General features: G+C 40.1%; 1 protein-coding gene and 1 pseudogene across 1 annotated transcript; both read right to left on the reverse strand.

Annotated features, from left to right (window-relative positions):
• Positions 1-14,224: 14,224 nt before the first annotated feature.
• On the reverse strand, positions 14,225-18,428 carry LOC131323861 (uncharacterized). Its single transcript, XM_058355703.1, has 3 exons — positions 17,403-18,428; positions 14,938-17,320; positions 14,225-14,403 (listed from the first exon to the last, which is right to left on the reverse strand). The coding sequence occupies exons 1-3, from the start codon at positions 18,426-18,428 to the stop codon at positions 14,225-14,227; spliced, it is 3,588 nt and encodes a 1,195-aa protein (XP_058211686.1).
• Positions 18,429-24,268: 5,840 nt separating this feature from the next.
• On the reverse strand, positions 24,269-60,681 carry LOC131323862 (V-type proton ATPase subunit H-like; annotated as a pseudogene).
• Positions 60,682-60,948: the final 267 nt, after the last annotated feature.

The raw sequence follows: 60,948 nt of genomic DNA on the forward strand, positions 1-60,948 counted from the left end.
TTTACTAAAAAAATCTTGCGGTATTATTTTGCATGGTAAACAACAATTCAAAGTCATTGAAACAAAAGCAAACTCATTCACCAGAGTCATCACTTTACGCTTACAAAACAACATTGCCTTGTGCAAAGACGTCATTAAGCTCTACTTCTCTTGCCAATTATTTGAGTCTGCTAAACTAGTTTTCCAATCAGTTCAGAACCCTTTGGACATACCTCTGTGGAATGGCCTTATTTGGGCTAGCGAGCCAAAAAAATAGATTCCAAAAACAAAGACTGACATAATATATATATACCGAAATGCTAGAAAAATAACCTTGTCAAAATATTTCGGGAAATCGGTGACAGGACGGATTTCGGGGAACGAAGTTGGGTTGGAATATGTTTGTTCCCGACTCCTACCCGATCCCCAAAAATTTAAAAAAAAAAAAATCTCATCCTACCCAACCTCCAAACGGATCTCTAAATTGCCGCTCCATTCAAGGCAGAAATTGAATCGCATATGGATGGGTCAGACGAAATTGTCATCCCTACTCATTCCCAAAATTCTAAAATAGATAATGGATGTGACATATGAGGGAAGATTTTGTACTTTATTTTTTCTTTTTCTTCAATTTGTTGTACTTTATGGGAGAATTTTGAAGGTACTTATCGTCCTTTTGAAAGATTTATCTCTTAATATACTTTTGGGTCTTCAAAACAAATTATTTAAACTGGACATATTTCAATGAGACCCCTGAAGTTTTTATGGATGAAAAATACCCCTTCACACATGAGAAATGATAATAAACCCCTTTGTGGTTTCAATTTTCAGATAATCGACACCCCAATCTACAATAGTTTGACTAAAATCGTAATGGAATCATCGAACGTAACTCAGACAAATTCACCCTTTTTGATAAATACAATTAATAAAAAAGCCTATCAACTTAGGGATGGCAATTTGAACCGAACCGATGGGTACCCGAACCGTAACCGAAGAATTTCCCCGAACCATAACCGAAATATTCCCCGCGGGTACGGGTATGGTTGAGGCCTTGGATACCCGAACGGGTATCGGTTCGGTTATGGTTTGTCTGGTACCCGAACCGATACCCGAACCGAACCGTAACCGAACCGAACCGAAACAAGTAAATTACAAAAATACCCCTGTATATATATATATATATATACACACATACACTTGAGGTAGGGTTTGGGCTCTAGTTCATTTCTCACTTCTCAGAGCCAAGAAAGGGGCGAAAATCAATCTCAGGTGCCGAGCAAAAAAATCAATCTGGGGTCTCTCTCTCTTCTCTCCTCTCCTCTCTCTTTCTCTCTCTCTCTCTCTCTCTCTCTCTCTCTACGATTCCTAATTTCCTACCAGTCATCCTCACAGGTCCTACGCTGCCAATCGATCAGCCTCACCCCTCTCGCCTCATGCCGTCGATCAGCCTCACCTCTCTCGCCGAGTCGCTGTCGATCTTCATCACTTCAGGCACTCATCTCGCCGTCCATCATCATCACTACGAAGAGGTGAAGAAGGAGCTGATGTCGTCTCGTCGATCGTCTCTCAGACTGAGCCCGAGAACCGAGGTCCACCGCAACAAACCACAAGTTCCATTTCTGTTCCATATACGTTTATTTAATCGATTGAAGTTGGTGTTTGTGTTGGTCAATGAGTTGTGTTGCTTGATTAGTTTACAGAGATTCTAGATCTGCATTCTCTCTCTCTCTCTCTCGTAATAATCGGTTACCCATTCGGTTCGGGGATTACCCGAACCCCGTTTGGTTTGGTTACGGCTCATTCCTCCCCTCCCCGTTCGGGTATCGGGGCGGATTTGGTTCGGCTTTCGGTTTCGGGGATCGGGTACGGATATGCCAATATCCGCCCCGAATACCCCGAATGCCATCCCTATATCAACTCACTTATTTTGAATCAAAATGACTTTATTTACGCATTGGAATAACAGTTTTGATCAAAACAGATAGTAGTTATTAGTAGCCATTTATTTTTTACTCGAAATAACCGTTGAATCCCACCTTATTCTCAAACCTGGTGGCTTTATTTTAAAAATGAGAAGTGAGAGTTTTTTTTACTATTATTTACCTTATTATTAAAAAACACGAGTTTGTCAATGTAAGTCACTTTTGACTAAGGGGAGTGTCATATGGAATTGATTTTGGCGCTCCCCTGAGGAGTGTGGTTATCATTTTGGGGAGTGCCAAAATCAATTCCCTTGACTAATACCATCATGTGTTTGGGCGAACAATATGTGTTTGGGGTTAAAGGTGGAATGAGCATTGAAACCGATTTACCACTTTTTTTCTCCCAACCCACGTATTCTTCATGCACCCCAGTATTTACTTTTTACCATCCATAAGATTACTTTTATACCCTTACCTTGTTCGGCTAAATTATTTTTTGTCCTTATTCTATCCTGAATTATTTTTTTGTCCTTATTCAATTTGTTTTTTTGCATTTGTTAGTTTTTTGTCATTTTTTTGAGAATTATTACTTCATGTTGACAAAAGGAATCTAAAAAGTAAAAAAATTACGATCAAAATCTATTTTTTAATAAAGACAACAAATTTAGCTTATTGACTTATTTTTGTTTTTATTCAAAAAAAAAGAGTTTTGGTTATAATTTTTTACTTTATAGATTCCTTTCGTCATGTCGAAGCAATAATCCTAAAAAAAAATTGACGAAAACTACCAAATGTGAGAAATTTTTGAATAAGAACAAAAAATAATCCAAGGTGAATTATTTAGCCGAACAACCCTAGTAACCACACTCACTAGCCCAACTTTAGAGCATCTCCAATGAGATGAATCAAATCTAATTGGATAAAAATTGACATTATGGCAACATTTGTTTCGATGTAAAATATTTTTCCAGAAAACAAATTTCAAACTTGTATTTTCCTGTGTTTGGTTGGCACATGAAAAATATTTTTAGAAAATGACAAAATAGTATATAGAGAGAGAAATTTGGAGTGTTAGAAATTAGAACAGTTCATAGGCAATTGGAAATTGAACCCCTCTCCCCTCTCGTGTTGGGATTTGAGGAAACGGGGAAGACTGGAGCCCATTGCCATAAAACAACTTACCGAAAATTTGGGAGGAAATCATTTGTGCCGGTATGATGGAAAATGGTTTACTTTGAAAAATGTTTTACTTTCTTTTGTGTAACCAAACAATGGAATGTGAGGAAAATATTTTGCATCGAAACAAACATAGCCTATAGATCTTTCGCTCAAAATACTTGATACAAGACAGATAGAGGCAACACATCACCTGAGTCCCAACTAATAGAAAAACATTGAGGCTCTGTTTGGTAAAGTTGCCAGTTAATATTTTTCGTTTATGGAAAACAAGAATTGAATTTTTGTTTCTTTATTAAAAAATAAAATAAAAAATATGTTTGGTTACCATAATAGTTTTTGTTTATCTATTTTTTGGACTGCCGAAAGTGTTTTTAAAACAAATGAAAACGCAATTTTTCGTTTCTAGAATTTTCATAAACTAGTGTAAGAACATCCATAGTGGAATAATCAAAACTTGTCACATCACCTTTTTAACCTATAAAAATTTAAAAATTGTCACCATATAAAATAATTTTTTAAAAATAGTTTTCAAACTAATAAAAATAGGTTATTAGAAATAGAAAATATTTTTTTTAAAAAAATAAACACTTTTCGGAAAAAGTTTAAAAAAAGTTTTTGAAAAAAAATACATATTTTTAAAATAACAGTTTTGGAAGAAAAAAAAAACGACAGTTTAAAAAAAAAATTTAATAAAAAATTGTTTTATTGTTTTTCAAAAAAAAAAAAACTTCTTTTAAAAATAAGAGAGAGAGAGAGAGAGAGAGAGAGAGAGAGAGAGAGAGAGAGAGAGAGAGAGAGAGAGTGTGTGTGTGTGTGTGTGTGTGTGTAACGCTCCTAATTTTTGGATCGTTAAATAAACATTTTTCATTGAAAACTAAATAGAGTCTAGCTCATTATTACATCATGACTCTCACAAAGAGTACTTTTATTAAATACAAAAGGGGAAATTAGGGTTCCTATTTACTGCTCCGCCTGCTCCTCCATCCATCTCCCCGGCTCTGAAAGTCTCCAAGGTGTAGAGTTCACCGTGTTCATCTACAAGGTCGGACACATTATACCAGCGTCGTCACCAATATAATATGTCAGGGTCACCAAAGGTAACACCATGAACTACAAAAAGCTCAATAGAATAATCTCACACTTGTTGACCCATAACTTACAACAACAGGGCATAGAAGTAGTATACTAACTCATGTAAAATCAATGATTTCAATTAATACATGTATACTCAATATCACGATCAACAATGACACATTCACATTCATTATTCAACTAACGTTGGTGTCGATGATATCTGAATTTCTCCAACGCGACATTCGTAGAACGTGTCATCATTTTCACCTTTCCTTTACCAAATCAGCATTTCCAAAAAAAATCATTTCCACACACCCAACCTCGGTTCCGCCGCTCCGAGTTCCCGAATATCCTCATAATGGTTTCGCCGCTCCGGGTTCCCATTAGCACAAACTTTGCTTTGGCTCCTCTCCGCGGATAACCAAGCTACATACTCAACCTCGGTTTCGCCGCTTCAGTTTCCCAAGTCTCCTCACAATGGCTCTGCCGCTTCGGGTTCACATTGGCACACACACCTACACCTCACAATTGGCTACCAAGTCCGGCCATATTGCGGTTTTCAAAAAAACATTTCCTTTTCCGAAACATGTCTTTTCATTATCCACACCCTAGGTGTCATGTTTCTAACTTTCTAAATTTATGTGTCTCGTTCTCATGCATAGACTCCGCGGCATGATTTTTTCATGTAGGTACACTATATACAATGTCTTATAAACATAAATCATTTATTGTAATCTTGAAACTAAACTAGTAAGATCATCCAACTCTATATTACTTATCTTGCTCATATTATCCTTAAGCCCATGAAATCATGCTCAAACATTTAGCACACAACTTAAAGCATAGTGTCACATGGACGGACACCTTTGGAGTGGAAACCACTTATGCTTTATCACACATCAAAACAAGAAATCCTAGTAAACATGTACACATGCTCATAACCATTCAAAGATTAAAATACGAATACTTTCAATTAAGCGATACATTCTTATCTTTTAAAATATGTTCTTTCTTCCTTTTTGGAAAGTTCAAAATAACACATGTTTATTTGGATTAAAAGTCGAGTTATTCAACATGATCATATTTCATTTCAAAATTTTAGTAATCAATGCTGCCTCAGGTTCAACTCCTTATGAGTGACAAGATATTTGAGGCTCTTGTGGTCAGTAAAGACCTCAAATTGCTCTCCCCACAGATAGTAATGCTAGGACTTGAGGACAAATACTACTGCAGCCAATTTTAAGTCGTGAGTGGGGTAATTCTTCTCGTGTGGTCGAAGTTGCCGAGATCCATGGGCTACAACTTTTCCATTCTGCATTAGCATGCATCCCAAGTCGTCTCTTGACGCGTCGCAGTAAACCGTATAATCTACATCCCGCTCGGGAATGATGAGTATCGGTGCACTGGTCAGCCTCCTTTTTAGTTCCTTAAAAAGATATCTCGAATGCTTCATTCCAATCTAGCTTCACTCCTTTCTGAGTTGGTCTTGTCATTGGCTTGGCGAGGATTGAGAAGTCTTGTATGAATTTTCGGTAATACCCAGCCAATCCCAGAAAACTCCTAATTTCAAATACTGAGGTCGGCTATTTCCAATTCTGCACTGCTTCGACCTTACTTTCGTCCACCAAGATTCCGTCTTTGGATACTACGTGCCGCAAGAACTTAACCACTTTCAGCCAAAACTCACATTTACTTACTTTGGCATAGAGTTGGCTATCTCAAAGTACTTGTAGTACTATCCGAAGGTGTCTTTCATACTCCTCCTTATTGGTGGAGTATATCAAGATGTCATTAATGAACACCACTACAAATTTGTCTAAGTAGGGTTGAAAGATTTTATTCATGAGACACATGAATACTTTCGAAGCGTTGGTCAGTTCGAATGGCATCACCACTAGTGTCCGTATCTGGTGCGAAAGGCTGTCTTGGCGATATCTTCATCTCGGATTCTTAGCTGATGATAGCCTGATCGGAGATCAATTTTAGAGAAGCAAGTTGCTCCTCTCAATTGATCAAATCGGTCATCGATCCTTGACAATAGGTACTGGTTTTTTATTGTGACTTGATTTAGCCTCATGTAGTCAATGCACAGTCGAAGTGTCCCTTCTTTCTTCTTTACGAACAGTGCAGGCACTGCCCATGGTGACATACTTGGCCTGATAAACCCTTTGTCCAACAGCTTTTGCAATTGGGTCTTGAGCTCCTTTAGCTCTGCAGGGGCCATTTGGTACGTCATCATAGAGATTGGTGCTGTCCCTAGTTGGAGTTCTATTGAGAAGTCTATATCTCTTTGAGGTGGTAAGCTAGGAAGTTCTTCAGGAAAAACATCGGCGTACTCGCAAACGATGTGTGGTAGTCCCAATTTCATCATGTCGGCTTCTTCCATTTGGAGACTAGCTAGCCATCCAAACAGTTGATTCTGCCACTTCGATCTTCTAGTCGTCGAATTCGTCGCCTGTCAATCCCCTTTAAATCGAAAACGAGTCCCATCAGAGGTATAAGCCGTCACCATTTTCTGATGGCAGTCAATGATTGTTTGATGTGCTGATAGCCAGTCCATCCCTAGGATTATGTCGAAATCTGCCATGTCGATTACTCTGAGATCGTAGGTTAGGCGCAGGTTAGCTACTTCTAGTTTGCACCCTATACACACTAGGCTAATAGCTATACTTCCCTTCCAACGGTGATGTTACTTCATACACGTACTTAGAGATTCTGTTTCTAGTGCTCGAGTAGTTATGCAGGCAGAGGATATAAATGAATGTGATACTCCAGAATCAAACAAAACTTGTGCGCAGGTACTATAGAACAATAGCATACCTTGGATCACAGAGGGATCCTGCTCTTACTCTTCGGTCCGCAGCACAAATATATGCCCTCTGGTGCCTTGCTGGGTTCCCATGGGCTGTTTTCCCTTGTTTTGCCCATTCTGTTGCTGCGGTGGGCCTCCAAAGTTTTGCTTCACAAAATCGGTCTGTCCAGGCTGAGCTCTCTGATTTCCAAAGCTCACATTCCTCTCTCTTTGAGGTTGGGGGCAATCTTTCTTATAGTGGCCCATAATCTGACAGTTGTAGCACTGAACTGTTGCTATGTCTCAACCACCTCTCTGCTGTCCACCATGTCCGGGGTTAGCAATCCTCTAGGGTTGGTTGCCTTGAGGCGGGTTAGAAGGTTTGGTGGGGTAGGGTCCATGGTTGTTGTTGGGTGGTTAGGTTTGGATTGGTCCACCGGTGCTGCCAATCACCTTCCTCCATCGGGTTTTAAAGTCCATCTCCTCACTTTTTAGCCGGAGTGCGCACTTTACCACTTCAGCATAGGTGGTAAAAACTTGAGCCACCACAGCCCTTCAAGTAGTCGTTAGTCCCCACTCAAATCTCCTTGCCTTCTTGTCTTTAGTCGATATAGAGTTTGGGGCGTAACGGGACAATTCCTCATATTTGGCCGCGTACTGGGTGACAGTCAGCATTCCTTGCTTCAAATTCAGGAACTCCTGTTCTTTGGCCAAACGAAGAGGCGTGGGAAAGTACTTGTCGAGGAACAGAGTTTCAAACTCAGCAAAAGTCATGGTGGCTATGGTATGGGTTGCCTCCATCAGGTCCCACCAATAGCGGGTTTCTCCCTTCAATTGGTAAGTGGCCAAGGCCACACGATCTCCGTCCCTGGGTAATCCTTAAGGTTTTGAGGATCATTTTGACTTCGTTCAGCCATGTCTTGGTCATGACGGGGTTGGTGTCTCCATGAAAGGTCGGGGGTCGACGTTTGCAGAACTCGTTCATTGCTTGGGTTCGGGTCATGGGTCCGTCGTTATGGTTTTGGTTTTGGCGGTTGGCGTTCAAGGCGGTTATGAATGCTTGCGTGATTTGGGCTAGGTCGGGGTTTGCGTTTGAGGTTCCTCCGTTATCATGTCCTACTCCGTTGTGTCGATTCACCATCTACGAGAAGAAGTTAAAAAGGGGGTTTTAGTCTACGTAAAAATTTCCTTTTGCAAATGGTGTTTCCTTATATAGTCGAAAGCAATATGTCAAGTAGTATGCAATAGTACTCTTTTAATAAAAGTAAGCTTTTCATAAATAAGCAAGAAATTACAATCATAAGCATAGAGTTCTATTACAAGGCAAGTAGGGACAAAAGATAGGGTTTTCCTAATACAAGTTGAAACGATCCTACATACTTCTATTACATGGTCCTATGGTTGTTAGACTTTATTTTACGTTGTTGCTACTCCATCCTAGGGTAGGACAATTTCATAAATCTCTCTCAGCCACATTTTGTAGTTCTTTTCGGCAATGGTCTCGGCCTTCTCAAAGAGTTCACGCTCCTGCATAAGCAGCTCCCCTTTAGTTAGGATGTGCGGCTCCTCCAATTGTTCTGGGTAATACTGGGAGAGGTTCAGCATAGCAGCTTCCAATTCTAGGTTAGTCTCCATGTCAAATATAGGAAAGCCGAATGGTGGTTCGAGGTCCTCAACAGGTGGTGCCAGGACTTCGGTAGGTGGAAGGTACTCGGGGGTTATAGCTGGTAGGGGCATCTCGTAGGTAATTGGGACTTCGTATAATTCCATGTCATCCTCAGGTGGGGGTGTTGGTCCGTGTACTCAGGTGCCAGCAATGACCGGTAGTCGGCCAGGGCTCGTGGGGTGAAGAGTGGGTATCCTCCTTGTTGTACGCTGGACATCTATAACAATAATGAGAGTTATATATTAGACTTAATGGTGTAAGGAGAAAAATCGCGTATGAATAGGTATAAGATACAAGTACACATGTGAACAGTAATCATATACAAAAAAAGAAATACAAGTCTTCATTCCTTAAATGGAAGGGGAGTACATCATAGATGGTTTTACTACCCTAAGCTTTATTCCTATTTCAATAAAAGTCTAACCACTGCTAAGCCTTTCTAACTAGTCTAGAAGACGTCCGGATATCGGACCGTATATGCGCCTATATCGGTCTCGAAGGGTGGTGGTGGTACATCACCGGAGTCGAAGAGTATATCTACGATGTCAGGCTCAATCCACTCCGGCTCCATTTCCTCCTCTTCTATCTCCCAATCCTCTTCCTCCATTGGTTCTTCCGTCGGGAAACTCCTCCGGTTCTTCCTCGAGATCCTCCTCGGGTTCCTCCTCAACTTCCTTAATTACATTTTCCGCAACAACAGAGGGTGCTATTTGGACTAGGACAGGTGCTGCTTCGACATCCTTCTCCTCCTCCTCATTTTCAGGAAGTAGGATGGCGCCATGCTCTTGGTAAAAGTCATAAGTGTAGGGAAAGGCGTGGGGAAAGTAAGGATCTCCCACTAGTTGGTTCGTCATTGACCTTATAGTGCTTCCAAGTTGGCGAGCTTCAGCTAGTAGGTTGATTTGGTAAGGATTCAAGGGGTTCATCTACAAGGAAGAGTTTTAACCTCAATTATTAGTAATGTTTTAAGACAGAATTTTAATAACTACTAGAGAAAATTTTCAAGTTTCTAAGTTCCACATTTGATCCTTGATTTAAGTCATCATCCAATTTGTCACGCTCTCGATTTTCAACATAAATAAATAATACATTTCAATAATGACCCTTACGTATCATACATATTACCCAAAAGAATTTCCCACCTGCTTAATTTACCAAGAAGTCCCCATTTCTTAAACAATAGCAACCTTGACACTACGGCCCAATTTTGCTTAGATACAAGTACAACGTGTTTTGAACATTACAAACTTTAGTCAAAAGATAACTCAAGAACTAATTAGTTACAAAGTCATCTTTAACCAAAAGTAAGTTTATTACAAAGATGAATAAGTAACTGAAAAAGGTTAGCTTCCAAAAAAATCTTCATGTCTAAGCACACCATAACATGCAGTCTATTACACCATAACATGCATTTGAACCTGAAAAGAATGATTTTGTTGAGCTACACTAGCCCAGTAGAAAAATCTTTACCAGTCTTATATGTAAATATGATGATAAGTGCATACAAAAAAAATGATAAGGAAACACAGAACGATAGGTGGTAATCAATCAACTTGTAAATGAGCCTCTTTCTAGATTGAATGCATAGGTCACATGACACAAACAATTCAACAATCCGAACTCGACTCGCTAAACCAAACTCCCACCATCGGTATTTCCACCCCTTGCGTTACCGTACAACGCCACAAGGATTATCGTGTTACCACCCCATGCGTCACGATGATCCTTAACGACCCGGGTTATCGTATTACCACCCCTTGCATTACGAGCCCCTCTAAGTCTCTGTATTACCACCCCTTGCGTTACGGGACTCCCTAAACCAACTTTCGACCCATTCGACTATTTTCTCATACAATATGCAAGCTAAGACTCACCCATGACCACATTCATAGATGAAACATCATACGTTATGCCAACGTCATCACAAATGCACCATGAACAATCACAAGTACCAATAATTTATAGAATACACTCTAACGACGTTTTAACTACATAATTTCTTATTCGGTTCTTGCTAAAGGATGACCAACGGAACGAGGATAGCATCGAATGGTCAAAAGAAGTCAATTAGACAAGCTTGAGATAGGTTAAGAGGTGTCCAAGAGGATTTAGAAGTGATCGAGGGTCAAAACAATCGACGGAGGGACAACAGGAGCAAAACTGGCGATAAGGCTGTGGTATCGATACGCACAAAAATTGTATCGATACAATATTAATTGTCCAAAAAGATAAGCTTATTGTATCGATACGCATAAAATCTGTATCGATACCACGGGGCTTCGGGTAGCGATTCCAGCAGATTTTCAAGGCATGTACAACAACCAAAATCCAACAATCAAAGGCACGATTCTACACCAAATCAACATATAAACATATAAAAGAGGTAAAGAAGTCCCTACCTCGCAACAATGGCCAAAATTCAAGCATTTTTGAATGAGCCCTAGTCTCTCGAACTCCGAAACTTTGATTCAAGCTCGACTCACGGATCTCCGAGCTCAAGAACGCGAATGGAAGGCTTGAGGGAGGTTGATTCTTGAAGATTTTAGGAGATGAGGTGGAGTTTTGAGTGAGAGGAGATGAGAGAGAGAGATAGCTAGATGATAGAGGGAGGGGACAGATGAGAGAGAGTGAGATATGGAGATATAATTATCTCCTACACTCACACACACACACACACACTATATATACTAACTTATATGTAAATCACACATTCACCCCCTCTAGTTTCTATTTTGCCACCTCAATCCTCAATTTAATCAACCACTAATAAACCACTCTTTCTCATTTTGACATTAATTAATCATTTTTAGTAATTAAATAAATTACGGGTCTCTACAGTCTATCATCCTTAAAGAAATTTTGTCCCGAAATTTACAACACAAGCCAACTAAGGTCATGCATCAAGTAATCATGCTCATGCAACAACACATATTACCAAACAATAAGCTAACAATCATAAGGTTGAAATCTCGAGACTCACATTGATTAACTCGAAAACAAATGCGGGTACTTCTCCCTCGCTTCGTTTTCCCTTTCCTAAGTTGACTCCTCTTTCCTGAGATGACTCCATAAGACTCGCACTAACGGAATGGTTTTACCCTGTGGGCAGCATGCCCTTCGGAAATTTTTGGATTTCCAAACGCGAGAACCCGGAATCGAGGGAGCGTGAGCGCGGATGACGAGCGCTCGCAAAATACAGAGTCGCCACTCGGGTTTTGAAGGTCCGACACCTAAGGAACCGTATTTTGAAGCACCTACCATGCTATTTGATTTGAAAAAGTTAAGGAACCAGTCCGTCATAACCATATCTGGGTTCGAGAGCCAGGTTACGAGAGGGGAAGGGTTTTAAGGCACCCTTCTCACCCAATCCGGAGATCGGTCTCTACTTAGGCATTTTGTGAAAATATTTGCGATTCTTCTTTTATTTAACCAATTTTTAGCCGATTAGGGCGGAGAAACAGTTAATCGAGGATTAAAACCATAACACTTTGCAGGATGTGATCGAAATATGGCATGGATGGAAGATGTGCTAGAAAATAAATGAGATAAAACCCCATACTGTGACTGGATATCAAACAGTGCGTTGGTGTGAGTTTGACACGAGCAGTGGCCAACTTGCATGCATGAAACTTTCAGCATGCAAATAAGCCATCGCGCGTCGAACCCACTCCATCGCGTGAGGGTTGACATCCTTCAAACAGGTTGAATTTTATCTCCTTTTGGGCTCTGGAAGGACCAATGCACACCCAGGGGGCAAACCAAGCAGTTTATATATACTGAAAATAAATAATTATTACAAAGAGGGATAACAGGAATAAAACACGACCCTTAAACAGTGGGGGTACCAAAGTAGAGGCTTTAGACCAAGTTGCCCATGCAAGGGCAATTGCTGGAACCAGGCTGACCATCGCGCGATGAAGCCAGTTCATCGCGCGAGTGTCATGACTGGACTTCCAGGAATTGCTTTGCATGCCTGGGCTCTAAGACATGTTCAGAAGCAACCCAGGGGCATTCCCAAGTGAGAAAGTAAATAATCTAAGCTAACCTACAAATTTTAACATGCGAGGCAGTGGACAGTGATTTATAATACTATAAAACAGGAAAAAACCAGCATCCCATCCCCATGAGGACCATCGCGTGCTAACTGGGATAGTCGCGCGTGAGAGTGGGTCCATCGCGCGTGGGAGTGCCAGTGGACGGTTCTTGTAACCCTGCTAACTTGGGGACTAGGACTGGTATTGATTACTAGCCTTGATCCTGCAAGCCCCTCTCAGGGACCAAAACAGTAAACAGGTAGTAAAGTTATACCTTTGCTTGAGTAATATGGAAATAGCTTGAAGAAGGTGACAAAGCTTGTGAAATAAGTGTATGAAGATAGGTTTAGTGAGGAAATATTAAGAGTATTTGGGTTTATGTAGCCTTTCTTACTTGATTTCTTGTAACCCTTTGGAAGAAGAACCATGGGGGGTACTTATAGGGCAAGAGGAGGTGTATGGTGGGTGGAGGACTTAGCCTAGCAACCAGCGAACAAGGCTGGCCAGCTTCCCTTGGTGGAGAAAGAGGCCAACAAGGTGATGGGAGTGGTTGTGAGGGTGGTGCAACCCATGCACCTGCAAAACGTTGTTTAGTCGGCGAAAACGGGGTTCTACAGATCAGTAGCCCCCTGATCATCGTAAAATCCAGTTGGAAAAAGGTAAAAGTGACAGGTGTTGACCATCGCTCGACACAGTGACTCCATCGCGCGATGGTCAAACCAAACCCCGCGATGGTCAACAGTCAAGGCTTTGACTTTGACCAATACCTGGCAAGCAAAGCATCGCACGGGAGATTCAATTAATCGCGCGACGATCAAAACCTGAGGTCAGGGTTTTGACTTGGGGTTTTGGGTTTAGAATAGGTTCCACTCACTCCAAGCTCAAACCATTTCACTCTCAAGACTGTTTTTTATTTGATTCATCATCGGGAAAACAAGAAACTGAAAAACAAAGTAAAACAATTGGGAAACCAGATTGAGGTGTCTATATACCCCTCAAAACTTGCTCACGCGAATCTAGGATACGTATCGGCTCCTCCCCATAAGATGCATCAGCTTCCAACTCTAGTTCGGACCACTTTAGAACGTGTGACGGATCCGGTTCATACTTTCGCAACATCGATACATGGAACACATTATGAACGTTCGATAATCTCGGTGGTAAAGCCAATCGATATGCAACTTCCCCAATCTTCTCAATAATATCAAACGGCCCGATATAACGCGGTGAAAGTTTTTCCTTTTGACCAAAATGAGATAGGTCCCGACACGGCGACACCTTAAGAAACACGTGATCCCCCACTTCAAATGATAACGGTTGGTGACGACGATCGGCATAACTCTTTTGTCTACTTTGTGCGATTATCAACCATTGGCGAATCAATTTAACTTGCTCGGTGGTTCTCCTTTGTGCTTCTAGGAGACGTTGGTGTATCGCTCTCATACTTTCGGAAGTTTCTTGGATCAATTCCGGCCCTACTAACGTAGCCTCGCCTAACTCAGTCCAACAACTGGGTGATCAGCACGGTCTCCCTTACAAGGCTTCATATGGTGCCATCTCGATACTAGATTGTTAACTATTGTTGTACGTGAATTCGACTAACGGTAGGTGATTTTCCCAATTTCCCCGAAAATCCATAACGCAAGCCAGAAGCATGTCTTCTAGAATTTGGATCGTTCCCTCTGATTGCCCATCTGTTTGAGGGTGTTATGCGGTGCTTAACAAGAGATTGGTGCCAAGAGCGGCCTGCAGACTCTGCCAAAAGCACGGGGTAAACCTTGGATCTCGATTCGACACGATAGAAATGGGTATCCCATGAAGACGGATAATCTCACGGATGTACAAACGGCTAAGGGTATCTATCGAATCCGAAACTTGAATCAGTAATAAATGCGCTGACTTGGTCAATCGATCGACTATCACCCAAATGGTATCATGCCCCCTCGGCGATCTCGGTAAACCGGTAACGAAATCCATAGTCACATTCTCCCATTTGCAATCTCGGTAAACCGGTAACGAAATCCATAGTCACATTCTCCCATTTCCATTCGGCCACTGGTAATGGTTGTAACTCCCCTGCGGGTCGTTGATGCTTGACTTTGACTTGTTGGCACGTGAGACATTTGGACACGAAGACGACGACATCTCTTTTCATTCCCGGCGTCTATGCAAGTCATGGTACATTTTCGTCCCTCCCCTGATGCACGGCTAACGGTGAATGGTGAAATTCCCTCAAAATTTCCTCTCGACACGAAATGGGTACGAACAATTTTCCTTGGTATCGTAAACCTTGATCGGCGTGTATCATCCAACCTTTTCGAGTGTTGCCGCTAAGGAACTTGGTACGAAACTCCCTCGCTTCTTCATCTTGCCATTGAGCCTCAATTACCCGATTTGACAAAGTCGATTGAACAGTCAAGTTACACAAAGTGACTCCATCCCGAACTTCCTCAAAATGCAACGCATATGAGCCTAAGGCATTCATCGTCTTCCACTCATGGATGGCCAAATTCACAAGTTGTGTCGACTTTCTACTTAACGCGTCCGCTACCACGTTCGCCTTACCCAGATGATATTGCAACTCAAAGTCGTAGTCCTCTAAATGTTCCATCCATCGACATTGTCGCAAGTTAAGCTCCTTTTGAGAGAATAAGTACTTTAGACTCTTATGATCGGAAAAGACTTCGAACCTCTCATCGTAAAGATAGTGACGCCAACTCTTTAATGCAAAGACGATGGCCGCAAGTTCTAAGTCATGGGTAGGGTAGTTCCGCTTATGAGTCTTTAATTGTCGCGATCCATACGCTACCACTCGCCCTAACTGCATCAAAACACACCCTAACCCCTCTTTCGAAGCATCACAATACACGGAGTAGCCAACTCCCTGTTCGGGTACAATCAAAACCGGCGCGGTAGTCAATCTTCTCTTCAATTCTTCAAAGGCTTTCTCACACACGTCACTCCAAACGAAACGAGTCCCCTTTCGAGTCAATTTAGTCAACGGAGCCGCTAGGCGAGAGAAATCAATTACGAAACGACGATAGTACCCAGCTAAGCCCAAGAAACTAAGAATCTCGAACACATTCTTCAGTCGCTGCGAATTTATTACGGACTCTATCTTTCCCGGATCATCGGACACCCCATCTTTCGAAATAACGTGACCCAAAAACTTAACTTCGGACAACCAAAACTTGCACTTGCTAAGCTTGGCATACAAACGATGCTTTCTCAAGAGTTCAAGAATGATGGAAAGGTGAGATTGGTGCTCTTCCTCCGAAAGCGAGTAGATAAGGATATCATCCACGAAAACAACTACGAAACGATCAAAATAGGCACGAAAGATGTGGTTCATCAAATCCATGAAAGTTGCTGGCACATTTGTCAATCCAAAGGGCATAACAACGAACTCGTAGTGGCCATATCGGGTACGAAAAGCGGTCTTAGGAATGTCTTCCCTCCGAACCCTCAACTGGTGGTAACCAGACCTCAAGTCGATCTTAGAGAAACAAGTTGCGCCTCGAAGTTGATCAAACAAGTCATCGATTCTAGGCATTGGATACTTGTTCTTAATGGTGACGTGGTTTAACTTACGATAATCAATACATAGACGAAGCGACCCATCTTTCTTTTGGGCGAACAAGGCCGGTGCTCCCCACGGTGACGTACTCGGACGAATAAACCCCAAATCCTCTAATTCTTGCAACTGAACCTTCAATTCCCTCAATTCGGCGGGTGCGAAGCGATAAGGAGGTATGGAGATAGGAGCGATACCAGGAAGTAAATCGATAGTGAATTCAATCTCTCTCTCGGGTGGTAAATCGGGTAACTCCTTTAGAAACACGCCTGGAAAATCACAAACAACAAAAGGTAGCTCCCCACGCGCGGACACATCCTCATCTAACGCCAAACTCGCTAATAAGGCATACATTGACTCACGCTCCCGAGACTCACACAGATATGGTTCTATCGGTTCCCGGTGCTCCCCGAAGAACTCGAAACAAGAACCCCCAGGCGGACAAATACGGACCCGACGCTTGAAGCAATCTATAGTAGCATGGAACGTCGATAGCCAATCCATTCCCAAAATAAGGTCGAACCCTGACATATTCAGCACGATAAAGTCAAAAGTAAAACAACGATCTTGAATAATAAGCTCACGATCCCGACAAATGCAATCTAACGGCAACCTACCTCCTATAGGTGTGTCAACAAACAATGGAGGACTAATACTCTTGATTTCCAATTCCAAGGCACAAGCAAAAGATGCAACAATAAAAGAATGCGATGTTCTAGAATCGAATAATACTCTAGCGAAAGAGTTAAACAAGAGAAATGTACCCCTCACAACTGATGTTTTCGGGGCTAGAGAAGTGACAGGGGGTGGTGGAGGTGGAATAGCAGAAGTGATAGCAAATGCCCTCCCCCGAATGGTCTGACCTTGAACATGTCCACCTCGATGACCGGAACCCTGAATAGGTGTCGAAGAACTCGCTCCTCTCTCAACTTGAGATCCCTGAATCGAAAGTGGTCTGACGAAAGTGAGACTGCTGCTATCTCTGAGTGGGCCGAAACGACTATCGGTCAGAGCCCTGTCCACCCCTCGGCTGCTGCACCGATCCTGACTCGCTGCGAGCCCCATCCCCACGCAGACAATTTCTAGCAAAGTGACCACCTTTTCCACAAGTGAAGCATGTCCCCACAAGAAGCGGACACCGAGCACGAATGTGCCCCGCTTGACCACATTCATGGCATACGATCAGTGGTCTATTAGATATCCCTCGAGTTCCAAACGAAGAAGAAGGCGGAGGCCTAAAGTTTGACGAACCCTGTGAAGTCGACATTTGATCTCGTTGTCTCTTCCTCCCTTGACTACAGAAACTTCCCGATGAAGAACTCATACCTCCCACTGGTTGTCTCGGTTCCCAAACCTTAGGATTTTTGGGTGCCTCCTTCGGTATCTCAATGCTCCTTGCACATTCAACAACATCGACAAATCTCCCTTTGCGTTGTGCCATCACCATCCTCTTCACGGTTTCACGTAAACCCTTCTCGAACCGCCTACATTTCCTTTCTTCAGTAGCCACTAACTTCGACGCGAAACGGGACAAGGATTGAAATTTTAAAGCATACTCTGACCTTGTCATATCTCCTTGCTCGAGCTTATCAAATTCATCTCTCAAATGATCGTGCCTAGTTTTCGAAAAGTATTGCTCCTCGAAGAGCACCTCGAACTCGGCCCAAGTTAAGTTCTCAACATCTGGCTCATTTGCTTGAGCCGCGGTCTTTGCCGCTCTCCTAGCATCCTTCCTTGATTCCAACATGGACTCCCACCATTCATTAGCCTCCCCGGTAAGTTGAATGGCCACAATATTGACTCGCAAGTTATCTTCTGTGATTTTAAGAGCCCTAAAGAGTTTTCGGATTTGGGCTAGCCAATGATCGGCCACGAGAGGGTCACTGCTCGACCCGTCGAAGGTTGGTGGATTCCTACGGCTGAACTCCCTCATTGCTGATAAGGCACGACTGTCTGCACTCTCTTTAGGAGCTGGGTTTAGAAGGTTTGCAGCCGCAAAAGCCGCAACCAAATCCTTAGCAAAAGGATTTTGAACGATTGGTACCTCCTCTCCCTGACCGTGTCCGGTCCTTTCCCCCGGATTCCCACTCGGATTTTCCTCATGATGGCTAACCTCATCCTCAATCGACGCTTTTCGACCACGACCACGACCACGGCCACCCCGACTTTCGACCTCACTTGCTCTAGCACGCGTTCTCGGAGGCATCTTACTACAAGTTATAAGAAAGAGAAGGTTCATCAACAACATTATTTCATGAGGTCAAAGCCCCGAACTATCCCAACACGAGTCAAAGCAACTCTACTTATTAAAACGACATGCCACATAAGCCAAATGATATCAATGCACACATATGTTATGAAAATGGCGTGACATTTTGAATCCATGAGACTAGAAGTCTCCCCCCCCCCTCTCAAAGTATTCAAACCTAGATGCTCTGATACCAATTTGTCACGCCCTTAATTTTCAACATAAATAAATAATACATTTCAATAATGAGCCTTGCGTATCATACATATTACCCAAAAGAGTTTCCAACCTGCTTAATTTACCAACAAGTCCCCATTTCTTAAACAATAGCAACCTTGGCACTACGACCCAATTTAGCTTAGATACAAGTACAACGTGTTTTGAACATTACAAACTTTAGTCAAAAGATAATTCTAGAACTAATTAGCTACAAAGCCATATTTAACCAAAAGTAAGTCTATTACAAAGATGAATAAGTAACTAAAAGAGGTTAGCTTCCAAAAAAATCTTCATGTCCAAGCACACCATAGCATGCAGTTTATTACCGGGCATTTGAACCTGAAAAGAATGATTTTGTTGACCTACACTAGCCCAGTAGGAAAATCTTTACCAGTCTTATATGTAAACATGATGATAAGTGCAAAAAAAAAAAAAATGATACGGAAACATAGCACGATAGGTGGTAATCAATCAACTTGTAAATGAGCCTCTATCAAAATTGAATGCATAGGTCACATGACATAAACAATTCAACAATCCGAACTCGACTCGCTAAACCAAACTCCCACCATTGGTATTTCCACCCCTTGTGTTACCATACAAAGCCACAAGGATTACCGTGTTACCACCCCGTGTGTCACGGAGATCCTTAATGACCCGGGTTATCGTATTACCACCCCTTGCATTACAAGACCCCTCTAAGTCTCCGTATTATCACCCTTTGCGTTACAGGACTCCCTAAACCAACTTCCGACCCATTCGACTATTTTCTCATACAATATGCAAGCTAAGACTCACCCATGACCACATTCATAGATGAAACATCATATGTTATGTCAACGTCATCACAAATGCACCATGAACAATCACAAGTACCCATAATTTATAGAATACACTCTAACGATGTTTTAACTACGTAATTTCTTATTTGGTTCTTGCAAACGGAAGACCAATGGAACGAGGATAGCATCGAATGGTCAAAGGAAATCAATTAGACAAGCTTAAGATAGGTTAAGAGGTGTCCAAGAGTATTTAGAAGTGATCGGGGGTCAAAACAATCGACGGAGGGACAACAGGAGCAAAACTGGAGATAAGGCTGAGGTATCGATACGCACAAAAACCGTATCGTTACAATATTAATTGTCCAAAAAGATAAGCTTATTGTATCGATATGCATAAAATCTGTATCGATACCACGGGGCTTCGGGTAGCGATTCCAGCAGATTTTCAAGGCATGTTGGCACGATTCTACACCAAATCAACATATAAACATATAAAAGAGGTAAAGAAGTCCCTACCTCGCAACAATGGCCAAAATTCAAGCGTTTTTGAACGAGCCCTAGCCTCTCGAACTCTGAAACTTCGATTCAAGCTCGACTCACGGATCTCCGAGCTCAAGAACGCGAATGGAAATCTTGAGGGAGGTTGATTCTTGAAGATTTTGGGAGATGAGGTGGAGTTTTGAGTGAGAGAAGAAAAGAGAGAGATAGCCGGATGAGACAGGGAGTGGGACGGATGAGAGAGAGTGAGATATGGAGATATAATTATCACCTACACTCTCACACACACTATATATACTAACTTATTTGTAAATCACACATTCACCCCCTCTAGTTTCTATTTCACCACCTTAATCCTCAATCTAATCAACCACTAATAAACCACTCTTTCTCATTTCGACATTAATTAATCATTTTCAGTAATTAAATAAATTATGGGTCTCTACACAATTGTTCGAGAATCCCCAGGTTGGTGGTACTGCCAATTTCCATACCTTGCTTCAATCCGAAGATTCTTTTGTCAGAATTCCACCCAATTTGGGACGGTAAATTTAAACTCAATTCATGTTTGTGCAATGATCAAACTATCTTATGGTCTACCCATTCTACCCATGGCCGATGGTTGAACCTAGAGCTTTGATACCATGTTGTAACGCCCCTATAATTTTTGGAACGTTAAATAAACATTTTTCATTGAAAACTAAATAGAGTCTGGATCATTATTACATCATGACTCTCACAAGAGTACTTTTATTAAACACGGATGGGAAAACTAGGGTTCCTATCTACTGCTCCGCCTACTCCTACATTCTAGCCAACTCCTCAGCTCTGAAAGCCTCTAAGGTGTAGAGTTCACCCTGTTCATCTACAAGGTCTGACACATTATACTAGTGTTGCCACCAATATCATATGTCAAGGTCACCAAAGATAACACCATAAGCTACAAAAGCTCAATAGAATAATCTCACACTTCCTAACCCATAACTTACAACAACAGGGCATAGAAGTAGTATACTAACTCATGTAAAATCAGCGATTTCAATTAATACATGTATACTCAATATCATGATCAATAATGACACATCCACATTCACTATTCAACTAACGTTGGTGTCGGTGATATCTGAGTTTCTCCAACGCGACATTTCGTAGAACGTGTCACCATTTTCACCTTTCCTTTACCAAATCAGCATTTCCAAAAAAAAACGTTTTCACAAACCCAACCTCGGTTCTGCCACTCCGGGTTCCCGAGTATCCTCACAATGGTTCCGCCACTCTGGGTTCCCATTGACAGACACTTTGCATTGGCTCCTCTCAACGGATAACCAAGCTACACACTCAACCTCGGTTCTGCTGCTCTGATTTTTCGAGTATCCTCACAATGATTCTGCTGCTCCGGGTTCCCATTGGCACACACACCTACACCTCACAATGGGCTACCAAGTCCGGCCACATTGCGTTTTTCAAAAAAAATATTTTTTTTCCGAAGCACGTTTTTTCATTATCTACACCCTAGGAGTCATGTTTCTAACTTTTTAAATTTCTGTGTCTCGTTCTTATGCATAGACTCCGCGACATGACTTTTTCATGTATGTACACTATATACGATGTCTTATAAACATTAATCATTCATTGTAATCTTGAAATTAAACTAGCAAGATCATCAAACTCTATATTACTTATCTTGCTCATATTATCCTTAAGCTCATGAAATCATGCTCAAACATTTAGCACACAACTTAAAGCATAGTGTCACATGAACAGACACCTTTGGAGTGGAAATCACTTATGCTTTATCACACATCAAAACAAGAAATCCTAGTAAACATGTATACATGCTCATAGCCATTCAAAGATCAAAATATGAATACTTTCAATTAAGCGATACATTCTTATCTTTCAAAATCCGTTCTTTCTTCCTTTTTGGGAAGTTCAAAACAACATATGTTTATTTGGATTAAAAGTCGAGTTATTCAACATGATCATATTTCATTTCAAAATTTTAGTAAACAAGTTTGCTAAATATTTTTCTTTCATGCATTTCAAATAATATAAGAAATATACAATTTTACTTTTATACTTCGAGATAGTGAGTAGGATAATCTACATTATACTTAGAATTAGGGAGTAAGGACATTCTACTTATACTTAGAGATAGGGGGTAAGAATATTCTACCGTTCTTCTTGGCAGTAGGGCGGCTACGGAAAAAGTAAGTATGTCGGCTATCGAATGGAGTGACTTCCTACGATAAGCTTATGGCAACTTCGAATGAGAAAAGGTTTCTCTTGAAACTAGATCTTGACTAAACTACTAATTTTTTTGGATCGAAAGGGTGGTCGAGTGGTGGCTTAAGGGCGGTCTTGGATGAGTTTCTTGAAGAACTCAAGAACAAGGGAAGAACTTCAAGAACAAAGCAAGAACACAAGAATTCTAGAGAGAGAAGTTGAAAGGTTGAAGGTGTGTGTTGAATGGCATGATGAGGGTGCTATTTATAGCAAAAATCTTGGCTCCCTCTCCCCTCCATTGGCCGGCCCTCTCCCTCTCTTTTTCTCTCATGGATTTGCTCCATTGTTTAGTCACATCTCACCTTTTATCATGGCATAGCCTTGCTTCACTTGTCATTTCCAATTTTAGGTCAAAATCTAGGTTATCATGAATGGTTTTGGCCTTGTCTTGTCTAGGAGGGTTTGCTTGCAAGAAAGAAGATAATAAATGGCTAGGATTTTGTTTAAAGTTGCCTAGAAATGAGGTGTCAAGTAGCTATTAGGCTTAAAGGCTAAAGGTAGCTTGCTTGAGTGACCAAAAACATGCACACACCTCACACACACACACACACACACACACTCTCTCTCTCTCTCTCTCGGCCTCTCTCCTCTCTCTCCCTCTCGGCCTCTCTCTCCTCTCTCTCTCTTGTATGATATACGCATATATATATATATATATATATATATATATATATATATCTACATGTGCATAAGTATATTTAAGTATTTAGTAGTCCTATTAGGCCTAGGGGAAATGGTAATGATTAAAGGCTTTCAAGTGGTATCCTATTGACCAAAGGTTAACAATTTTCCTAGAAAGTATACCTAGGTACATTTAGGCATGCATAAAATATGCTATGATGTCTATAGATTTATATAACTAAATATACTTAGGTTTAAGTAGCCTTACTAAGTCTAGGAAGAAAGGTAATGATTATGCTAAGGCTTTCAATGACAAGAACATTGTTCCATGGGTAATATTTTCCTAGAAGGTCTATGTATGTATATATTAGGTAGGCTATAATGGCTCAGATGTGTATATATACTTATATATACCTAGAGAAAGTCTAGGAAAGTAACTTTGGTGGTTAATTTAGGTTCAAGGCTATTGTTTTTAGGCTTGCATGCATGGCAAGTCTAATTATACTACTTTTGGAAGCATAATGATTACTATCCTAGGTCTAAAAGGTTCAAATAGGGTTTGAAAAGGTTCAATAGCTTCAAAGAGAGTTGCAAAAGTTCATCTAGGATTAGGGAAATGTAACTAGGTTGAATTGGTACTTAGGTTTCTCTAACTAGTCGATTGGAAACTAATTCTATTTGCCAAGTAGGATTTCTAGCCAAGAAATATAATTTAAGATTTTATTTTACTTGCTAGAAAAATATACAATTGCTTCTACAAGCATACTTGTCCTGGAAAAGGGCTAGATCGTCCGGTGCGAAGAGATTTAATTTTATAAGTCTTAAATCTAATTATGACGGATTATTAAATAATAAAAGAAAATTATGAAGAAATTCAAGAATTAATAATGAATTTTCAAATATTAAAACAAGATTTGTATTCACTAAAAATCAGAGTTGTTACACAGAGAGAGAGAGAGAGAGAGAGAGAGAGAGAGAGAGAGAGAGAAGGTTTGGTTATTGGCAAATAGTTGCTAGTTTTGATTATCCAAGGGCCAAAATCTGATGAATTGCTAAGAGTTTGCTAATTTTGATTATGCCACTGACCATTTTTTTTTGAGAAAAACATTGCTAACTTTAGCAACTCTATGGTTTTGGTTATTCCACTGTGGATGCTCTAATTGATTATGTAATTTGTAAACAAAAGCAATAACACAAACATATTTATGATATCTGTTTCAAAAAATATTGAAAAAAAAAAACAAAAAACTGAAAATAAGAACTTTTCCAAGCAGAGCCTTAACAACAAAGAATATACCACAACTGACTCTTGCATTTGCTTATTTATGAATCCGCCTTGTTAAAACGAATTTCGGTAGGATGATAAGTTCCATTGGGATTCTGGGAATATATCTAAACCTGCAAAAAGCTCGCATACTTGGCACCAAGAAAAAGCCTTCGGATACAGAGCAAAGCATTTTTGGTGACCTCAGGATTCTCATGGTTCATCAATTTCATCACCCAATTCTCATGGTTCATCAATTTCATCACCCGATCTTTAGCCTTCAGATCGGTCACAATGACCCTCCAAGCAGGATGGTTCTGAATAAACTGCGACAGATCAAAACAAGCAACGGCTAGAGCCCTTTGTTCTCTCGTGGGCTCCAATATTGTAATAAGAACCCTAAGGATCTGCATTATCATACTGAATCATAAATCTTTGTTTCATCTTTGTTTATTGTAAAGCATATGTAATGAGGAAGTTAACTATGTGTTTACACCATAATTTAGTATTTAGTATATTATAATCAATTGGGTCAGAATGTTACACGTGTCAACGCATTTTAGACCGATTGATATAATGCAAATGCAATATGAAGCCTGTTAAGGAAAATGGACTGATCAAACGGTTGATATTCGACTGGACACGTGTCAGAATTTTGTATCACATGCGGATCGTGAGTCAGACGGTTAATGCAAGCAGGCAGTTGAAATAATTACAACGTTGGAAACATGTGAGATCATGGAGAAGTAACCGCCTCATGCAGATAGTGGAGCAAGAATAGGGAGCATGGAGCCAACTAATTCAAATCGAAGGAGGGAAGTCCGTATGATTTGAATTTCAAGTCGACAACAGCCTATAAATACAAGAAAGGAAGATATTTAGAGCCCCCCAATCAATCGCCCAAAGGCTTCTACTTTTATCTGTACTTTACATTTCTTGCTCTAGGAGTAGCTTGTAATTTAACCGTCTGTTCGATTGTGTTCTCATAGTCGATTTGACTTCTACACCGAGGGATAATAAAGTCCATTTTGTTGTTCTTCTTCCATTTCCATTCACTTCATTAAGTTTGCTTCCAGAGAAGTCTTGAAATACGGCAAGGAACCAAACTCCACCACCACAAACACCCACATTTCCAGCACACTTAGCAATCTCTAGTCGATTAGTCGACTATCAGTAAAATAGACAAACAATTTTGGCGCTAGAAGGAGGGCATCATTACTAATTTGGAAGTAATGGCACCAGCGACAAGGAAACAAGGCGACCGACCTGCAGAGCCTCAGAATGAAGGCCTAGAAAGCCAAACTGACGTGGCGCATCCTGAACAAAGGGTGCCAGAAAATAGCCAAGGAAATGGCTTGAGCGCACCAACAAATATACAGGGCCTTTCCAGGCAGTTGGCACAAGTTTTGTCTAACCCAGAAGACGAAGCGGCACAGGAATTGATTACCCTATTGAGAAGGGTAGTTACGCCCCCATCTGTCATAGATGTGGATGCACATGGTGTAGTACATGAGCAACTGCAAACTGGAGATCTGCCTAGACAGTCACCTCAACAGGTATATACAAATCCAGCATTCGATTCAAATATGAATGTGCACAGTCGACCGTTTGTTGAAGCAACTGCTCTACGGTCCACAATCAAGCCAACTAGTTTTTACCAGAGTGTCCCATCTATATATGAAGTTGGTAACAGTAGTGGAAATGGTCAGAATCATGGTTTAAATTCTAGTCAAAGTCCTCAGGCTGGTTTCACAGGAGTCCGTGTCATGAATAATGGTCAACACATATACAATGCCGCACAAACTCTGCCAAATCATGGCAGTTATACTTATCATACTATGCCAGTAGGACCGAATAATGGAAATAGTGGTCAGTACGTTCACAATGTGCCAAACATTGGCAATGGGAACGGTCAGAATGGCCCTCTTGCACAACCTTATGTACCAAATGTCCTTAGAGCCCCAGATCCCATGAATATTAATAGGGCACAAATATTAGAAGTCATCCAAGATGTGTACGGACCAGGGCTACGCAGGGTGGAAAAACCCATGTTTAGAAAGCCTTACCCACATTGGGTTGACAATGTTCCTTTGCCAAGAGGGTATAAATTGCCTGAGCTTTCACTTTTTAGTGGTACAGAAAATCAGTCGACAATTGAACATGTAGGACGGTTTTGTCTACAGTTAGGAGAACTTGGCTCTGATGATGTTTTTAAGTTAAAATTATTCCCACATTCATTAACTAAAACAGCATTCACATGGTTCATAAGCCTGCCTGCAAATTCTATCCATACGTGGCAAGATATGGAAGAACAATTTCATGCTCAATATTTTAGACATGAACCAGAGGTCTCAATTGCCGACTTGGCTAAGTTAAAGCAGAAGCCAAATGAAACGGCAGAACAGTTTTTAACTAGATTTAAGAGATTAAGAAACCAATGTCATTGTAATGTGCCAGAGACCGAGATAGTTCGAATAGCTCAAGATGGTCTCGAGTTTAATTTTAAAAAGCAGTTTAATGGATCTAATTTCAAAGATCTGTTTGAGCTCTCCATGAGGGCATCTCAGTTTGAAGCTATTTTACAAGAAGAAGAGCTTTTGAGGAACACGTCTCTAGGAACATATTACCAAGATGTGGAAGGTGATATTGAGATTGATGTAGCGCAAGTCATTGGAAAGACCCCTATAATTTGTGACACTTTGGTTAAAACAGAAAAACCAATGAATATGCCTTCATCTCAACCCAATAGGCGTGGGGGGCAAGCAAATTATAGACAATATTCGTTTGATTTGGCACAAGCTGACCAAATATTTGATGAATTGTTGAAACAAAAATTTGTTACTTTGAGTCCTGGGCATATTATTCCTTCTGATAAGGATAGAAAAGGAAAAGAATATTGTAAATGGCACAATTCATTTAGGCATAATACTAACAACTGTGTTACATTCCGAAATTGTGTGCAGGACTTGATCCAGAAGGGACTGTTGCAGTATGCTAAAGGCGACAAGGATCCCATGGGAATTGAATCCAATCCTTTTCCCAAGATTGAAGTGAACATGGTGACGGCCGGCCTAGCCAAAAGGCTAGGTTCCAATGTGACGAAACAAAAGCAGGGGGAGGAGGATCACATGCAGACTGAAGAAGAGTCAGCAAAGTCTCATACCTCTAGATTCCCAAACGACTACCTCTGCATTAGGTATGGGCATGAAGTCCAGTATGGGGAAGCAATTATAGCAGAAAAAGATCAGAGAAGTGCATTCTCCAAGTCCGGACTGAGGTTCAACACAATGGGAGGAAATGACCTTCAAATTTATGTGGGAGCCAAACTGATTTATGAAGGTATAGATCCGGGGCTCTTTAACAGAATAGAGTCAGAGCATTGCTATGGGCCAGATGATGGACCATTTTTATTCAGGGGACATCCAGTCGTGCCTGCAAGGCCTGGGGTGCCTTCTTGCCAAGATCTTGAGGCGGCGGGGTACCAATTTCCTAATCAGAGGAGATACCCTAGTCAAAGGGGTGTTGGTTTCAGAAGAGATACTGGACCACGAGGTAGAGGACCTTATGGACGTGGATGGCACCAACCTAGGATGGTAATGCCACCCAATAATGATCACGAGGAATGGAGCACGCTTAGCCATCCAAAGTTCCCAGCAGAGGGTTGGTACACTAAGGTATCCAGTTCACAGAAAAGAAGGCTTCAAAGGAAGTTTGCAGCCAGGGCTTATGGTGACCCATGGGACCATGTGTTCGAACCAAGAGAGAGATTGGAACCATCAAAGGTTCCAAACATGGTATGGACCCGGGATCAAGGAGAAACTAGTGGCCCAAAGCAGATAATTCAAAAGCATGGGGGGCAAGAGAGTAGTGCTACAGATCCTCCCCAGTCGACTGCCCAACTGAAGGGTAAAAAAGAATTGAAGCAGAGCTTAAAGAAGAAAATGGAGGAATTCCAGAAGCTCATGGAGGCAGATGATGATGATGATCTCTTTGACGAAGGGTCAGAACAGGAAGACCTGATCAAAGTTGCGTCACCGTCTCCACAGAGATCTGCAACATTTGGAGAAAGCCTGGCCGCAATCCAATTCGGGTCAGTACCTATAAACTACCAGTGTAATATGATTTTAGTTCTGCCTAAGCAGTTTAAGGCAAAACCAAATCAGCCAATGAATTTGGCAGGCGATGTTGAGGATAATACCCAATCGATTGTAAAAATAATGGACAAAGAGAAGCATCCTCAGTCACAGCCCATTAATGTTGAGACGGATAAACATGGAAACAGTGTTGTAGTTCTTAGAACACCTGATGATGCCTCAATAAGGCATTTAAGACCACTGTATATTAAACTGCATATGAATGGCCAACCTATCTCGAAAGTGTTGGTCGACAATGGGGCAGTAGTTAATATTTTACCTGCTCGAATGCTCAAAGTTTTGAACAAAACCAATGATGACCTGATCCCAACAGAGGTTACAGTTGGCAATTTCGCTGGAGGGTGTTCTCCTGCTAAGGGGGTCATATCCTTACAACTACAGATTGGAAATAGGAAGATGAATGCAACGTTTTTCGTAATCGATTCTTCATCTAATTACAATGCCTTACTAGGCAGAGATTGGATCCATATAAATAGTTGTGTGCCGTCTTCTTTGCATCAGGCCTTGATCTTTCTAAAGCAAGAAGAAGCAGCGGGAATGGAGGTCTTTTGGGCAGACCGACATCCATTCAAAGCAGAGACTAACAACGTAGAAGCAGATCTCTACAACGAACATTTGTGGCCAACAAGAATAGAAGACTCAGAAGTCAGATCTAATCAAGTTGGAGTAACTGAGAGCCAATTCCTCAAATACATCAAGGAAGGGTTCCAGGAGCTGAGCAAAGATTTTATCAGGCCTAACATTATTTCAAGGCCTGCCAAGATTGATCAACAAGTTTTTAATGTTTAGAAACCTATTGAACACAGGGTGTGAAGATTTGGCTACTGTGAAAGCCACTTTTAAAAGGTTGTTTTCTTTTCTTGTTGACAGAAAATTGCAGGCAGATGAGCCTATTTCTTGTAATTGGGCTGAGTGTGTTTTTGATGATAGCCCTCTAAACATGAAAGAGTTAGGATTAGCAGACCTGAAACCAGCACCAGCTAAGCTAGATGATGACGGGGCCCAAGTAAAGGATCCCACAGAAGAAGTCAACTTGGGAACTCCAGAAGATCCTAAGATCACATATGTAAATGCTGCTTTGCCTATTGAAATAAAGGAAAAGTTTAAGTACTTGTTGCGTAAATTTAAAGATTGTTTTGCTTGGAGTTATGATGAAATGCCAGGTTTAGATAGGTCTTTAGTTGAACACAAAATACCTATAAAGGAGAACTACGTACCTTTTAAACAGGCACCAAGGAGAATGAAGGATGATGTCTTACCTCAAGTCAAAAAAGAAATGGAACGTTTATTTGAGGCAAAGTTTATTCGACCGGTCAAGTATGTTGAATGGGTCTCAAATGTTGTCCCAGTATTAAAGAAAAATGGAAAAGTTAGAGTATGCGTTGATTTTAGAGATCTTAATACCGCATCACCAAAGGATCAATATCCAATGCCTGTTGCTGATTTGCTAGTCGATGCAACAGTAGGGTACCAAATGCTGTCCTTCATGGATGGTAATGCTGGTTATAATCAAATATATATAGCTGAAGAAGATACGCATAAAACAGCGTTTAGATGTCCTGGATACATAGGGACGTTTGAATGGGTGGTCATGGCTTTCGGATTGAAAAATGCAGGTGCAACTTATCAAAGAGTTATGAATTTAATTTTCCATGATTTTTTGCATAAATTCTTGGAAGTTTATATAGACGATGTAGTTGTAAAATCAAATTCAGTTGACGAGCACCTACATCATCTTGAACAGACTCTGGAAAGGATGAGGCGTTACAATCTGAAAATGAATCCTTTGAAATGTGCATTTGGTGTCACCGCAGGAAACTTTTTAGGATTCTTGGTGCATCAAAAAGGGATTGAGATTGATAAAACTAAAGCTGATGCTATTTTGAAAGCACAGGCACCAACCAATAAAGAAGAACTTCAGCAGTTCTTGGGAAAGATTAATTTCCTTCGAAGATTTATTGCCAATCTATCTGGAAAGACAATGGCATTCTCCCCATTATTAAAATTGAAGTCAGAAAAAGATTTCAGATGGGAACAAGAGCATCAGAAAGCTTTTGATACTTTAAAGCAATCTTTGGTGACACCTCCTGTTCTGATGCCTCCAATAAATGGAAAACCATTGAAGTTGTACATATCAGCAACGCACCATTCGATTGCAAGTCTGTTAGCTCAGGATAATGAACAAGGCCGAGAGCAATCAATTTACTACCTAAGTAGAAGGTTAAATGATTGTGAAAGTAGGTATTCATGTGTGGAAAAGATTTGTTTGGCATTATATTTTTCAGCAATTAAATTAAGGCATTACCTTTTGCCAGCTAGAGTAATGATCATTTCCCAAACAGATATAATAAAATATATCCTGTCTAGACCCATTTTGAGAGGGAGACAGGGGAAATGGATTTTAGCGCTAGTAGAGTATGACTTTGAATATGTGCCTCAAAAGGCAGTAAAAGGACAAGCTTTGGCAGATTTCTTAGCTGAGCATCCAAATCTACCTTTGGAAGAGGATACTTTTGAGGTACATCTTTTGGAGCTTAAACCTTGGCAACTGTCTTTTGATGGTTCAAAAACAGATAATGGAGTTGGGGCAGGTGTTGTTCTGACATCTCCAAAAGGAGAAATGTTTCAATTTTCTTTTCAACTCGATGAAAGTAGAATACTAACAAATAATCAAGCAGAGTATGAGGCCTTGATCATAGGCTTGGAAATAGCAAAAGATTTGAATATACGATATTTGAAAGTTTCTGGGGACTCACAATTGGTCATCCGACAAATTACAGGACATTATAAGTGCAATCACCCCTTATTGAGCCTGCAACTAGAAAAGGTTCAGTGTCTTGTCCAAAACTTTGATGAAATATGCTTTCAGCACATCTTGAGACTTCAAAATAGCGAGGCCAATCAAATGGCTCAGACAGCTTCAGGAGTTAAGATTCCTGAAGGAGACACGGAGAAAATAATTAGAATCCAAAAACGATATCTACCTTTTTCATTGGAAAGGGAAAAAGATCGATTGGATGTGTTTGTAATCGATATTTCAGACGATTGGATGATTCCAATAAAGAATTACCTTCTAAATCCTAATGAAAAGGTGGAAAGGACTGTCAAGTGCAGGTCCATCAATTATGTTTTATTAGAGCAGGATTTGTATAGAAAAACGTCTGATGGTCTATTATTGTTGTGCGTTGACAAGGACCAATCAATGAGAATTATGGGAGAAGTCCATGAAGGGACTTGTGGTGCTCATCAAGCTGGTGATAAAATGAGGTGGTTAATTAAAAGACACGGATATTATTGGCCAAATATTCGAGCTGACTGTATTCAGTATGCTAAAGGTTGCCAGCAATGCCAAAAGCATGGACCAATCCAAAGGATACCAGCTCATCAGTTGCAGTCGATTGTTAAACCTTGGCCGTTCAGAGGTTGGGCAATCGATATGATAGGGGAAATTCACCCAGCATCTTCGTTACAGCACCAATTTGTTATAGTGGCGACTGATTATTTTACAAAATGGACGGAGGCAATACCTTTGAAAGGTGTTTCACAGAAACAAGTGATTGATTTTATTGAGGAATATCTTTTATGTAGATTTGGAATTCCTGAAACCATCACTGTTGATCAGGCGTCTATATTCAATGGTAGAGAAGTTGTCCAGTATGCACAAAAATATGGAATACAGATTTTGAATTCAACTCCATATTATGCCCAAGCAAACGGGCAAGTCGAATCGACTAACAAAATTATAAAGAATACCTTGGCAAAGGTAATCAATGATAACCCAAGAGAGTGGCATGATCTGTTGCCCAGAGTTTTATGGGCATATAGAACATCACAAAGGGAGAGTACTAAGGTAACACCATTCGAGTTAGTTTACGGGCACGCAGCGGTATTGCCAGTCGAAATTAACGTTCAATCTTTAAGGGTGACACGTCATTACGACCCAGATTTACAGTACGAAGAAGCAATGTTTTTGGATATCGATGGGCTAGAAGGGAAAAGATTACACGCCCTGAATCAGATTCAAGCCCAAAAGAAAAGAGTTGAAAGGGCTTATAACAAAAGAGTAAAACAAAAGTCTTTTGCAGTTGGAGACTTAGTGTGGAAAACAATCCTCCCAATCGATTCAAGAAAGAAGAAAGGGAAATTTGGAAAATGGTCTCCAAACTGGGAAGGTCCTTTCCGTATTGCCCAGATTTTACGAGGGGGTGCATATCATTTGACATCAATCGAAGGGGTTCTACACGAAAGAACCATTAATGGTAAATATTTGAAACATTATTTTCCGTCTATGTGGGAGAGCATTAGTTAAGACTAACTTTCTTTTCATTTCATAGTCAAGGGCTGCCCATGGGTAGGACAGCATTACAAAAGGCCAGTCAGACAAAAACAAAAGATCCCAAGAAGGATCTGACAAAAAGAAAACAAAAGGGAACTCAAAGCGGGAACCCAAAAGAAAAAACCCTACAAAGAAAAAGATCCCAAGTGAGATCTAAAAAGAAAAAAACACACATCAGGACCCCCACAAAGAGAAGGCTATTTCTTAGGCCATTCTCTCCACTGGCCAGATGTGCCAGCCATGGAGGACCTGATGTCAGCAGGGTCAACCGGAGAAGACTTGTAGTCGATGGTGTCCCAGTTGGCCACCACAAGTTTGAGAGCGGACTCCATCTTCTCCAGCCGAAGCGCCATGCCCTCCACTCGATCGTGGATGGCCTGGATCCTCCGCTTACACTCATTTTGATCCTCCATGAGGGCCCAGGAAAGCTCAGTGGCCAGTTGTTTTATGTGAGCAGGAGTGATTTGTGTGGAGAGGGGAGTAGAAGAAATATTGGAAGCCATAATGTAGAAACACAGGTGTTTGAACTTCTACTCAGTGGTGATATTTATAGACCCAGGAAAATCTAAAGACGTGGGTCGTGGACAGTTATCCCGAGGTGAATTAAGAGACGTGACAGCTAATGGGGTTAGTGGGCTCTCAATGGCCGTTTCCCAAGTAAGGCGGCTGAATTTCTGCAGAACGGCATCATGTGTTGTACCTAAACCGTCAGTAATTACTGTGCGGATTCCCAAAAAGTGGAAGGGAAGCGTCATCATGATTATGACGTAGTTCTGCCATAATTATAGGCGCCCACAGTCCGGATAAATAGGGATCAAGGGTTTTGATCCTGTGGCATCACGTGGTTAAAGTAAGGTGTTAGCCAATTATGTGAAGTTTTTACTCAGCTTGGGCATGTATGTGAATCTGGTACATGTGAGTAAAATTTGCATAAAGGTTAAAGAAATGGTTCCAAACAAAGAATTTGGAGTTTTCTAACAGGGAATGTGAGAAAGGCCATGGAAGGTCTAATTTTCATTCTAATTGCCATTCTCATTTCTGGCATACCACCTGTTGATAAAAACAATCAACAAACAAAAATACTTATAGTTTGTACTAACAGGATTAGTCAATTGGCTATAAAACTGAAGTCAACCAAAATCATTCATGAAAGAAGGCAGACTTAAAAGCCTCCCACTTAACGACAAGTTCATCACATTTAACTCTGTTTCTCTGCAAATCTTCACGAGCAGCAGAGACATGAACTGAGACTCCTTTGCCTTCCTCTGCTAGGTGTTTGAAATCTTTATCGAGTTGGTTCGCTGTTACCAGAAGGTTTTTCTTTTCAGCCTGCAGTTGACCCAATCGATATACCAACTCCTTCTCTTCTTGATCAATTGCCAAAAGCCTCGACTTCAAAGTCGAAGCGTCAGCATGCATAGTCGATAGCTTCACTGTTAAGTTGGAAAGGTTACCGATTAAATCCTGCTTCTGACTTATTTCTTGTTGGTAATATCGGAAGAGACTAATGTTGTCATTCAGAGATGATGCATAGTTTTCCAAGATAATTTGCTCTCTAAGGGGGAAAACATGCTTTTGAGATAAGGATTCAACGCAAGCACTGAACTCCGTAGACTTCACTGTCATCAATTCCTCAAAAGGAAGCTTTAGGAAGTCAAAGAAGACTTGAATTTCTTTCTGAGTCTCCGCACTGAGTTGAAGAAAGAAGAAAGAACTGTTGGATTCTGAAATCTCAGTAAGGGAACGAAAGATTTGGGAAGTCGATTTTATCTCTTCCATTAATTGGTCTAAAGAATCACTTGAGGACTTGACATGAGCAGAATCCTCAACACCCACAGGATTTGTTGCAGTCTTGTTCACTGAACGAGGAGATGTAGTTAAGGCAAGAGCCCTCGAAATGTTTGCGGGGGTCACACTTGTTGGAAATAAGACTTGGTTCCCAGAGGGATTACCAGAAGGGCTAGAGGCAACATCCTCTGCGCCTTGCCCACCTTCTTGAGTAGGACCAATTTGGACAACAGGTTGGACAACAGGGGCAATCTGAGCTGGATCCTCTGTTGGTCCCTTCTTTTCCATTGTCTTTTCATTCATTGATGGGGAAACCTCTAGAGAAGGCACGTCCGCCATCTGAGGGGAAGCTGTTTCTTCCCTACCATCACTTTGTTGATTCAGATCGATCTTCTGAATTATTGGAGCAACAGTGACGTCCTTCATTGGCACAGCTTTGACTGAGTCTGATGCAATTTGATTTGTTGTAGTATCAAGTTGTCGAATGGCTGGTACACCAAGTTCAACACCATCTGGCCTCAGAGCTGAACCCTCACCAACCTGCACAAGAGGACTGTCATCCTGCAGTAAAGGGTTTTCTTGATACAGCAATTGCTCCTGAAATCCTGGCAACCAATCAGCTTGATCCAAAGGATCTGATACTGCTGTGGACTCGTATTGATCGATTGCCAATTCAGTATCGACTGTCTCTCCTACTGAGAAGGAGGATTTTTGAATTTGTGAAGATTGTGAGGAATTTTCTTCTTCCTCTTCAAAAGCATCTACAATTCTGGTCTCTTTACCCTTCTGTAAAAGACAGCAAATGGGAAAATGAGAATAGAAAGACTCGTGAAAAGTACGAACGAAATCAATAAGGGTAACAAAGATAAGAGTGTACCTTCAAAGCCAACCCTTTGTCACTAGAACTTTGCTTTTTGGTGAGCTTTCTTGTTGGTTGCTTTGTGGGAGTAGATGTTTCACTGACCTGTTTCTTAGGTCTACCAGTGGAAGGACTTCTGGAAACCTTTTGGCTCACACCTGATGTGATCTTGAGAGTTCGTGTCCGTGGCCTGGTTTCAGAGTCCTTAATCGATTCAGCTTTCCTTTTCCTGGTATTCCTACTGGGCACAGAGGATATGGGAACTGCTCCTGCATGAGGCACAATGGCCTTGGAGGGTTCATCAGGCAATCGAGCTGTTATCTCTGCTAAAGAAACAATATGATAAAGATTAGTAAAGTATGACTAATTGAACTAAAAACCAATGAATAAGCTGTGCTTACCAGCCTTATCTTGAAGGAATTTGTATTCAGGATCAAGCCTGTATAGGCAGTCTGAAAGTGAAGCACTGAAATAGAGGGCCCTCATAGTCGACCACCATTCATCAAAAGCAGGCAGGGTCGCTTTATTGATCTTGAAGTCAATAAACTGAAAGGCTTTGACACGTTGTTGAAAGTTGCTAACCATCAGAGATATCATCTGTGAGTCTTTGGCCTTAATGGTTGGCCTACTGGAGGCCATCTCAATGATGTTTGGGTGAACAAAAGGCATTGGAATGCCTTGTGCGAGGCCAAACTGCCTAGCATATTGACAAGGAGAGTAATTCTCGAAACCACAATTCCCAAAAGGAGTGTTATTCAGGGCAAAGCCCACTGGGATAAGTCTTGGAAGAAGAATGCTGGCCCAAAATAACCGTTTGGACTGAGTCATTTTCTCTACAAGTTGGGGAGAAGCTGGTGGAATGTCCTCAAAGCATGGCTTCAGTCTTTCTGATGCAAATTCGAATTTATCGAATGGACAGAACATAGGCCAATTCTTTTGGTTATTTTCATAAAAAAAGGTGAAATACCTTTGAAAGGAGGATTCCTCTGTTTGAGTGTGGAAGCCTAACAAATATTCAGCATAACTACGGCATGTTTGCAATGCCTCATCTGACCGAAGGGGGTTCTCCAGTTTAGGTTTTATTTGAGGGAAGTATGCATATAACCAAGCTTGAAAGATCCAGAAAGGACCACCACAAGAGTCCGCTATCTTTTTATCAACAAAGGTAAAAAGGCCTTTATACAGAGATCCTAAAACAAAAGGGGCAAGGGCCAACCTCTTTACTTGGGCCATACAAACGGCTAGGTTAAGGTATTCTTTGGTAACCCTAAGCCCAGGGACTGCCATAAGAAATCGACAAATCCAGAAAAGGTAAAATGCAACCTTCTCATGAAAGCAAGGCGCTGAGGCTTTGGCTTTAAAGTGAGTCTTAAGCCATTTCGAATAACTAACCCCAGACGATGGAACAACAAATGGGGGATCATATGGATCAGGAGAAAGCAGAGCATTTACCTCACGGCCTAACGAAGGAAGGCCAGTTAAATGAGAGATATCCAGGACTGTCGGAGATAGCAAGCCACAATGAAGAATTAGGGTATTGGATGATTTGGACCAAAAACACGCTGCAGCAGCCAAGAGTTCAGAATTCATGTCCAAGGGATATTGTGAGAGCTCAATTGTCTCACGGATTCCCATTGTTTTCCAATCCTCGAAAAGGAACTTCATCATGCGCCTTACCCAATCTACCCATCCCATTTCAACGGTGTAAGGCCAAGAACGAAGGCAGGTGTTCTTACCCCAGCCTAACCATTCCAGCGACGGAAGCTGAAGGAGAAGTGGATCACGTTCCCCCACTGGGTAGACTTCTGGAAAGCCATCCGGGAGAACTGATGAAAAAATTGGACCCAATATGCAATGAGAACTGACATTATCGTCAGGAATCAGAACTTGAGTCTTCTGGTTTTGGCCAATCCCGTTTCGGTACGATTCAGGGAATCGGAAGGAATCCTCCGTCACTGACTCGGTGGCCGGATCTTCAACTGGGTCGCTGACGATCTGTAGTTTGGATTTCGGTGCCATTTGGGTTCGGAAGCTGTTCTAGGGTTCGAGAGCTGTTTCAACGTTCTGCGAGAAAAAGCACGATTCGTGCCCTAAATTTGAAGTACTCTGCCTTATATAGGTGGTGATTTGCTAAGCGAAATATTTACCAAAGTTAATATTTAACTCAGGTAAATAGGGGGGCATTGTTTACACCATAATTTAGTATTTAGTATATTATAATCAATTGGGTCAGAATGTTACACGTGTCAACGCATTTTAGACCGATTGATATAATGCAAATGCAATATGAAGCCTGTTAAGGAAAATGGACTGATCAAACGGTTGATATTCGACTGGACACGTGTCAGAATTTTGTATCACATGCGGATCGTGAGTCAGACGGTTAATGCAAGCAGGCAGTTGAAATAATTACAACGTTGGAAACATGTGAGATCATGGAGAAGTAACCGCCTCATGCAGATAGTGGAGCAAGAATAGGGAGCATGGAGCCAACTAATTCAAATCGAAGGAGGGAAGTCCGTATGATTTGAATTTCAAGTCGACAACAGCCTATAAATACAAGAAAGGAAGATATTTAGAGCCCCCCAATCAATCGCCCAAAGGCTTCTACTTTTATCTGTACTTTACATTTCTTGCTCTAGGAGTAGCTTGTAATTTAACCGTCTGTTCGATTGTGTTCTCATAGTCGATTTGACTTCTACACCGAGGGATAATAAAGTCCATTTTGTTGTTCTTCTTCCATTTCCATTCACTTCATTAAGTTTGCTTCCAGAGAAGTCCTGAAATACGGCAAGGAACCAAACTCCACCACCACAAACACCCACATTTCCAGCACACTTAGCAATCTCTAGTCGATTAGTCGACTATCAGTAAAATAGACAAACACTATGACAAAGCATGAGCAAGGAGGAAGAATGATATCTCATTTTAAAGAAAGGAATTGCAGCGACATTGAGATGATGATGATCATAATAATAATAATAATACTAATAATAAACACTCCAGAACAACGCAAAACGCAACATCATAGAGATGGAAGAGCACAAAGAAATTACTTCTAATGTGACTGGACCATGACTAAGAGTGGAAGGAATAGAAAAGGAAAGGTCAAACAAAACAGGAAAAGAAGTACGTAATACAAGCTAAACTTCTTTTCTTTTCTTTTTTCATATTTTTTGTTTATCCATTTTGGTCCCATAGGAGAAACGAAAACAACTACCACAAGAAGTCTTTTTTTTTATTATTATTTAAAAATGATTCCCTTTTTTGGTTACACAACAAAATTGAAAACAACAATGAAAACAAAATTTCAAAAAACTCCCTCTTTTATTGTTCAGCTACCTATGCAAAAGATACAAAAGAATATGCACAAGTAATCTGTTTTCCTTAATACTTGCAGCTCTTCAAGGAATCCAGGATCCCTCGGTGATCCCTAATTTCTTTGCAAATAATATTAACACTTCCATGTGACATGTTATCTAACAAGAATGACTCTCTTCTAATATAACACTCCAAAGATATTAACCACCCTAAAAAATGCGGAAAAGGTGAACAACAGTGCAACCCCTTTTCACCTATTCTAAAACCAAACCTCCACCAAGAAGAATATCCAAGCTTTGAGCCTACTCATCCCCAGAAAACTGAACAGTGATAACAGGATTGGGTAGGTAAAGCCAAAATTTCATCACTATTTTGGCACGACATGCAAATACGGCACAGAGACAAAATGCTCCAACAGGCCACACATAAGATTAGAATAAACAGAGATACCGAGGTTAATATTAGTTCCCAAAACTTCACTCTTTTCCTTCTTCCCCTGCTCATCAGCTAGTGAAAAATAGCGGTAGTACTCATTACTCAGTTCAAATGTTCTCAATGCTGCAAGATATTGTTCAGTTTTCTTCATACAAACCCAATACGAAAGGGGAAAAGCAGAAGAAGGAAAGTCATTGACATGAAGGTGTCTCTGAGAAGCCACTGCAGTGCAGTTGGTTGTCTCATTAGGCCTACCCAGTGGAGGTGAGAGTTTGAACGCCACGGGGGAAGAAACTGCTAGCAAAACAGTTAAACATACAAAGTACTATTCCATCATATACAGCATGACAACCCGGATGCCCCCCTCATAAGCAAAGGAAAATTGAACAATCACAAAGAGTTGTACCACTGACACTTGTGCAAGGAATGCTCCATAAAGAAGTTTTAATCTAGGCCTACCAAAAACTGGTGTAAAGAAGAGGTTTATATGCAAGGAGATTGTGAAATTGATAATCATTAAATACGTCAGAAGAAAAACGATGTCACGTAAAAGAACTCATTTCACAAAGACGATTGTAGTAGTAATATCCGAGGGATGAGCAGTACCTGGAAATCATTTTCTTCAAACTTTGTAATGTTCTCACGCCAAAATATGGGATCTTCGTGCATGGGGGACCAGTCGAGATGGCCAAGGAGGACCTCTTGCTTGTACTTGTCAAAAGAACTCATTTTCTTAATATTATCTTTCAGCCTCTTCCAGTTGATTTAGAACCTCCAACAAATCCTATCAGAAACCCCGAAGTCACATTTCAAACAGTGGTTCTAGATAAACATAGGGAAAGTCTATTAACACCAACCATCTATCCGACACATTTATGCAGGCATTATTCATTGGTGATTTGCAATTCTTTTGTTTAACTCATTCACCAATGAAAATAATGCCACATAATTGTGTTGTCTAAATGGTTGTGAATGTGTTGTGTTAATATACTTCCCCATAAACATACCCTCAAGCTCAAAGGTCTACAAGCTTTACCCAAAAGATGCTGATACTTATCCCATTCCCATTTTGGAGGGCTATAGGAAATCAATTCAATAGTATGTTTTAGGGAAATGAAACAACGCCATCAAAGCTTGAGAAAGTCATCCTCACCGTTAATCAATATTTAATAATGCAAAATCTGAATTAACAATGTGGAAAATTTCTTATGACAGCCTATATAGCAAGTTAGCCAGAATGAAGCAGAAAGTATGCCATTGAGACAAGCATTATGCACAAAGATGGGGGCGGGGGTGAATTAAGAACAATTACCATAGCCAACCAAGAATGAGCAGAAATTTTAGGGTAGTGATAATGCTAAAACTGTTTTTGTTGGTGCCAAAACTCTAGTGCATCAAAGTCTTGTACACTACACATTGAATAAGTATCTACAGAAATCCCACTTCAAAAGACAAAAAATCAATTTTCAAATAGCTCAGTATGTGCCACGAATGGGAGCAAGACATCAGTAACAATCACACTTCCAACTACTGCATTTGCATTTACCCACAAAGCCACCCTTAGATAGGCAAAATGTGAAAACTGAAGTTGGACACTTCATGCTGCATTGTAACTGATTATCACAACAAGAAGAATTGTGAAAATAACTTTTGCGTGAAGAAAAAGTGTTAATCTCCTCTTTGCCGATGACCTTATAATGTTCATTAAAGACGACTGTGACTCGGTAAATAACGTCAATAAAGTTTTCATTGACTTTCGTGAGATTATGGGCCTCCATTTTACTGAGAAACTACACCAATATAGAGCCTGGACTGTAGTGCATGATACATGGAAGAATGCGGGTGTAATTTGACTAGTTCGGCAGAAACATTGAAATTAAATCACAATGGTTTCCAGAAAAAATAACCATAATCAACCAGGATCAAAATGAAACACACATCGTCTCCTTTTTGCCCCTCTACCGACAGAGGAAGATGGTTTTTGTCTAGAACGGTGTGCCTGTGTGTGCTGCCAATAAAAACATTAATGTATGAAATGACTAAGAGAGAGAGAACAAAAACAACAAAAGTTTTATCAGTTTCTGATCACCTCATCACTCCATGACTGTGCTTTCAAACTCTGAACAGTTTGCGGTAGCCCGAGGTCTACCATCTGAGCACCAAAAGTCGCTTTTGGAAGCAAGTTCCGAAGGGTCAAAACAACCACCATCACAACCTAGCAAACATTGATGCACCAGATTTTCAGAATTCAGGTGGAGGCATTACACAAATTCACTAAATCAGATAGAGACAAACAGTTATTTTTGAAATAAAAGCCGCACAAATATATGCCACGAACTTTAAATTGGACCAGTCGGACATGTAAACTAGGGAAACTGGATTAGGATCACAAGCAACAATGGAAAAGACAAAATTCTCGAGATTTATAAAGAATAAAGATAGCGTATAACTGTTATCTATTCTGCCCATCATTAATTCATTATTTATGGCAAGAGCCCAATAAGGTGCCAAGGTGTCCCAGAGGCTTAGGTGGAAGGCGAGGCAGGGGCTTCACAGAAGCGAGGCACGTCTATAATGCTATAGATGTTACATAGTCTTTATGAGTCTACAAAAATTTTGAGAAAGCTTTATGTACAATGCACTAAAAGCGACAATGTATCTATACACAAGATTATTACCGCCATGCACCTTATGTTGTACTTAAAAGCAATTTAACTATTAAAAGTTGTTATGACACTGAAACAATCAATCAGTTAAGCTTAAACAACAAAGGCAGCTTAATTCATCAAACAATGAACTCTTACCCGGAAAATTAATCCCTCTCTCCCAAATTACTCGATCTTTTTGGGAAATCTTGCATTTTGCATGCAAAAAATATTGTAATATGAGATTTTTGTGAAAAACTTTTATACCATTTTTTTCCCCCTTCTCAATGGGATCTTTAAATTGGTGTAATAGTTTTTCAAAAAAATTCGAGCTCATACATTATCTGTTGTGTGACGCATGTGTCGAAATACTCGATTGATATATATTATTCTTCTCACAATAAGGTACAATTTATAGACTGGATACAAGGTAAAATAAGGAAAGAGAATAAAATAAAATTGAATCCCTAATTGATTCTACCTAATTGAGTATCTTCCTAATTACATTCAATACATTAAATACAGTCAATACTCCCCCTCAAGCTGGAGCATAAACATCGTGTACTTCCAACTTGCGACAAATAGTATCAATGAAAGTCTTGGGAAGTGCCTTGGTGAAAATATCAGCTAGTTGAGAGCCTGAAGGAACAAAAGGAGTGCTAATATCTTTAGATTCCACCTTTGACCGAATGAAATGACAATCAACTTCAATGTGCTTGGTCCTCTCATGGAATACTGGATTATTAGCAATGTGGATAGCAGCTTGATTATCACAATATAAAGGAGTAGGACCATGTACCGGGATCCCAAACTCTTGTAGAAGTGTGTGCAACCAAGTCAACTCACCAGTGGTATGAGCCATTGCTCTATACTCCGCCTCAGCACTAGAACGTGATACAATTGACTATTTCTTACTTCTCCATGTCACAAGATTGCCTCTTATAAAGGTGCAATAGCCAGTAGTAGAACGATGATCAGCAGGAGATCCTGCCCAGTCAACATCTGTATATCCTTCAATACGAAGATGTCCATATGATTTGTAGAGAATTCCACGTCCGGGAGCATTTTTGAGATACTTCAAGATACAAACAACTGCCTCCATATGAGGAACTCGAGGACGAGTCATAAATTGACTGACAACACTAACTACATAGGAGATATCGGGTCGAGTAATAGTTAGATAAATAAGTTTTCCCACAAGTCTCCGATACATCTCAGGGTCGTCAATCAGCTCACCATCTTCACGCATTAACTTAAGATTAGTCTCCATGGGAGTAGCTACAGTTTTAGACCCAATATAACCTGTATCTTGAGAGTGTACTTTCTTTGTGATAAACTGATGCCCGCTTTTGGAAAGAGCCACCTCAATGCCAAGGAAATATCGAAACTTGCCTAGATCTTTGGTAAGAAAGCTAGAACCAAGATGGCGAATTAGTGTTTGAATCCCAATGCTATCACTACCAGTGATGACGATATCATCCACATAAACCACGAGAATCACAATACCGCGAGTGGTCTTTTTAAAGAATATGGAGTGATCAGCCTGACTCCAAGTCATACCATGAGAAACAACAGTATTGCTAAACTTATCGAACCAAGCCCGGGGAGACTGTTTGAGGCCATATATAGATTTGTGAAGACGACACACACACTCCCCCTTGGACTCAAAACCGAGTGGTTGTGCCATATAGACAGTCTCAGATAGATCCCCATGTAGAAAGGCATTCTTGACATCAAGCTGGTGGAGAGGCAAATCAAGATTTGCCGCAAAGGAGATAACAATCTGTACAGAATTAAGTTTGGCCACTGGAGAAAAAGTCTCAGTATAATCGAGCCCATAGGTTTGGGTGAAACCTTTGGCCACAAGACGAGTTTTTAGTCGATCAAGAGTACCATCAGGATTTTGTTTGACAGTAAACACCCAACGACAACCAACAATATGTGCTCCAGTAGGCTTGGGAACAAGGGTCTAAGTATGATTATGGACAAGGCACACATCTCTTCTTCCATAGCGGAGCGCCATCCAGGATGAGTAAGAGCCTCTAAATAAGACTTAAGAACAACAACAGAAGATAGAGACACAGAAAAAATGTGAAAAGAGGGAGATAAAGGATCAGAGGACACAAACTGAGAAATATGATGGAAAGTGCAAGAACGCGTACCCTTACGAACGGCAATAGGAAAGTCAAGATCTGGATCCTCAGACGGTGAAGGAGATGATGTGGGTAAAGAAGTTGGGTCTGTAGGAGCAATGGGAGGTGCGGCGGCAGAAGAGCGACGAAGACGAACATAGATCTGTTTTATGGGTAGTCGAGGAGCAGTCTTGGGAGGACGGACTGGTGTAATGGGTGGTCGAGGAGCAATCTCGGGAAGACAAGGTGACAGACAAGATCAGCCAACATGGGTGGTTGTAACCGTGCACCTGCTGGGGAATAATATGGGACGGTCTCAAAGAATGTCTTACGTAGCAAGGGACTATAACACATGTATCCTTTCTGTGTCCGGGAGTAACCAAGAAATATACATTTATAAGAACGAGGATCAAGCTTATCGCGACCTGGAGAGAAATTATGTACGAATGAAACACAACCAAAAAGTTTTGGGGGAAGAGAAAAAAGATCCTTGTCAGGAAAGAGAACCTGGTAAGGAGTTTTGCCTTTCAAAGCCCGAGATGGCGTTCTATTTATAAGATAATTAGTTATAAGAACTGCATACTCCCAAAAATGTTTTGGAATATGCATGTGAAGCCTAAGAGCTCAGGCGACTGCTAAAATCGCTCCATTTTTCTGGTCAGCAACCCCATTTTGTTGAGGGGTGGTTACACAAGCAATTTGATGAATAATGCCATGAGTTTAAGTAAAATGCATAAATTGATGAGAAATATATTCTTGGGCAATATTAGTCCGCAAAATATGCAATTTGGCATTAAATTGAGTGACAATTTCATCATAAAAATTAGAAAACACAGAAAATAATTGAGACCGATCGTTGAGAAAATATACCCAAGTTAAACAAGAAAAACATCAATAAACGTAATAAAATACCAAGCACCACATTAACTCGTGGTACGAGATGGTCCCCAAATATCCGAATAAATTAAAGCAAATGGTTCTAAACTAGGTGACTCAACTCGTAAAGGAAAAGAAACCCTACGATGTTTATTGAGTTCACAGGTGTCACAATTAAAAGGAGAAAAACTAGGTAAATCAGGGACTATCTTGCGAAGATTGGCAGAAGATGGGTGTCCAAGACGACAGTGCCACTAGTAAGGTGTAGTAGTGGAGTGGACGGCTGAAGGTAATACATACCATTCTTCTCATACCCCCCCAACCAATCATCATTTGTGTCTTGAGATCTTGAAATTCCCAATGAGAGGGATAGAAGAGTACAAAACAATTGTGAGTTTGGGAAAGTTTATGAATAGAAAGTAGATTAAAAGGAAATTGTGGTAAGTATAAGACAGAAGTAAAAATAAGGCCAGAGGCACGATAAGTACCAATGCCATGTACACAAAATTTAGTACCTTCTGCAATAAAAACATAAGAAGGAACGTAAGGTGTAACGACATCAATAAGAAGAGACAAATCACTTGTCATATGATCAGATGTGCAAGAATCGAGAATCCATGGAGCACTGCCAGTACGAGAAGATGAGTGAAGGCAAATATTACCTGATGAAACATGAGTCGCAATGGAAGTCGAAGATGCATTAGCTTTGTGAAACATGGAATCATACTCAGACCTAGAGATAGAACGGCTTTCTCAAAATTATACCAGCCCAAACGGCTCCCCCTCAAATATACCTGATTAGCCCAAGCCGGCTTGCCATGAAGCTTCCAACAGAACTTAAGAGTGTGATTGGTTGCATTGCAATGTGTACACTTCTTGGTGCCACGACCACCACGTTCATAAGAATCACTACGACTGTGGGGGGAAGAGTGGCTAAAATTCCCAGAAGATGGAATAGGACCAATAGCAGGAATAGCTAGGGCAGATGGAGTTGGATGCTCTAAAATAGAAGACTGAGGAGCAGCCCTTCGAACACGAGCAAAAGCCTCACCTACGGTAGGAACTTCCTTGCTGGAAAGAATTTGGGGACTGAGAGGAGCAAGTTCTGAATTCAGCTCGGACAAGAATTTGGTAACTCGAAATTCATCTCTGTACTTCTGCTGAACCTTTAAATTTGTGGTGAAAGGTTGATAGATATTTAACTCATCCCACATCCCTTTTAAGGTGGAAAAGTACTCATCAACCGACCGATCTCCTTGTTGGCAAGAGAATATATTCTGATAAATTTGATAAATGCGAGAGAGATTTTGTTTGGATGAATATAACTCATGTAAAGTATCCCATACTTCTTTGAATGTGTCAAGGCATGCAACATTATTAAAATATCAGGTTCAAGACTATCCCAAAGCAAAGTCATAATATACAAATCATTTTGAATCCAAACAGAATCTTCAGACGGGGCATTAGTGATATAGGAAGTCTCACCATTTGCTCGCAAAGAAACAGTCACAGCACGTGACCATGGGAAATAATTGGCCCCATTTAATTGAATTGAGGTAGGAGAACGACGATGAAATGGATCCTTAACAGTGTCCTTAGAGCCTGATGTTTCGGTTTTCTTATCCTTATCACCCATAATATGAGAGCAAACTAAAAAATAGGAATAAACCAAATATTACCAGAGATCTCGAGCACTGCCCAGTTGATATCAAGCCTCGGAAAAAAAGATTACTAGTGGTCGTTGGAGATGTAACAGAGATACCCAGAGTTAATATGGTTTAGATGAGGGTTCGATGTAGCTGCTGGGGCTCAGGCGAGATCGCGGGAGTTCGACTGAGTGGGTGGCGGAGTCTATAGAAGGTCGGAGAAGGCTGAGAAGGTAGTCTTAGTGTTGCTGAGAACTGAGAGTACTTCATTGGAGAGCGAGGATCGTCAGAGATGACTGGAATGACATCGCCAGTGGTCGGTGATGCAGAACAGGCCTGTTGAGTGGTCAGAGAGGGCCGAAAAAGGGGTCTGCAAAGATGGGTTTCTCAGATAGGTCTGAGAAATAGAGATCGTTTGAGAAAGAATAGAGACAGGCTCCTTGGCTCTAAAAAATAAGGGGATAAAGACGATACTAGGTCAAGAGACCAAGAAAAGAAGAGAAAGGAGAAATCGGGTTCTTGGAACCCGCTCTGATACTATGTCGAAAAACTCGATTGATATATATTATTCTTCTCACAATGAGGTACAATGTATAGACTGGATATACAAGGTAAAATAAGGAAAGAGAATTGTTGAAAAATGTTTGCATTATAATTTGTGAAAAATTATATGTATCTCTACTAATTATTTTGATGATTAATTCAATGATATTTTTATTTGGCAAATACAAAATCATCGAAAAGTCCTTTCACGGACTAAATATTTTCGTGACCTTGAAAAATAGCATAAAGTCTCTTGGATTCATGATTTATATTTACAAAGACTTTATTGAGCTCAATACATGCCTTAATGGATTTATTTAGATGATTTTATGAGGTACCGGTTGACGAACCGGCTGACAGGCCGGCTGTCAGACCAGAGGAGTGTGTCTACAGGAGGGAACCGGACGACAAACCGGACGACCGCCTGGACGACCGGCCAAAGCAATTTTCGCCCAGCTGTGCCGATCCAGATCTAAATCCAACGGCTCAAATTAAACTCCAACGGCAGGATTTGAGCACAACAGCTAAAGAGCAGAACAGGGGTCTTAAAGCACTAGTCTTTTATTATTGATTCATCACAACAAAAAGCTCTTACACTTTCCAAGCAAAAAGATATTGCTCTTCTCTCCTAGATCCAAGAACAATACACTTATTCTCTTCCATTGTCATATTTATTGTTGTGAGAAAACTTTATTGTTGTTGTGAGCTTTCATCTTCTCATCATCCTTCACAATTTGTATTCCTAAGTGAGTGATTGAGAGAGATCACTTGTAAACCTTAGAAGACCAAAATCAGACAGATTTTGGGTGTTTGTTTTTGAGAGACTTTTCGAAGAAAACTCTTGCGGTTGTGCTAGCTCCTCGGGAAAGCTAGAGGCATTCGGTTTTTGTAAGCACCCGCAAGACTTACAAGTTGTAATCTTTTAAAGATTAGTGGAACCTTCAAGTAATTGCTTGAGGAGAAGTGGAGTAGGGCCGGACCGTGGACAAATCCGGACCGAACCACTATAAACGGGTTCTATCTCTCTATCTCTCTATTTGATTGCATACTTATTGTTTACATATATTGTTAGAGATAAATTTTTATCGGTGATTATTACTAGAAATCCTATTCCCCCCCCCCCCCCCCCCCCCCCCCCCCCGCCCCCCCTCCCCCTCTAGGTTGCATAATTTGGGTAACAATTGGTATCAGAGCTTCGGCTCTTGTTTGTAGATTTAACCATCTAAGAGTTAAGATCCATGGCAACCACTAGTAATGTTTCTTGTATCGAAGGTCAATCGTCCAATAGACCTCCCTTGTTCACCGGAGAAAATTACTCTCATTGGAAAAATAGAATGATGATCTTTATTCAATCCACGGATTATGATCTATGGAAAATTATCAAAAATGGTCCCATTATTCCTACTAAGAATGTTGGGGAAGAGACTATGCCTAAATCAGATAATGAGTGGAGTCATTCGGAAAAGGCTTCAATAGAAAAGAACTATAGAGCTATGAACCTTCTTTTTTGTGCTTTTACTCCCAATGAATATGATTGTGTTTCCGCATGTGAATCGGCTAAAGAAATATGGGATAAGTTAGAAATGTCACATGAAGGAGATAGTCAAGTTAAGGAGTCCAAAATTGATATTCTTGTGCATAGCTATGAGCTCTTCAAAATGAAACCAGATGAATCTATATCTCAAATGTTTGCTAGATTTGCTAGTATTACTAACAGTTTAAAAGCTCTTAGAAAGATTTACAGTCAATCCGAAATGACAAGGAAGGTGCTCCGTTCCATGCCAACCAATTAGGACACTACCACCTCCATCATCCTACAATCCAAAGATTTCTCAACATACACGATGGACAAGCTCATGGGATCTCTCATGACGGAGGAAATGCATCACAACCTCAAGGGTGAAAAAGAGAAGAAAGTTAAGGATCTTGCCTTCAAAAGTACAACATGCAAATCAAAAAGCAAGGAGGATTCAAGCAACGAAAGTGAGGATGATGAAATGGCGCTCATCACAAAAACGTTCAAGAAACTCCTCAAAAATAGAGCATCTCACAAAGGTAGAGGATTTTCAAGAAAAGATGGAGGCAAAGAAGAAAGTAGCAAAAAGGATCCAATCATTTGCTACGAGTGCAAGAAGCCCGGCCACATCAAAAGTGAATGTCCATATGCCAAGAAATATTCAAAGAAGGACAAAAGGAGAGCTATGATGGCCGCATGGGACAATAGCGACGATAGTAGCTCCGATGAGGACGATGAGCAACAAGAGGTCGCTAACTTGTGTTTCATGGCCATCGAAGAAAACGAGGTAGATCTTGTAACAACTCCGATTTTTCGTTCAATAAAAATCTCGTTGTTATTTGAAAATTCTTAATTTCTCTTTATTGCTCGTTGATTCTCTTATTTGATTTCCTTGTGGTTTGTATTTAAACAATCGATCGCCTTATCATCGTATTTCTCGACTAGAAACCCTAATCGCACTTTGGACCCTCAAGGATCGTTTCTTGACTTATATGCCCTACTTAGCAAGCCTAGTTAGCTTCTAATCGGCTCGATGGAGTAACCAAACTAGAAAGTCACCTAGTTACTTTTCCCTAACCAAAGATGGACCGTTTTGCCCATCTTGAACCTTTTGAACCTTTTCAAACCCTAGACTAGAAATTGTTTTATAATTTTCTTTTATTGTTTTGGTTATATCCTTTACCCTTTGGACGATAAATGTTGGGGGAATTATTATCCATTGGATAAAAGAAACCCATTTCTTTATATTAAAAGGGATTTTGAAAGATTTAAACAAAGTACTATGATTGACATTTATAATTATTTTGAAAAGTACTTTTCGATTAATTTACTAATAAAAGTACCCAAATAACTATGGACCATTGGATAATAACCATTAAGGTAATCTTTACCCATTGGACAAAAGCCTTTTCTTTATTTTATTTGGTAAGTACATATATATATATATATATATATATATCTATATATATATATATATATATATATATATATCACATGTGTATTTCCAAAAAAAGGACATGTAGTCTTTTCCAAAAACTTAGTTTAGTATTTAAAGTACCCGCACCTTATTATCCTTTGGATAATAACCGTTAGGGATTTTATTATCCATTGGGTAATAGGCTCATCTTTCAAACAAAGTACTTAATCCATTAAACTAATGTTTTGTTAAGATTTCCGGGAGTACAAAAGTACATTATTATATTAATTAAAGTACGGTACCTTTTGTATTGGTTTAAAGGGTGAATCTTGACCCTTAAAGACTAAATTGCCCTTTTGTACAAAAGTACCTATTGTTTATTTGTATTCTTGCATTAGTACATATATATATATATATATACATATGTATATAGCTAGTACGTGTGAGAGAGAGAGAGAGGAGAGAGGAGAGAGAGAGCCGTGAGGGAGAGAGAGAGGGGAGAGGCCGAGAGAGAGAAAGAGGGAGAGGGAGAGAGAGAGAGGGAAAGAAGAAGGAAGAAGAAGAAAGATTTGATGTGTACTTTGACATTAGTCTTCCAAAGTACTTCAAAATCCTTGGTGATTTCTTTTCCTAGCCAAATCTTAACCCCATTAACCTCCATTGTACAACTTTCAATTGTTTAAGCCATGAATCTTGTACCAATGTCTCCTCCATTGCAACATATCTTCCAAGAATCCCATCCAAGGACTAACCTAGCCATGCAAGCCTACCAAAGTTAGCTTCCAACCTTTCAATCAACCTTGACATGTGAAATAAAGTGAGACTTAGAGAGAGAGAGAGAGGGGCCGGCCAAGAGGGAGAGAGGGAGAGCCCTTTCCTATAAATAGAAGCTCATTCCAAGCTTAAACTCACACCTTCAACCATTGCTCTCACTTCTCTCTAGAAATTCCAAAAGTTCTTGCTTTCAAAGTTCTAGTTTTCTTGTGTTCTTGAGTGTTCTTGAGAGAAACCACCAAACCACCTCCCAAAACCATCGTTAGATCTTTTAAAGTAGCTTAGTTAGTTAGAAAGTTGTTTCTAGGAAGAGAAAAGATCAACTCTCTTCCTTTCGAAGCAAACCGACGCCGTTACGCCGCCGAAATCCAAAACCGACGACCAAATCTTCTTAGCCGACTACTACCGCCAAGAAGCAAGGTAGGATTTCCTTATCTTCCATTCCGGTAGAATATTCTTATCATCCACCCTAAGTATAAAGTAGTTATCTTTACCTACCATCCCAAATATAAAGTAATTTTGATCATTATGATTAAAGTAGATAAGGTTATCTTTAGTTGAGAATGTATGAGATGCATGATGTTGTTATTGTGATTCAAGCATGTTATGTGGTCAAGAGTTGGATAATATTGTTGTATTCATTTTGGAAATTTATAAATGCTTGTTTATGTGGAAAGTCCTACACTCCGGAGTCTATGCATGTAACGTGACACGAAAACCAAGAGAATAGAGACATGACACCTAGGGTGTGTTAACAAAGATTAAAATGTGTATCCGAGGGAGGAAATATTTTGAAACTACATAATGACCGGTTTTGGGTGCATTATGTGAGTTGTGTGTGTGTATGCCAATGGGAACCCGGCGCGGCGGAACCATTGTGAGGATACTCGGGAACCCGGCGCGGCGGAACCGAGGTTGGGTGTGTGCTTGGTTATCCGCGGTACGGAGCCAATGCGGTTGTGTGCCAATGGGAACCCGGCACGGCGGAACCATTGTGAGGATACTCGGGAACCCGGCGCGGCGGAACCGAGGTTGGGTGTGTGCTTGGTTATCCGCGGTACGGAGCCAATGCGGTTGTGTGCCAATGGGAACCCGGCGCGGCGGAACCATTGTGAGGATACTCGGAAAACCGGCGCGGCGGAACCGAGGTTGGGTGAGTTAAAAAGGAGTTTTTGGGTAAAAAGGAAAGTGAAGTAAAAACATGGTCTACGATGAGTCTAAGTAATGAACACGACGTTAGTCAAGTAAGGATTGTGGATTTGAATATTTATTTGGACTATATGCATGATCTAAGTGGAATTGTTGTTATTATGTTCTTACGTTCATAAGTTAAGGGTTAGAGGGTTTGGATAGTTCTATTGAGCTTTTTGGCTCACGGTGTTGCCTTTTTGGTGACCCTAGCATATTATACCGGTGGCGACGCGGGTATAATATGTCAGATCTCATAGATGAGCAGGGCGAGCTTTACACCTTGGAAGCCTTCGGAGCCGAGGAGCTAGCTGTAATGGAAGAACAAGCGGAGCTGTAGTTAGGAGCTTTAGTTTCCTTCCGTTTGTAATAAAAGTACTCTTTTTATGTTTTTGTTGTAATAAAAGAGCCAGACTCAGTTTTTATTTCAATAAAATCTTTTATTTAACGTACCCAAAATTCGGGGCGTTACAGATCTCGACTCATCCTATTCCTTTGATGAATTGCTTATTGCCTATAAAGGTTTGAAAGTTGATTTTGAAAAGGTTGTCTCAAAAAACAAATCTCTTGAGAAAATGGCCAAAGAACTTTCAAAAGAAATAAATGATTTATTTGAAGAAAAAGATACTTTGGAAGAAGAAAATGAATCCTTGAAAATTTCTTTGGAAAAGGAAAAGGAAAAGGAAGTTTTGAAAAATATTCCTCAAGATGAATCTCTAGTTAAGCAAGTTGATGATTTGACAAACTCTCTTGCTAAACTTACCAAAGGTAAAGATAGATTAGATATTCTTCTTGGAAAACAAATGGTTTCTTTTCATAAAGCCGGAATTGGGTATAATCCCACCCAACACAAAAATCTTTTTGACAAGGATCTTCCTCCAACTAGTCATCCCAAGCTCACGTGTCATTTTTGAAGAAAGATTGGTCACATTTCTCCAAATTGCTCTATGAAAATCTTTTCAAACGGTAGAAAGACTTGGGTTCCCAAGAACCATGTCAATGCTAACCTACAAGGACCCAAAATGATGTGGGTACCAAAAGTCAAGACTTGATGCGTTATTGTAGGTGTGTTTGAAAAGTACATGGAAGGAAGGCACATGGTTCCTTGATAGTGGATGCTCTAGACACATGACCGGAGATAGGAAGGCATTCAAATCTCTTACACCAAAAGATGGCGGAAATGTCACTTTTGGCGACAATAGCAAAGGTAAAGTCATCGGCATAGGTAATATTGGTAAGTCACCTACTATTGAAGATGTTTTACTTGTGGATGGTTTAAAACACAATCTTCTTAGCATAAGTCAATTATGTGATAGAGGAAATCGTGTTGTCTTTGAGAAATCAAAGTGTATCATTGAAAATATTGATAGTAACAAGACACTTTTTATTGAACAAAGACTTGACAATGTGTATGTGTTCAAGCTAAACTATTTGAGTAACATTGAAGCAAAATGTTTTACCGCTATAAGTGATAATAGTTGGCTTTGGCATAGACGCCTCGGACATGCTAGCATGGATGCTATTGCAAAACTTTCGAGAAAAGATTTAGTCAAAGGACTTCCGAAAATCAAATTTGAAAAGGATAAACTTTGTGATGCATGTCAACAAGGCAAACAAACAAAAGTTTCTTTTAAATCAAAAAATGTTGTTTCTACTACAAGGCCATTGCAACTATTACACATGGATTTATTTGGACCCACTCGCACTTCAAGTCTTCGTGGTAAATATTATTGTCTTGTTGTGGTAGATGATTACTTTAGATTCACATGGGTTATATTTCTAGCTCATAAGAATGAGGCTTTTCCTAACTTTACAAAACTTTGTAGAAGAGTTCAAAATGAGAAAGGTTTTGTTATTTCAAATATCCGCACGGACCATGGAAAAGAACTTGAAAACTCCTTGTATGAAAAGTTTTGTGATGAACATGGTATAGGCCACAATTTTTCGGCTCCTCGCACTCCTCAACAAAATGGGGTTGTCGAAAGGAAAAATCGTACTTTGGAAGAAATGGCTAGAATGATGCTTTGTGAAAACTCTTTACCAAAATATTTTTGGGCGGAAGCCGTAAATACTTCGTGCTATGTTTTAAATAGAGTTTTGATTAGGCCAATCCTCAAGAAAACACCTTATGAGCTATGGAATGGTAGAAAACCCAACATTAGTTATTTTCATGCTTTCGGTTGCAAATGCTATGTATTAAACAATGGAAAAGATGACTTGGGTAAATTTGATTCTAAATTGGATAAAGACATCTTCGTTGGTTATTCTCTTACTAGCAAAGCATATAGAATTTATAATAAGCGCACTAATCTTGTTGAAGAGTCTATTCATGTTTCTTTTGATGAATCTAATCCTTGCGCTACTAAGGTTGTTGATTATAATGATGACTTAGAAATTACAAATAAGATTCATGACTTGACAATTCAAGAAAAAGATGTTGGTGCTACTCAAGTAGAAAGCTCTCAAATCAAGGAAGATGAAGTCATTAATCAACCTCAAGATGTCATGGGAGACAACCAACATCTTCCCAAGGATTGGAGATTCGTGCAAAACCATCCAAAGGACTTGATTCTTGGAGAAAAAGGGGTAACCACTCGCTCTTCTCTTAGAAACATGTGTGATAATCAAGCTTTTGTTTCTCAAATTGAGCCTAAAAACTTTTCGGAAGCCGAAAATGATTAAAATTGGTTTTTGGCCATGCAAGATGAGTTGAATCAATTTGAAAGGAATAAAGTTTGGGCATTAGTACCTAAGCCTCTTGATCACTCTATTATAGGTACTAAATGGGTTTTTCGTAACAAGCTAGATGAATCCGGAAATATTATTAGGAATAAAGTTAGACTTGTTGCTCAAGGTTATAATCAAGAAAAAGGTATTGATTTTGAAGAAACTTTTGCACTGGTAGCTAGATTAGAGGCTATTCGCATATTACTTGCTTTTGCATCCTTCAAAAATTTCAAGCTTTATCATATGGATGTGAAAAGTGCATTTTTGAATGGGTTCATAAATGAGGAAGTTTATGTCAAACAACCTCCTGGCTTTGAAGATCATGTATACCCCGATCATGTTTTTAAACTCTCAAAAGCTTTATATGGTTTGAACCAAGCACCACGTGCATGGTATGATAGACTTAGTTCATTCTTACTTGACAATGGCTTTACTCGTGAAAAAATTGATACTACTCTTTTCATTAAAGCCAAAGGTAAAGATATGCTCATTATTCAAATATATGTTGATGATATTGTCTTTGGTGCCACTAACGATAATATGTGCAAAGAGTTTGCTAAGTGTATGCAAGGTGAATTTGAAATGAGTATGATGGGGGAGCTTAACTTCTTCCTCGGACTTCAAATCAAGCAAACTAATGAAGGGATCCTAATCAACCAAGCCAAGTATGCTAAAGAACTTATTAAGAAGTTTGGCATGGAAGGATCAAAGCCAATGTGCACACCACTGAGCACATCGACAAAACTAGACAAAGATGAGAATGGTAAGGCCGTCAATGAAAAGATGTATCGAGGTATGATCGGCTCATTACTTTATCTCACTGCAAGTAGACCGGATATAATGTTTAGTGTTTGCATGTGTGCTAGATTTCAATCTTGCCCTAAAGAATCGCATCTAAAAGCTATTAAGCGTATTTTTAAATATGTTGCCGGTTCTCATGATTTAGGATTGTTTTATCCACGCGGAGTTGCATTTGATTTAATTGGTTATTCGGATGCGGATTTTGGAGGTTTCAAAGTTGATCGTAAAAGTACAAGTGGGACTTGTCAATTTCTAGGGCACTCTCTAGTGTCTTGGCATAGCAAGAAACAAAATTCCGTAGCTCTATCTACCGCCGAGGCGGAATATGTAGCGGCCAGAAGTTGTTGTGCCCAAATATTGTGGATCAAACAACAAATGGAGGATTTCAATTTGCAATATGATCATATTCCTATTAAATGTGATAATACTAGTGCAATTAGCTTAACCAAGAATCCGATTCAACATTCTCGAACAAAACATATTGAGATTAGACATCATTTTATAAGAGATCATGTTCAAAAAGGGGATATTGAACTTAACTTTATTAGTACCGACAAGCAATTGGCGGACATTTTCATAAAACCCCTTGGTGAAGAACAATTTTGTTTCATTCGAAGAGAACTCGGCATGTCTAATCCTTTATGAAAAAGTTTCGTTTTTGATATCAAAAGTTTTTTTTTTTTGGATTCAACGATTAAGTTGGTTGAACTTGTAAATATCGTATTTGATGGAGAGTACAAATGATCTTGATAAAGAAATCATACTCCAAACATTTTATCATATGTGATATTTCTCCTATATGTTTGATAAGCCAAAACAGTTTTCAGTACCTTAGTTTTGCACTTCCAAAAGCAGTTTTTCTGGACGAAATCTGGAATTCCTGTCGGATGACCAAGCGGATCTCCCACCGGATGACCTTATGGTCGACCGACCGGTCGACCGGTAAGTGATTTTTTTTTTCTGTCATTTTAAAGTTCAAATCTGTTCTTTTTTTCAAAACCCCCTCTTCGACAGAAACCAGCAGCGGCGAAAAACCTCCCAAAATTTCAAAACTCCTCAAACCCCTTCATCTCCTCAAACCAATCCACTAATCCTTCCTAAAATCTTCATCTCCAGTCAATTCTACAATCAATTTCACCATTTTCCACTCCAAACCATCCAAACCATCTTCAAACCCATCCAAACCTTAGGTTTCACGAAAAATGGCAGAAAAGGGAAAAAGGAGGCGTTCAGGGGCAGAACCAAGCGAACCTCAACCCGACTACAACACAGAACTCTTCTCCAATCGTGTCAATGAAGGAAATTGGGCAGGTTTCAAATCGCGACCTATTGTTTCGGGTCGACAGGTAATGATCTCACCCCGTTTTCACCGCTACATTAATAATGTTATCACTGCTGCGGGTTGGGATGCCATGATGAATATACCTAACGTCTACTATCCGAAACTTGTTCGTTACTTCTACTGCAATTTGGATATTGATCGAAATGCCGATGAGTTTACTCTAATCTCAAAGGTTAAGGGAGTTGATTTTATCTTGGATGTGAGCTCTATGAGCAACTTTTTAGGATGCCAAGTTGTGCAAAATCTTCAATATGTGACAAATGATGATGAATTGATGAATGTTATAGATGATGTGTCTGTTTTTTATCAAACCATAACTGATGATCGAGTTATTGGTGGGGGTATTTCTAAGAGTGAATTAAAGAAGCATCTTCGACCTTTGCATCTGTTCATTGCACACAATGTTGCCCCTCAGAAAGGCCACTATGATGCCGTCTCTCCTCTTCAGTGTCTCATTTTGCATAGTCTAGAGACGGGTGACTATATGGACTTAAGTTATTTGGTACTCAAGGAAATGGCATCCGTTCTTCAAGATAATAATAAGGCATTACCATATGGTGCACTGCTCACTAAACTGTTTATGCGTGATGGTGTTAGCCTTACTCGCGAACAAACTTTGCCGAATGACCCTGGAGCCATCAGAGATTATGTTTTTACTAGGGGTCACATTAATGATGAGGAAGCTCCTAACCCTCAAGTCAATGTGGTGCAAGAATAAGAAAACATTGCGGGACAGCAGGGCGAGCAGATGGCACACCCTCAGTTTGACGGAGATTTTTCTCAACAAATGTTTTCTAGGTTTGATGCTTTGCAAGCCTCGCAAAATCAAATGTTGGTCGAATTCCAACAGTTCGCCATTGCTCAGAATAGTCGGTTTGATAGAGTGGAGCATCGAATGGATCACATTGTTCAAGCTCAGCAGCACTACTTCAGCCATTACCATCAGCAGTACCCTGCGTTCGTGCCTTACCCACCCTATCACCCACCCTCGCCACCGCAGTAACTTTTCGGTTTTTTGTTATTTATGCTTTAACTCGTACTTGGCTCATTAGTCGTACTTTTTAAGTTAGTCGTACTTTTTAAGTTTTGAACTTACTCTTTAAGTAGTTTGATCTCTGATTATGAGCTGCATCGGTTTTAATCTTGATCGTCGAACCCATGGTTGAGACTTATTCAAGCTTTCACATTGCTATCTTTGGTTAATTAAGTCTATTACACTAAGTTTGTGTGAACTTCATGGCTTAGTGTTTAAATGTCTCTTATATACTTCGCCGATATGAATTTCATGTCACTAACCTTGCAGGGATCACCTATGTGATAATCATTCTCGGTAATACCCCTCGTATTCCTTAAAAGTTCCTTTTAGGGGGAGCATATATTAAGGGGGAGATTGGCATAAATTTTACTTGCATAAAAACTATCATTTTGTGTCATCATCAAAAAGGGGGAGATTGTTGAAAAATGTTTGCATTATAATTTGTGAAAAATTATATGTATCTCTATTAATTATTTTGATGATTAATTCAATGATATTTTTATTTGGCAAATACAAAATCATCGAAAAGTCCTTTCACGGACTAAATATTTTCGTGACCTTGAAAAATAGCATAAAGTCTCTTGGATTCATGATTTATATTTACAAAAACTTTATTGAGCTCAATACATGCCTTAATGGATTTATTTAGATGATTTTATGAGGTACCGGTTGACGAACCGGCTGACAGGCCGGCTGTCAGACCAGAGGAGTGTGTCTACCGGAGGGAACCGGATGACAAACCGGACGACCGCCTGGTCGACCGGCCAAAGCAATTTTCGCCCAGCTGTGCCGATCCAGATCTAAATCCAACGGCTCAAATTAAACTCCAACGGCAGGATTTGAGCACAACGGCTAAAGAGCAGAACATGGGTCTTAAAGCACTAGTCTTTTATTATTGATTCATCACAACAAAAAGCTCTTACACTTTCCAAGCAAAAAGATATTGCTCTTCTCTCCTAGATCCAAGAACAATACACTTATTCTCTTCCATTGTCATATTTATTGTTGTGAGAAAACTTTATTGTTGTTGTGAGCTTTCATCTTCTCATCATCCTTCACAATTTGTATTCCTAAGTGAGTGATTGAGAGAGATCACTTGTAAACCTTAGAAGACCAAAATCAGACAGATTTTGGGTGTTTGTTTTTGAGAGACTTTTCGGAGAAAACTCTTGCGGTTGTGCTAGCTCCTCGGGAAAGCTAGAGGCATTCGGTTTTTGTAAGCACCCGCAAGACTTACAAGTTGTAATCTTTTAAAGATTAGTGGAACCTTCAAGTAATTGCTTGAGGAGAAGTGGAGTAGGGCCGGACCGTGGACAAATCCGGACCGAACCACTATAAACTGGTTCTATCTCTCTATCTCTCTATTTGATTGCATACTTATTGTTTGCATATATTGTTAGAGATAAATTTTTATCGGTGATTATTACTAGCAATCCTATTCACCCCCCCTCTAGGTTGCATAATTTGGGTAACAAGAATAAAATAAAATAAAATCCTTAATTGATTCTACCTAATTGAGTATCTTCCTAATTACATTCAATACATTAAATACAGTCAACAACATGGTTACCCAAGCTCTTTTGGACGGAGGGAGTACTATTTGACTATCATCATCAACAATTTGGAAAAGTAAAATATATAAAAGGTGGTACATAGCCCATACTCCACAGGTATAAATTCATCTTGAATTTGTTGGCAGAGGTTGATGCCTTCTATTTATTTGGGACTTGGGAGCCTTAGATAGGACATGATAACAGACAAAAGTTACAATAGGCATCATTTGATCAAGTAGCTGCTATGGCATATTTAACAAATTGGAAACAACTGAAAAAGGGGTGCTCTTTCGAATATAAGTGAGTATAAATTCAAAGTGCAAAGATCCTCAGAACTCACCTTTTCCTTTGTGGAACCCTTTACAACCTCAATTAATCGTGCAAGAGCTCTAGTAGTAGCCAAGTACTTGATTGCAGGTTCATGGTACGATAAGAACCAAAGATAGAGACATGTTTCATAAAGGAGCCGTTTCAAACAAAATAATCAAAATCTGCATAGAACAGGCTAAACAAAAGGAACCATGAAAATATGATTTTTTCAGCCCAGACTAAAAAGCATAAAGCGTGTTAAGAATGAGATGCACAGCCATCCTGTAACCATTTCGACATACCGTTGGTAACACCTATATTAGTCTAGGGAGGCAAAGATACCTGCATGGATTACAGGGTGGATGCCAGCGAAATTAGAGGAATGAGCAACTTCACTCCATCAGCTTAAACAAATCATGACCTCACCATGGGTTCCTTTAATAATGTTGCCAGGCAATTGATGGCTGTCGGGATAGCATGGCTAGGATGGGAAGGCTTTCTTAGCTGCACATCCAGTCATAGACAATGGTAGTATGAGGACTCGTACTGTAGGAAATATACATACACACTTCTATACATATAATACAAGTGACTGTGTGTGCGCGCGTGTGACTATGTGTGCACTTAGTAAATAATTATTCCAGGGAAAATGATCAAGAATTAATTAAGAGTATAAACTCAACTTCAAAAAAGTCCTATCTCATACAACATTTCAAAGCAGTTATCTTGTCAACTACTATACTATTTAATTGTTTTGTGTAGGAAATAAGTCCATATAAAAGCACACTTTTTTTTTAGCTTAGGAAGTGGTAATCAACTGCTTCTTCTAACATGCGCACAAAGTCATTCCACCAGACCCTTCAGAATGTCATCAGTGGTAGTCAACTCTGCTTCTTCGAATTTGATGCTCCTCCATTGTAGTGATCCTCTCCTGTTTTTCTGGCCTACCACTGGAATTAAGAAGAACACAGTTCATATAAGCTATATTTTCAAATCATGCCACCTATTTTCACACCAAAACTCGTTTTGACTCGTAAATATTCGGAAAATCTGAGGATGGATGGTATGGCTCAGTTACCTCACTATTATAGAAAGTATCTTGCAGCTCTTTTCTTGTATAAACCAGTTACCTTTCCAAAGCATTCTGTAAAGGAATCACATCAGTGCATATTGATATGCAGAACATAAGAAAAATTGAAGCCTCCCGACAAAAAGCGGCATTCAAACAATCATTAACATGTTGATATTGGTGAAAGAAGAATGGAAGAGTATGTGGAAGGAAAATAGTGTGGACCAACAATTATACACAGAAACAAATTCTGTTAACATTCAGCCCTTGTTCGGTTAGGTAGATACAATCCCGGATTAGGAACCAAATCCAAAACTCTTGTTCGGTTTTATCCCCTGGAA

The sequence above is a fragment of the Rhododendron vialii genome, chromosome 4a (genome assembly GCF_030253575.1).
Source record: "Rhododendron vialii isolate Sample 1 chromosome 4a, ASM3025357v1".
Lineage (NCBI taxonomy): Eukaryota > Viridiplantae > Streptophyta > Magnoliopsida > Ericales > Ericaceae > Rhododendron > Rhododendron vialii.

What these genes read in the sequence shown, in the direction of transcription:
- LOC131323861 (XM_058355703.1), bottom strand. Translation starts at nt 18,428, where the DNA reads ATGCCTCCGAGAACGCGTGCTAGAGCAAGTGAGGTCGAAAGTCGGGGT. An exon ending in TATCTAATAGACCACTGATC is followed by an intron (nt 17,321 to 17,402) that starts GTATGCCATGAA and finishes CTTGTGGAAAAG; the next exon opens with GTGGTCACTTTGCTAGAAAT. An exon ending in GATGATACACGCCGATCAAG is followed by an intron (nt 14,404 to 14,937) that starts GTTTACGATACC and finishes TGCTTTTGGCAG; the next exon opens with AGTCTGCAGGCCGCTCTTGG.